The sequence below is a fragment of the Heptranchias perlo genome, chromosome 1 (genome assembly GCF_035084215.1).
Source record: "Heptranchias perlo isolate sHepPer1 chromosome 1, sHepPer1.hap1, whole genome shotgun sequence".
Taxonomy (NCBI): Eukaryota; Metazoa; Chordata; class Chondrichthyes; order Hexanchiformes; family Hexanchidae; genus Heptranchias; species Heptranchias perlo.
In genome coordinates this window covers 33,571,854-33,643,942 of record NC_090325.1, presented here as the reverse complement: position 1 = coordinate 33,643,942, position 72,089 = coordinate 33,571,854, and the positions used below count along the sequence as shown (strand labels likewise).

The 72,089-nt window shown below is 42.7% G+C and overlaps 1 protein-coding gene across 1 annotated transcript; it reads left to right on the top strand.

The window, feature by feature from the left end:
* Positions 1-27,749: 27,749 nt before the first annotated feature.
* Positions 27,750-63,685, top strand: LOC137321264 (RNA-binding E3 ubiquitin-protein ligase MEX3C). The gene is made up of 2 exons (XM_067983614.1): positions 27,750-28,409; positions 56,827-63,685. The coding sequence occupies exons 1-2, from the start codon at positions 27,908-27,910 to the stop codon at positions 58,080-58,082; spliced, it is 1,758 nt and encodes a 585-aa protein (XP_067839715.1). The 5' UTR covers positions 27,750-27,907; the 3' UTR covers positions 58,083-63,685.
* The last annotated feature ends 8,404 nt before the right edge of the window (positions 63,686-72,089 follow it).

Here is a 72,089-nt window from a genome sequence, read left to right as displayed (position 1 = left end):
CCTCAGGGCAATGGCGGGACTTCGTCTCCACAAGGACTGTGCGGTGGTCACTTGTACCAATACTGTCATGGATGGATGCATCTGCGACAGGTAGGTTGGTGAGGACGAGATCAAGTAGGTTTTTCCCTCGTGTTAGTTTGCTCACCACCTGCCGCAGGCCCAGTCTCGCAGCTATGTCCTTCAGGACTCGGCCAGCTTGGTCAGTAGTGGTGGTACCAAGCCACTCTTGGTGATGGACATTGAAGTCCCCCACCCAGAGTACATTCTGTGCCCTTGCTACCCTCAGTACTTCCTCCTAGAGGTGCTTAACATGAAGGAGGACTGATTCATCAGCTGAGGTAGGTAGATAATCAGCAGAAGGTTTCCTTGCCCATGTTTGACCTGATGCCATGAGAATTCATGGGATCCAGAATCAATGTTGAGGACTCCCAGGGCCTCTCCCTCCTGACTGTATACCACTGTACCGCCACCTCTGGTGGGTCTGTCCTGCCGGTGGGACAGGACATACCCAGGGATGGTAATGGAACAGTCTGGGATGTTGGCTGAAAGGCATGATTCTCTGAGTATGGCTATGTCAGGCTGTTGCTTGACTAGTCTGTGGGACAGCTCTCCCAATTTTGGCATAAGTCCTCAGATGTTAGTGAGGAGGACTTTGCAGGGTCAACTGGGCTTGGTTTGCCTTTGTCGTGTCCGGTGCATAGTGGCTCCATCCGGTTTTATTCTTATGTCTTTTTGTAGCGAGATTGTACAACTGAGTGGCTTGCTAGGCCATTTCAGAGGGCGATTAAGAATCAACCACATTGCTGTGGGTCTGGAGTCACATATAGGCCAGACCGGGTAAGGATGGCAGGTTTCCTTCCCTGAAGGACATTAGTGAACCAGATGGGTTTTTACGACAAGTCCGGTAGTTTCTGGCCACCATTACTGATACTAGTTTTTTTTTATTCCAGATTTTATTTAATTAATTAATTGAATTTAAATTCCCCAGCTGCCGTGGCGGGATTTGAACTCATGGCTCTGGATTACTAGTCCAGTAACATAACCACTATGCTACCGTACCCCTTTTGCATAATAGCAAGACGTGGAGAGAAAATTATTCTGTTTATATGTTGTGAAAGTGTAATTGTCATAAAAAACTCAGTTTCTATTTTTACAATTAACATATGTGTATGTAAATGCTGGTTAAAGTACATCTGGTGTCAGCTTTTGGTGTTCACAGGGGTCTGTGCTAGGATCACTCTTATCTACTATATACATAAATAATCAAGATTTAAGAATTATAGGAACAATATGACACCAAATAAGGAGGTATATGAAATCGTGATAATGATTGTGATAGGCTGAAGGAGGATATAGTTAGTCTAGTTGGATTGGAAGAAGGGTAGCAGATGCAGTTCAATATAGAAAAATGTGAAGTAAGAATAAAGAAAGAATATACACCTTAAATGGCAAGTTTTAAATGAGGAAGAGGAGGAGGGGAATATTGTGTGCAGATCCACAGGTTATTTAAGATGACAGCCTAAGTCAATAAGATCATAAAAAGGCAAACATAATCTTCTGCTTGTAAAGAAAACAAAAGAAAGGAGCTAATTTTGAACTTTTAAAAGACCTGAGTTAGACTGTAGTTGGAGTATTGTATGCAGTTTTGGGCACTCAATATAGGAATAATATAAAAGCAATGGAAAAGGTGTCGCACAGATTCACTAGGATGTTACTAGAGTTGAGGGCTTACAGCTATGATGAGAACCTTAAGGTATTAGGGATTTTTTCACTAGAGTTGTCAAGGTTAAGGGGCGACTTGATAGAAGTCTTCAAGATGAGTGGGAAGGCAAATGGTATGTTGGCCTTTATTGCAAGGGGGTTGGAGTATAAGAGTAAGGAGGTCTTGCTGCAATTATATAGGACTCTGGTGTGGCCACACCTGGAGTACTGTGTACGGTTTTGGTCTCCTTACCTAAGGAAGAATATACTTGCCTTAGAGGAGGTGCAACGAAGGTTCACTAGATTAATTCCTGGGATGAGAGGGTTGTCCTATGAGGAGAGATTGTGTAGAATGGGCCTATACTCTCTGGAGTTTAGAAGAATGAGAGGTGATCTAATTGAAATGCATAAAATTCTTAGAGGGCTTGACAGGGTAGATGCTGTTTCCCCTGGCTGGAGAGTCTAGAACTAGGGATCATAGTCTCAGGATAAGGGGCCGGCCATTTAGGACTGAGATGAGGAAAAATTTCTTCACTCAGGGGGTTGTGAATCTTTGGAATTCTCTACCCCAGAGGGCTGTGGATGCTGAGTCATTGAATATATTTAAGATTGAGATCGATAGATTTTTGGACACTAAGAGAATCAAGCGATATGCGGATAGAGCAGGAAAGTGGAGTTGAAGTAAAAGATCAGCCATGATCTTATTGAATGGTGGAGCAGGCTCGAGGGGCCGTATGGCCTTCTCCTTACATTCTTACATTCTTATTATGAAGGGTTATGATAGGGTAAATGGTGACAGAGTGTTTCCACTGCTCAGTGAGGCAGTAACAGAAGGGTACAAATTTAAGGTAATCACAAAAGGAATTAAAGGGGGTTAGAAAAAAAATTCTTTACACAGAAGGTAATTAGAATGTGGAATTCTCTGCCACAAACCATTGAGCAGAAGAAGCAGATTAGAGTAGGTGGTTCATATGGAGAAAAACTCCAGTACAGACTTGATTGGCTGAATAGCATGTTACTGTGCTGCAATAATCTATGATTCTACAATGTAGATCAAGTTGCTTAAAACTGCGCACAGTTCTTCATACATTCAAGTTAAACAATATTACAATATATTGTAATAAAAAAATGTAAATCAAGGTGCAATTAAACTTAATTTTGCAGTGTTGCCAATGCAGTGTCATTGATTTATTGGTGTTTTATTTTCCTTTATACACAGGTTTCTGGATGTGAGTCCCAGGGATTGTCAGATATTAGTCCCAGCTCCAGTAGCTGAACTATCTGGTCATGGATGACTTCATTAATTGGGTCTCAGATGTTATCTGTAGGTGATCCTTCAGCAGAGTTTACAATTCTGTAACATTCTCTCTCGAAAAGAAGAGGCAGCAAACACTAATGTCGTCTGACATGTACAGGTCATTGTGGGAGTGTTTATAAACACAAAGTCCATGGCTGTGATAGATGAGGACAAAACACCTCAGGTGTTGTTGTACCTGCATTTATTGTCCTCTCATGGACTTGTCTTATTCCTCTAAATCATGCAGCACTATGGAAACTGGAAGGAATTCCTATCCTCGTCAATTTGATTAAGAACATAAGAACATAAGAAATAGGAGCAGGAGTAGGCCATACGGCCCCTCGAGCCTGCTCTGCCATTCAATAAGATCATGGCTGATCTTTGACCTCAACTCCACTTTCCCGCCCGATCCCCATATCCCTTGATTCCCCTTGGGTCCAAAAATCTATCGATCTCAGCCTTGAATATACTCAATGACTCAGCATCTACAGCCCTCTGGGTAGAGAATTCCAAAGATTCACAACCCTTTGAGTGAAGAAATTCTTCCTCATCTCAGTCTTAAATGGCCGACCCCATATCCTGAGACTATGCCTCCTAGTTCCCGACTTACCAGCCAGGGGAAACAATTTCTCAGCATCTACCCTGTCGAGCCCCCTCAGAATCTTAAATGTTTCAATGAGATCACTTCTCATTCTTCTAAACTCCAGAGAGTATAGGCCCATTCTACTCAATCTCTCCTCATAGGACAACCCCCTCATCCCAGGAATCAATCTAGTGAACCTTTGTTGCACCGCCTCTAAGGTAAGTATATCCTTCCTTAGATAAGGAGACCAAAACTGTATGCAGTACTCCAGATGTGGTCTCACCAAAGCCCTGTACAATTGTAATAAGACTTCCTTACTCTTGTACTCCAACCCCCTTGCAATAAAGGCCAACATACCATTTAACTTCCTAATTGCTTGCTGTGCCTGCATGCCAACTTTTTGTGTTTCTTGTACAAGGACACCCAAATCTCTCTGAACACCAACATTTAATAGTTTCTCACCATTTAAAAAATATTCTGCTTTTCTATTCTTCCAACCAAAGTGAATAACCTCACATTTCCCCACATTATACTCCATCTGCCACCTTCTTGCCCACTCACTTAACCTGTCTATATCCCTTTGCAGACTCTGTGTCCTCCTCACAGTTTACTTTCCCAACTACCTTTGTTTCGTCAGCAAACTTGGATACATTACACTCGGTCCCTTCATCTAAGACATTAATATAGATTGTAAATAGCTGAGTCCTCAGCACCGATCCTTGCGGCACCCCACTAGTTACAGCCTACCAACCTGAAAATGACTCGTTTATCCCTACTCTGTTTTCTGTCCGTTAACCAATCCTCTATCCATGCTAATATATTAACCCCAACCCTAGGAGCCCTTATCTTGCGTAGCAACCTTTTATGTGACACCTTATCGAATGCCTTTTAGAAATCCAAATATACTACATCCACTGGTTCCCCTTTATCTACCCTGCTACTTACATCCTCAAAGAACTCTAATAAATTTGTTAAACACGATTTCCCTTTCATAAAACCATGTTGACTCTGCCTAATCATATCATGATTTTCTAAGTACCCTGTTACTATTTCCTTAATGATGTCAGGCTAACTGGCCTGTAGTTCCCTGTTTTCTCTCTCCCTTCTTTCTTAAATAGTGGTGTCATATTTGCTACCTTCCAATCTGCTGGGACTGTTCTAGAATCTAGGGAATTTTGGAAGATCACAACCAATGCAGAGATATTTTAGAACCCTAGGATATAGGCCATCAGGTCCTGGGGATTTTTTGGTTTTTAGTCCCATTAGTTTCTCTAGTACTTTTTCTCTACTGATATTAATTGTTTTAAGTTCCTCACTCTCATTTGTCCCTTGGTTCCCCACTATTTCTGGTATGCTTTTTGTGTCTTCTACTGTGAAGACAGATACAAAATATTTGTTGTAAAGTCTCTGCCCTTTCCTGATTCCCCATTATAATTTCTCCAGTCTCAGCCTCTAAGGGACCAACGTTTATTTTCGCTACTCTCTTCCTTTTTACATATTTGTAGAAGCTCTTACAATCCGTTTTTATATTTCTTGCTAGTTTACTCTCATATTCTATTTTCTTCCTCTTTATCAGTTTTTTGGTCATCCTTTGCTGGTTTCTAAAACTCTCCCAATCCTCAGGCTTGCTACTTTTCTTCACAACATTACAAGCCTTTTGTTTTAATCTAATCCTATCCTTAACTTCTTTAGTTAGCTACGGATGGATCGCTTTTCCTGTGGAGTTTTTATTTCTCAATGCAATGTACATTTGTTGAGAATTCTGAAATATTTCTTTAAATGTCTGCCATTCCTTATCTACTGCCATACATTTTAATCTAATTTCCCAATCTACCTTAGCCAACTCTTCCCTCATACCCATGTAATTGGCTTTAAGTTTAAGACTCTAGTTTCAGACTTAAGTATGTCACTCTCAAACTCAATGTGAAATTCTATCATATTATGATCATTGTTCCCCAGAGGATCCTTTACTGTGAGATTACTAATTAATCCTGTCTCATTACACAAGACCAGATCTAAAATAGCCTGTTCCCTGGTTGGTTCTACGATGTATTGCTCTAGGAAACTGTCTCGTTCATTCCATGAACTCATCCTCCAGACTACCTTTGCCAATTTGATTTGCCCAGTCTATATGAAGATTAAAGTCCCCCACGATTATTGCATTACCTTTGTTATAAGCTCCTCTTATTTCTTGATTAATGCTCTGTCCAACGGTATTGCTACTGTTAGGGGGCCTATAAATTACTCCCACTAGTGTTTTCTGCCCTTTGTTATTTCTTATCTCCACCCATACTGTTTCTACTTCCTGATCTCCCTAGCCAAGATCCTTTCTCACTGCTGTCTTTATGTCATCCTTTATTATCAGGCTATCCCACCCCCCTACCCCCTTTTCCTTTTTGTCTGTCTTTTTGAAACGTCAAGTACCCTGGAATATTTAGTTCCCAACCTTGGTTACCTTGCAGCCACGCCTCTGTAATAGCTACTAGATCAAACCCTTTTATCTCTATTTGTGCCATTAATTCATCTATCTTGTTACGAATGCTTCGTGCACTCAGATAAAGCGCCTTTAATTTTTTACCATTTTTCCCTGATTTGACCTTATTCACTGATGCTCTATTACTATTAAACACTCTGTCCCTTCCTGTCACACTCTGCTTATCTTTACCCAAATCTCGACACTGCTCTATTGCCTTGACTTTTCTCTTTAGATTTCTAAATTTCCCCTCACCTGATCCCTCTCCCCCCCGACCAAACTTTTTAGTTTAAAGCCCTATCCACAGCCCTAGTTATTTGATTCGCAAGGACACTGGTCCCAGCCCAGTTTAAGTGGAGCCCGTCCCAACAGAACAGCTCCCTCTTTCCCCAATACTGGTGCCAATGTCCCATGAATCGAAACCCCTGCTCCCACACCACTCTTTGAGCCACGCATTTAACTCTCTCATCTGATTGACCCTATGCCAATTTGCATCAGAGATTATTACCTTTGAGGTTCTGCTTTTTAATTTGGACCCTAGCTCCTCAAACTCCCTCAGCAGAACCTCATTCCTATTTCTACCAATGTTGTTGGTTCCTACATGGACCACGACAACTGGATCCTCCCCCTCATTCTCCTCATTTTCCAGCTGCGAGGAGATAGCCTTAACCCTGGCACCGGGCAGGCAACACAGCCTTCGAGACTCTCGGTCAAGTCTGCAAAGAACATTGTCTATCCCCCTAACTATACTATCTCCTATCACATTCCTTTTTACTCCTCCCGCTTGAATGGCCTCCTGTACCACGGTGCTGTGGTCAGTTTGCCCATCCTCCCTGCAGTCCTTGCTCTCATCCATACAGGGAGCAAGTACCTAGTACCTATTGGACAAGGTCAAGGGCTGAGTCTCCTCCATCACTAAATCTTGGGTCCCCATACCTGCCTGACTCACAGTCACATCCTCCTGTCCCTGACCACTGACCAAACGTAAACCTAAGGCGTGTGACTGCCTCCTGGATCAAAGTGTCCAGGTAACTCTCCCTCTTTCTGATGCATCACAATGTCTGCAGCTCGACCGAAGTTCCTCGAGTTGCAGACACTTACTGCAGATGTGGCTGCTCGGGATCTCGCTGGTCTCCACCAACTCCCACATGCTGCAGTTACAACACCTACCTTCTGTCCTGTGACGTCAGTCCTTGATTTTTTTTTTTGTTTAGCTCCTGCCCCCTTTATAGGCCTTGCTCCTCGCTCTGCTCCCGCCTCCTTTATAGGCCTTGCTCCTCGCTCTGCTCCCGCCTCCTTTATAGGCCTCGTTCCTCGCTCTGCTCCCGCCTCCTTTATAGGCCTCGTTCCTCGCTCTGCTCCCGCCTCCTTTATAGGCCTCACTCCTCGCTCTGCTCCCGCCTCCTTTATAGGCCTCGCTCTGCTCCCGCCTCCTTTATAGGCCTCGCTCCTTGCTCTGCTCCCGCCTCCTTTATAGGCCTCGCTCCTCGCTCTGCTCCCGCCTCCTTTATAGGCCTCGCTCTGCTCCCGCCTCCTTTATAGGCCTCACTCCTTGCTCTGCTCCCGCCTCCTTTATAGGCCTCGCTCCTTGCTCTGCTCCCGCCTCCTTTATAGGCCTCGCTTCTGGCTCTGCTCCCACCTCCTTTATAATTGTAAACAATTTTACAACACCAAGTTATAGTCCAGCAATTTTATTTTAAATTCACAAGCTTTCAGAGGCTTCCTCCTTCCTCAGGTAAATGGACCCCAGTCCATCACCGGCATCTCCACATCATGACCTCCTTTATAGGCCTCACTCCTCGCTGCCACCACTTGATGCTAATTAAATGGCAACAGCAACCAAGAAGTCTGAAGGAAAGTATTAGCTAAAAAAAAACTTAAACATGCACAATTGGCAGACTGCCCAACTAAACCAACTATCTTGTGGAGCAAAATGCAATTGTAAATGCAACAAAAAAGGCTTTTAACAGGAACTCAAAAATAATCTCCCTTTAAGAAACTTACTTGACCAGGCCGGGTCCCAGGATTCCAAATGCACTCATTCAATATGGGTAACGGATGAATTGTGGGTGAAGCTTTGCCCAAAGTTGTGATATTCGATGGACTAACTATCTTGCCTAAAAATACTTTGTTCAGCCGTGGCTCAGTCGGTAGCACTATCACCTCTCAGTCAGCAAGTTGTGGATTCAAGTCCCACTCTAGAAACTTAAATATGAAATCTAGGCTGACATTCCAGTGCAGTACTGAGGGAGTGCTGCACTGTTGGAGGTGCTGTCTTTCAGATGAGATGTTAAACTGAGGCCCTGTCAGCTCTCTCAAGTGGATGTAAAAGATCCCATGGCACTATTTCGAAGAACAGCAGGGGAGTTATTCCCAGTGTCCTAGCCAATATTTATCCCTCAACTAATATTCTGTGCTGTAAATTTCTATGATCACTAAAACTGATTATCTGGTCACTATCACATTGCTGTTTGTGGGAGCTTGCTGTGTGCCAATTCTAACATCTTGAATAGGTTATTGCCTTGTAGTCACAGCCAGATTGTCATACAAAAATTGCAGTTAATTGCAATATAAAATCCTATGTTTGATGATTACGGTTGAAGGGGGTCTAAGTCTTCTGCCATGAATCTGGCAAAATTCTAGGGCCAGCCATCCTTGTATTTAAATCCTTCACCATTGTGAACAATTCACCTGGATCAACTTTGTCAATCCTGTTCATAATCTTGAAATCTTCAATGAGCTTACTCCTTTATTCCAAAGAAAATGATTCCAAGCCCAGACTGCCCCCGAAAGAAATAATTCTGCAATCCCACATTCCCAGTGGGGAATTGCACTTGCAGGAATCATATCTCCCACCCACACTTTGTTCAAGCACAAACTTCCCCAATAGCAGTGCAGGATCACGGAATTAACTCTAATATATATTTGGAATGTAGCAACATACATTAGCATTAAGGCATAACAGAAACATTTGAAATAAAGCCACTGATGGAGGTATCTTTCTCGAGGCCTGCAGATGGAGCTGTTTGATGCTGGTTCATGACAATTCCTTCCTATTGTTCAATTGTAAACAATTTTACAACACCAAGTTATAGTCCAGCAATTTTATTTTAAATTCACAAGCTTTCGGAGGCTTCCCCCTTCGTCACCTGACGAAGGGGGAAGCCTCCGAAAGCTTGTGAATTTAAAATAAAATTGCTGGACTATAACTTGGTGTTGTAAAATTGTTTACAATTGTCAACCCCAGTCCATCACCGGCATCTCCACATCATTCCTATTTTTCAATAGTAACTACAAACAATAAAGAATGGTGTTTTTCCTAATACACTAAAAGGCATGTCATGCACTTTTCGCTTGGAGCAACTTAAAAAAAAGCAGGTTTCTTAAATGTATTATCCTTTTTTAAATACCGAAAGACTGGTTAACAAACTTGGCAAAATTGAGTTCATCAATTTTCATCAATGACATCTTGTAATCTGCCTGTGTCCCAATCAAACATAACTTATTCCAAATTTGAGATCCCATTTCTAGAACTAAAACTGTAATAATATGGATTTAGTTGAACCACTTGTTAGATTTAGTTGAACCTGTTTTAACCCCTCCAATCAGGTTTCCGCCCCTGCCACATTACTGAAACGGCCCTGATCAAAGTCACAAATGACATCCTATGTGACTATGACCGTGGTAAACTACCCCTCCTCATCCTTCTCGACCTGTCTGCAGCCTTTGACACGGTTGACCACATCACCCTGCTCCAACGCCTCTCCTCCGTCGTCCAGCTGGGTGGGACTGCATTCACCTGGTACCATTCCTATCTATCCTGTTGAAGCCAGACAATCACTTACAGTGGCTTCTCTTTCTGCTCCCGCACCATTACCTCTGGATCTATCCTGGGCCCCTCCTATTTCTCTTCTACATGCTGCCCCTCGGCGACATCACCCGTAAACACTTCAGGTTCCACAAGTACGCTAACGACACCCAGCTCTATTGCACCACCACTTCTCTTGACCCCTCCACCGTCTTTGATTTCTCACACTGCTTGTCCGACCTCCAGTATTGGATAAGCAGAAATTTCCTCCAACTAAACCAAAAAAATTTTGCCTTTGTTACCTCTACACTTGACTATTCCAATGCTTTCCTGGCCAGCCTCCCATCTTCCACCCTCCAAAAACTTAAACTCATCTAAAACTCTGCTGCCTGTATCCTAACTCGGACCAAGTCCTGTTCACCCATCACCCCTGTGCTTGCTGACCTACATTGGCGCCCGGCCTGACAACAGCTCAATTTTTAAAATATCATCCTTGTTTTCAAATCCCTCCATGACCTCACCCCTCCCTATCTCTGTTACCTCCTCCAGTCCATCAACCCTCCGAGATCTCTGTGCTCCTCCAATTCTGGCCTCTTGCACATCCCTTCAGCTGCCAAGATCCTAAACTCTGGAATTCTCTCCCTAAACCTCTCTCTCCTCCCTTAAGACACTCCTTAAAGCCTACCTCTTTGACCAAGCTTTTGATCACCTGTCCTAATATCTCCTTATGTGGCTCAGTGTCAAATTTTGTTTGATAACACTCCTGTGAAGCACTTTGGGACCTTTTTAACTATGTTAAAGGCGCTATATAAATGCAAGTCGTTGGTGTTTTTGTAGTTGAGGAGATTTCCAAAGGAGAAGGAGAAGCATCACGTATGGGTCATATTCCACACGTTGCATCTGAAAATCAGTTGATTATAGAAATAGCTGAGCGTAGATTGGGAATGTTGTATTTATTATATGGTTTTTAGTCTGTGCTGTCACTGGTCAATTATTAGCAAATTATACAAACTAAAGGCAAAATATGACATCCCTGGCACTTCCTTACCCTCAAACAGCAATAAGATGAATGACCAGTTAATCTTTTTGTTTTCTTACCAAAATTGCTTGAAGGAAGGATGCTGGTCAAACAGTGAGAGAACTCTATTCTTCTTCAAATAATGTGAAAACATTAATCTGAATTAGCCTACAGGACTTCAGTTTAAATCTTACCTGAAGGACTGCACCACTCCCTTGGTACTGCACAGAAATCTCAGTCTAGAATATGAGTCCAAATTTATGGCTTGAACCTTCTGACCCGAGGCAAGGATTGCACCAGCTTGAGACAATAATCAAGTTAATCATCAAACAAAACTCCAGAAAATTGACTTATCTACACAGTTCTGCTATTTAACCCTATAGACATTTATCCCGTCACACATGTTCTAAGGAGTATTTAATAAGTTAAGTCTATACCTGCATTTTTCAAGTATCAACTAATTTTGGGGGTTGGAGGAAGAATGTTTCTTCTGATCCCTAGTTTCATTTGAGGCCTTTTGTTCTGTGCTCACATTCGAAATCAAATAATTACTTACTATTAGATCACCTATGCCTCTTTAAGACTTGTAAACAATTTTACAACACCAAGTTATAGTCCAGCAATTTTATTTTAAATTCACAAGCTTTCGGAGGCTTCCTCCTTCGTCAGGTGAACGATGTGAAAATGAAATCCTCGAAATGAAATCGCATTTATAATTCACAGAACAATGCTTGGTGATTACAGACAGTTTTTTCAACTGCCCGTTGCCAAGGCAATCAGTGTGCAGACAGACAGGTGTTACCTGCCAGGTCTCAGAATATACAAATCACCAAAAAAAAACAACAAACAAAAAAAAAACAGAGATAGAGAGGTAGAAACATAGAAAAGACAGCAACTGACCCGTTATATTAAAAACAGATAACATTTGTTCGCTGGTGGTGTAACGTGTAGCGTGACATGAACCCAAGATCCCGGTTGAGGCCGTCCTCATGGGTGCGGAACTTGGCTATCAATTTCTGCTCGACAATTTTGCGTTGTCGTGTGTCTCGAAGGCCGCCTTGGAGTACGCTTACCCGAAGGTCGGTGGATGAATGTCCATGACTGCTGAAGTGTTCCCCGACTGGGAGGGAACCCTCCTGTTTGGCGATTGTTGCGCGGTGTCCGTTCATCCGTTGTCGCAGCGTCTGCATGGTCTCGCCAATGTACCATGCTCTGGGGCATCCTTTCCTGCAACGTATGAGGTAGACAACGTTGGCTGAGTCACAGGAGTATGAACCATGCACCTGGTGGGTGGTGTCCTCTCGTGTGATGGTGGTATCTGTGTCGATGATCTGGCATGTCTTGCAGAGGTTACCGTGGCAGGGTTGTGTGGTGTCGTGGACGCTGTTCTCTTGAAAGCTAGGTAATTTTCTGCGAACGATGGTCTGTTTGAGGTTGGGTGGCTGTTTAAAGGCGAGTAGTGGAGGTGTGGGGATGGCCATAGCGAGGTGTTTGTCCTCATTGATGACATGTTGAAGGCTGCGGAGAACATGGCGTAGTTTCTCCGCTCCGGGGAAGTACTGGACGACAAAGGGTACTCTGTTGGTTGCGTCCCGTGTTAGTCTCCTGAGGAGGTCTATGTGATTTTTTGCTGTGGCCCGTCGGAACTGTCGATCGATGAGTCGAGCATCATATCCCGTTCTTACTAGGGCGTCTTTCAGCGTCTGTAGGTGTCCATCGCGTTCCTCCTCGTCTGAGCAGACCCTGTGTATTCGCAGGGCCTGTCCATAGGGGATGGCCTCTTTGACGTGGTTAGGGTGGAAGCTGGAAAAGTGGAGCATCGTGACCATAGTGGACCATGCAGACGCTGCGACAACGGATGAACGGACACCGCGCAACAATCGCCAAACAGGAGGGTTCCCTCCCAGTCGGGGAACACTTCAGCAGTCATGGACATTCATCCACCGACCTTCGGGTAAGCGTACCCCAAGGCGGCCTTCGAGACACACGACAACGCAAAATCGTCGAGCAGAAATTGATAGCCAAGTTCCGCACCCATGAGGACGGCCTCAACCGGGATCTTGGGTTCATGTCACGCTACACGTTACACCACCAGCGAACAAATGTTATCTGTTTTTAATATAACGGGTCAGTTGCTGTCTTTTCTATGTTTCTACCTCTCTATCTCTGTTTTTTTTTTTGTTTGTTGTTTTTTTTTGGAGATTTGTATATTCTGAGACCTGGCAGGTAACACCTGTCTGTCTGCACACTGATTGCCTTGGCAACGGGCAGTTGAAAAAACTGTCTGTACTCACCAAGCATTGTTCTGTGAATTATAAATGCGATTTCATTTCGAGGATTTCATTTTCACATCGTTCACCTGACGAAGGAGGAAGCCTCCGAAAGCTTGTGAATTTAAAATAAAATTGCTGGACTATAACTTGGTGTTGTAAAATTGTTTACAATTGTCAACCCCAGTCCATCACCGGCATCTCCACATCTTTAAGACTTGGATCACATCATCCTTCAATTTTCTTTTTCCCTAACAAATTCAAGTTAAAAGGCAGTAGATACCCCTTTTAACGTATATTTTCACATGTCAGCTGGGCTCATTTGGTAGCACTTTCACCTCAGAGTCAGAAGATTATGGGTTCATAACCCCATAACAGACTTGAATACATAATCTAGGCTAGCACTTCAATACCATACTGAAGGATAGAAACATAGAAAATAGGAGTAGGCCATTTGGCCCTTCGGGCCTGCTCCGTCATTCAAAATGATCATGGCTGATCGTCTAACTTGGTGCCCTGTTCCTGCTTTTTCCCCATATCCCTTGATCCCTTTAGCATTAAGAAATATATCTATCTCCTTCTTGAATACATCTAATGACTTGGCCTCCACTGCCTTCTGTGGTAGAGAATTCTACAGGTTCACCACCCTCTGAGTGAAGAAATTTCTCCTCATCTCGGTTCTAAATGGCATACCCCGTCTCCTGAGACTGTGACCCCTGGTTCTGGACTCCCCAGCCATCGGGAACATCCTCCCTGCATCTAGTCTGTCTAGTCCTGTTAGAATTTTATATGTTTCGATGAGATTACCTCTCATTCTTCTAAACTCGAGTGAATATAGGCCTAGTCGACCCAATCTCTCCTCATACCTCAGTCCTGCCATCCCAGGAATCAGTCTGGTGAACCTTTGTTGCACTCCCTCCATGGCAAGGACACCTTTCCTCAGATAAGGAGACCAAAACTGCACACAATACTCCAGGTGTGGTCTCACCAAGGCCCTATATAACTGCTGTAATAAATCCCTGCTCCTGTACTCAAATCCTCTTGCAATGAACGCCAACATACCATTCGCCTTCCTAACTGCTTGCTGCACCTGGATGCTCACTTTCAGTGACTGGTGTACAAGTACACCCAGGTCTTGTTGCACCTCCCCTTTTCCCAATCTATCACCATTCAGATAATAATCTGTCTTTCTGTTTTTACAACCAAAGTGGATAACCTCACATTTATCCACGTTACACTGCATCTGCCATGTTCTTGCCCACTCATCCAACTTGTCTAAATCACATTGGAGCCTATTTGCATCCTCCTCACAGCTCACATTCCACCCCAGCTTTGTGTCGTCTGCAAACTTGGAAATGTTACATTTAGTTCCCTCATCCAAATCATTGCGATTTATTGTGAATAGCTGGGGCCCAAGCACTGATCCCTGCGGTGCCCCACTAGTCACTGCCTGCCACCCGGAAAAAGATCCGTTTATTTCTACTCTCTGTTTCCCGTCTGTCAACCAATTCTCAATCCATGCCAGTATATTCCCCCCAATCCCATGTGCTTTAATTTTGCACACTAACCTCTTGTGTGGGACCTTATCAAAAGCCATCTGAAAATCCAAGTACACCACATCCACTGGTTCTCCCCTATTTATTCTACTAGTTACATCCTCAAAAAACTCCAGTAGATTTGTTAAGCATGATTTCCCTTTCATAAACCCATGCTGACTTTGTCCAATCCCGTTAATGCCTTCCAAGTGTTCTGTTATCACATCTTTTGTAATAGACTCTAGCATTTTCCCCACTATTGATGTTAGGCTAACTGGTCTGCAATTCCCTGTTTTTTTCTCCCTCCTTTTTTAAATAGTGGGGTTACATTTGCCACCCTCCAATCTGTAGGAACTGTTCCAGAGTCTATAGAATTTTGGAAGATGATCACCAATGCATCCACTATTTCCAGGGCCACTTCCTTTAGTACTCTGGGATGTAGATTATCAGGCCTTGGGGATTTGTCAGCCTTTAGCCCCATTAATTTCCCTAGCACTATTTTTTTTTACTAATACTGGATTCCTTCGGTTCTTCTCTCTCACTAGACCCTTGGTTCCCTAACATGTCTGGGAGGTTATTTGTGTCCTCCTTTATGAAGACAGAACCAAAGTATGTGTTTAATTGTTCTGCCATTTCTTTGTTCCCCATTATAATTTCCCCCATTTCTGATTGTAAGGGACCTATATTTGTTTTCACTGTTCTTTTTCTCTTGACATATTTATAGAAGCTATTACAGTCAGTTTTTATGTTCCCTGCTAGTTTACTCTCATACTCTATTTTTCCCCTCTTAATCAATCTCTTCATCCTCCTTTGCTGAATTCTAACCTGCTCCCAATCCTCAGGCTTGCCGCTTTTTCTGGCAATTTTATATGTCTCCTCTTTGGATCTAATACTATCCCTAATTTCTTTTGTAAGCCACGGTTGAGCCACCTTTCCTGTTTTATTTTTGCGCCAGTAAGGAATGAATAATTGTTGTAATTCCTGCACACGTTCTTTAAATATTAGCCATTGCCTATCCATCGTCATCCCTTTTAGTAAAGTTCCCCAATCTATCATAGCCATACTCATACTTTCGTAATTTCCTTTATTTAGATTCAGGACATTAGTTTCGGATTCAACTACTTCACTCTCCATCATAATGAGGAATTCTATCATGTTATGGTCGCTCTTCCCTAAGGGATCCCGCACAACATGATTGTTAATTAATCCTTTCTAATTGCACAATACCCAGTCTAGGATCGCCTGTTCTCTAGTTGGTTCCTCAATGTATTGGTTTAGAAAACCATCACATACACACTCCATGAATTCCTCCGCCACAGTATTATTGCTAATTTGGTTTGACCAATTTATATGTAAATTAAAGTCACCTATGATTATAGTTGTACCTTTCTTGCATGCGGCTCTAATTTCCTGTTTAATGCCCTCCCCTACATCTCCACTACTGTTTGGGGGCCAATAGACAACCCCCACCAACATTTTCTGCCCCTTGGGTGTTTCTTAGCTCCACCCATACAGATTCCACATTGTGATTTTCCAAGCCAATATCCTTCCTCACTATTGCATTGATTTCCTCCTTTACTAACAATGCTACCCCACCTCCTTTCCCTTTTTGCCTGTCCTTCCTAAATATTGAATATCCTGGATGTTCAGTTCCCATCCTTGGTCACCCTGCAGCCATGTCTCCGTAATCGCAACTATATCATAACCATTAATATCGATCTGCGCTGTTAATTCATCTAGCTTATTGCGAATGCTCCATGCATTAGGACACAATGCCTTTAGACTTGTCTTTTTAAGATTGCCAGTCATCTTAGTTTTATTTTGCACTATGGCCCTGTTTGTTTTTTGCCCTTGTTTTCTCTGCCTTCCACTATTGCTTCTTCCCTTTCTGTCTTTTGTTTCTATCCTTGTTTCCACCTCCTCTGACTCCCTGCTCAGGTTCCCATCCCTCTGCCATTCTAGTTTAAACCTTCCCCAACAGCACTAGCTAACACCCCCGCGAAGACATCGATCCCGGTTCTGCTCGGGTGTAACCCGTCCCGCTTGTACAGGTCCCACCTTCCCCAGAACCGGTCCCAATGTCCCAGGAATTTAAATCCCTCCCTCCTACACCATCCCTGCAGCCACGCATTCATCCGGTCTATTCTCCTGTTCCTATACTCACTAGCACGTGGCACTGGTAGTAATCCTGAGATCATTACCTTTGAGGTCCTGCTTTTTAATTTATCTCCTAACTCCTTAAATTCACCTTGCAGGACCTCATCCCTTTTTTTACCTATGTCGTTGGTACCGATATGGACCACGACTACTGGCTGTTCACCCTCCCCCTCCAGAATGCCCTGCAGCCACTCCGTGACATTCTTGACCCTAGCACCAGGGAGGCAACATACCATCCTGGAGTCACGTTTGCGGCTGCAGAAACGCCTATCTGTTCCCCTTACAATTGAATCCCCTATCAATATAGCCCTGCCACTCTTATTCCTCCCCTCCTGTGCAGCAGAGCCACCCGTGGTGCCCCGAACTTGGCTCTTGCTGCTTTCCCCTGATAAGCCATCTCCCCAACAGTATCCAAAGCAGAATATCTGTTTGAGAGAGAGATGGCCCCAGGGGACTCCTGCTCTACCTGCCTAGTCCTTTTACTCTGCCTGGCGGTCTCCCATTTCCTTTCTGCCTGCATAATCTTTACCTGCGGTGTGACCACCTCACTGAACGTGCCATCCACGATAATCTCAGCTTCGTGGATGCTCCACAGTGAATCCACCCGCAGCTCCAGCTCCGAAATACGGTTAGTCAGTAGCTGAAGGTGGACACACTTCCTGCACACATGGTTGCCAGGGACACCTGTAGTGTCCATGACTTCCCACATAGTGCAGGAGGAGCATTTCATGGGTGCGAGCTCTGCTGCCATGACTTGCCTTCGATTTACACTGCGTTCACCTCTCGGACTCTCCTCCCGCTCTCGGGACTCTCCTTTTACACTGCGCTCGCCTCTTCAACTCTCCTCCCCCTCTCCGACTCTCCTTTTACACTGCGCTCACCTCTCGGACTCTCCTCCAGCTCTCCGACTCTCCTTTTATACTGCGCTCACCTCTCGGACTCTCCTCCAGCTCTCCGACTCTCTTTACCGAACAAAAATTTATCGATCTCAGTCTTGAAAATTTTAGCTGACCCTGCATCCAAAGCCTTTTGGGGGAGAGAATTCCAGATTTCCACTACCCTTTGTGTAATAACAGTAACCACACTTCCAAAATAATTTATTGGCTGTGGAGTTCTTCAGAACATTCACAAAGCTTGTGAATTTAAAATAAAATTGCTGGACTATAACTTGGTGTTGTAAAATTGTTTACAATTCTGAGGACGTTGAGGGTGCCCTGTAATTGCACGTTCTTTCTTTCTACATGAATTCAGGTTTTTTCTCTTTATGAATGCTTATGTGTAGAGCTGCACTAAAGACCTGTTTGTACATTTGTTAGTTTGTTGCACAGAACAAATATAAGTAAAAATAAACATAAACTAATGTTTTGCTTCCTGCTACGTTCTCAAGATCCCTCGTCCTGCAGCCCCACTCCCGTTGGCATTCATGGCCCATCCTGGGTTTTTCAATACAATCGAACAATAGAATGATACCAGCAGACATCTGGTGCAAGAATTGACTCAGAATCTCACTTCAGATATTAAAAAAATGTTATAATATGAGTAAATCAAAACATTGCAGTGACACCAACATTTTTCAAAACAATTAACTAGGTGCATTTTTTAAAAAAATCAGAACTGCCTTTACTTATTATGAATTACATTATTTCATTCACTGTTCATTTAGTTCTGCCACATTTTTTCACATATTAGGTCACCCCAAGCTACCAAGAGTCATTTTTAACTGTAGAAGACATTGCGAAATAGGTTATATTTGTACCTTACATTTTCAATTGACTATTGTAAACAATTTTACAACACCAAGTTATAGTCCAGCAATTTTATTTTAAATTCACAAGCTTTCGGAGGCTTCCGCCTTCGTCAGGTGAACGATGTGAAAATGACGAAGGGGGAAGCCTCCGAAAGCTTGTGAATTTAAAATAAAATTGCTGGACTATAACTTGGTGTTGTAAAATTGTTTACAATTGTCAACCCCAGTCCATCACCGGCATCTCCACATCATTTCAATTGACTGTGATACTTCAATTGGCGGCTGTGCCATCAGCTGCCTAGAGTCTAAGCTCTGGAATTCCCTCCCTAAAATTCTCCGTCTCGCTCTCCTTTTTTAAACCGCTCCTTCAAACCTCCCTCTTTGACCAAGCCTTTAGTCGCATGTCCCAATATCTCTTTATGTGGCTCGGTGTCAAATTTTGTCGGATAACGCTCCTGTGAAGCGCTTTGGGACATTTTTATTACGTTAAGGGTGTTATATAAATGCAAGTTGTTGTTGGTATAGACAACTCTGCAAGAATTACATATTACATATATCTTATGATACATAATTTCATTACTAATTTGTATGTTGTTTCTTCAACGTGGATTAAGTAATTAAATGTACTCAATGTGTGGCAATATAAGCTTTAAAACAAACCTACTACTCCACAATCATCCTGGAGAGCAAACATAAGTCGCAGGTTCTTTTCTAATATCAACCATCTCCTTAAACCCCACTCCCAAGCCCCCTCTACCCTCACCTCCAACAAGTGTAATGAATGCATGGACTTCTTTTGTCACTGAGATTGAGATCATCGGTTCAGCTGACCCTGTTGCACCCCCCACCCTTCCTCCTTCCTCACCAAGTCAAACCTCCCCTCAGGCTCCCCTGCCCTACCCCCTGATCATGCATCTTTCTTTAATTTCATTCCTATCGCCCCTCATGCCCTCTCTGAGCACATCTAGTCTATGAGTCTATGAGACCCACCTCCTGCTCTCTTGACCCCATTCCCACTAAACTGCTGACCACCCAACTTCCCTTCCTGGCCCCCATGCTAGCTGACATTGTAAATGGTTCCCTCTCCTCATGTGTCCTACTTCCTTTCGAAACAGCCATCATCAACTGCCTCCTTAAAAAATATCCCCTCAATCTCGCTATCCTTGCAAACTGGCGCCCCATCTCCAAAATCACTTTCCTCGCCAAAGTCCTTGAGCATGTTGTCGCCTCCTAAGCTCATGCTCTTCTTTCCCGCAACTTCACGTTTGAATCTCTCCAATTAGGTTAACAGCCCTAATCAAAGTCATAAATGACATCATCTATGACTGTGACTGTGGAGCATTATTCGTACATGTCCTACTCGACCTCACTCCATCCTCCTCCAATGCCTCTCCTCTATTGTCCAGCTCAGTGGGACTGTAACAATAGGAGGAAAATGTTAGAATCATTCAGCAGGTCAGGCAGCACCTGTGAAATAAGGAAAAAAGTTAAGGTATAACCCTTTGTCAGTGGGACTGCTCTTGGTTGTTTATTTTTTATTCGTTCATGGGATGTGGGCATCGCTGGCGAGGCTGGCATTTATTGCCCATCCCTAATTGCCCTTGAGAAGATGGTGGTGAGCCGCCTTCTTGTTTACCGCTGCAGTCCGTGTGGTGAAGGTTCTCCCACAGTGCTGTTAGGAAGGGAGTTCCAGGATTTTAACCCAGCGACGATGAAGGAACGGCGATATATTTCCAAGTCGGGATGGTGTGTGACTTGGAGGGGAACGTGCAGGTGGTGTTGTTCCCATGTACCTGCTGCTCTTGTCCTTCTAGGTGGTAGAGGTCGCGGGTTTGGGAGGTGCTGTCGAAGAAGCCTTGGCGAGTTGCTGCAGTGCATCCTGTGGATGGTACACACTGCAGACACAGTGCGCCAGTGGTGAAGGGAGTGAATGTTTAGGGAGGTGGATGGGGTGCCAATCAAGCGGGTTGCTTTGTCCTGGATGATGTCGAGTTCTTGAGTGTTGTTGGAGCTGCACTCATCCAAGCAAGTGGAGAGTATTCCATCACACTGCTGACTTGTGCCTTGTAGATGGTGGACAGGCTTTGGGGAGTCAGGAGGTGAGTCACTCGCCGCAGAATACCCAGCCTCTGACCTGCTCTTGTAGCCACAGTATTTATATGGCTGGTCCAGTTAAGTTTCTGGTCAATGGTGACCCCCAGGATGTTGATGGTGGGGGATTCGGCGATGGTAATGCCGTTGAATGTCAAGGGGAGGTGGTTAGACTCTCTCTTATTGGAGATGGTCATTGCCTGGGACTTGTCTGGCGCGAATGTTACTTGCCACTTATCAGCCCAAACCTGGATGTTGTCCAGGTCTTGCTGCATGCAGGCTCGGACTGCTTCGTTATTTGAGGGGTTGCGAATGGAACTGAACACTGTGCAATCATCAGAGAACATCCCCATTTCTGACCTTATGATGGAGGGAAGTTCATTGATGAAGCAGCTGAAGATGGTTGGGCCAAGGACACTGCTCTGTGGAACTCCTGCAGCAATGTCCTGGGGCTGAGATGATTGGCCTCCAACAACCACTACCATCTTCCTTTGTGCTAGGTATGACTCCAGCCACTGGAGAGTTTTCCCCCTGATTCCCATTGACTTCAATTTTACTGGGGCTCTTTGGGCCACACTCGGTCAAATGCTGCCTTGATATCAAGGGCAGTCACTCTCACCTCACCTCTGGAATTCAGCTCTTTTGTCCAAATTTGGACCAAGGCTGTAATGAGGTCTGGAGCCAAGTGGTCCTGGCGGAAACCAAACTGAGCATCGGTGAGCAGATTATTGGTGAGTAAGTGCCACTTGATAGCACTGTCGACGACACCTTCCATCACTTTGCTGATGATTGAGAGTAGGCTGATGGGGCAGTAATTGGCCGTATTGGATTTGTCTTGCTTTTGTGGACAGGACATACCTGGGCAATTTTCCACATTGTCGGGTAGATGTCTTGCTTGGTTCCAAAGTTAGTCAAAGCATCTCCAGCAATCGCTCTTTCCGCAACGTTACCTCTGAAGTCTTCCATACTGTAAACTTCAGCTCATCCAAAACTCTGTTGCCTGTGTTCCAGGCTGCTCACCCATCTTCCCTGTACTTGCTGATGCACATTAGCTCCTGGTTACCTAACGCCTCCAATTTAAAATTCTCATCCTCATTTGTAAATCCCTTCATGACCTTGCCCCTCCCTATCTCTGTAACCTTCTCCAACCTGACAACCCCCCGCCCTAAATCTCTCTGTTCCTGCAACACTGACCTCTTGTGCATCTCTGCCTCTCTTCGCCCCACCATTAGTGGCTGTGCTTTTAGTCGTCTACATCCCAAGCTCTGGAATTCCTCCCTAAACATCTCCACCTCTCTCTCTCTCCTCCTTTAACACCCTCCTTAAAACCCATCTCTTTTACCAAGCTTTTGGTCACCTCTACCAATAGCTCCTTCTCTAGCTCCACGTCCATTTTTGTCTGATTAAGTCTCTGTGAAGCGCTTTGGAATATTTTTCTATGTTAATTGTGCTATAGAAATGCAAATTGTTGTTTAAATCAAGGAATATGGGAAAATATCTTTCAAATAATTTAATAAATTAAATCCGTCTTCACAAAAATACTTGATTTTGTTGCTGCCTTTGGAGGACGTATAATTTTTTTTAAATCGCTTTTAAAATTCGCTAGAGGGAAATTAGGAATGGACCCCTATGAGCCGAGCGGAGGGAGCGTCCGATAAAAGGCGGGATTTCAGAGCGCTGAGAACAGCTGAGAGGAGCCGAGCCGAGCGGAGGGAGCGTCCGATAAAAGGCGGGATTTCAGAGCGCTGAGAGGAGCCGAGCCGAGCGGAGGGAGCGTCCGATAAAAGGCGGGATTTCAGAGCGCTGAGAACAGCTGAGAGGAGCCGAGCCGAGCGGAGGGAGCGTCCGATAAAAGGCGGGATTTCAGAGCGCTGAGAACAGCTGAGAGGAGCCGAGCCGAGCGGAGGGAGCGTCCGATAAAAGGCGGGATTTCAGAGCACTGAGAGGAGCCGAGCCGAGCGGAGGGAGCGTCCGATAAAAGGCGGGATTTCAGAGCGCTGAGAACAGCTGAGAGGAGCCGAGCCGAGCGGAGGGAGCGTCCGATAAAAGGCGGGATTTCAGAGCGCTGAGAACAGCTGAGAGGAGCCGAGCCGAGCGGAGCTGCGACCGAGTTCGAAGTGACGTCAGGAATCAGATCGGGACGCGACACAGGGGAGGCACCTGATTGGTGAGTAGGTTCAGGTGAGTATTTCTCCTTATCTACAGTAACTGAAGTAAAAGGAAAGGGAAGGTCTGCAGGTCTTATAGGAAGTAGCGTTTATTTTTTAGTGAATCAAGGTCCCTAGTGTAGTTAACATTCTCTAAATTGAGAACAATTTAAAGGAGTAAACTCCTTAAAGGGAGTGGTAAGTAGTTTTTCTTTCCTTTTTTTTTCTCTTGACATTGTAGTTGTTCTTAAGCTAATTTAAGGGTTAAGTCATGGCAGGAGATCCCAGCGCCGTGTCATGTTCCTCTTGTGGGATGTGGGAATTCAGGGCTCCTTCCTGTATCCCTGATTCCTTCACCTGCGGGAAGTGTGTCCAGCTGCAGCTATTGTTTGACCGCTTGACGGCTCTGGAGCTGCGGATGGACTCACTTTGGAGCATCCGCGATGCTGAGAAAGTCGTGGATAGCACGTTCAGTGAGTTGGTCACACCGCAGATAAAAATTACTGAGGGAGATAGTGAATGGGTGACCAACAGACAGAGGAAGAGTAGGAAGGCAGTGCAGGGGTCCCCTGCGGTCATCTCCCTCCAAAACAGGTATACCGTTTTGGATACTGTTGGGGGAGATGGCTCACCAGGGGAAGGTGGCAGTGGCCAGGTTCATGGCACCGTGGCTGGCTCTGCTGCACAGGAGGGCAGGAAAAAGAGTGGCAGAGCTATAGTGATAGGGGACTCGATTGTAAGGGGAATAGACAGGCGTTTCTGCGGACGCAACCGAGACTCCAGGATGGTATGTTGCCTCCCTGGTGCAAGGGTCAAGGATGTCTCGGAGCGGCTGCAGGACATTCTGGAGGGGGAGGGTGAACAGCCAGTTGTCGTGGTGCATATAGGCACCAACGATATAGGTAAAAAACAGGATGAGGTCCTACAAGCTGAATTTAGGGAGTTAGGAGTTAAACTAAAGAGTAGGACCTCAAAGGTAGTAATCTCAGGATTGCTACCAGTGCCACGGGTTAGTCAGAGTAGGAATGACAGGATAGCTAAGATGAATACGTGGCTTGAGAGATGGTGCAAGCTGGAGGGATTCAAATTCCTGGGCCATTGGAACCGGTTCTGGGGGAGGTGGGACCAGTACAAATTGGACGGTCTGCATCTGGGCAGGACTGGAACCAATGTCCTAGGGGGAGTGTTTGCCAGTGCTGTTGGGGAGGGTTTAAACTAATGTGGCAGGGGGATGGGAACCGATGCAGGAAGTCAGTGGGAAATAAAGTGGTGACAGAAACAAAAGGCAGTAAGGGAGAGTGTACAGAACATGACCGGACAGATGGTCTGAGAAAGCAGGGCAAAGACCAAGGGAAGTCTAGATTAAACTGCATTTATTTCAATGCAAGAAGTCTGATGGGCAAGGCAGATGAACTCAGGGCATGGATGGGTACATGGGACTGGGATGTTATAGCTATTACTGAAACATGGATAAGGGAGGGGCAGGACTGGCAGCTCAATGTTCCAGGGTACAGATGCTATAGGAAAGATAGAGCAGGAGGTAAGAGAGGAGGGGGAGTTGCGTTCTTGATTAGGGAGAACATCACGGCAGTAGTGAGAGGGGATATATCCGAGGGTTCGCCCACTGAGTCCATATGGGTAGAACTGAAAAATAAGAAGGGAGAGATCACTTTGATAGGATTGTACTACAGACCCCCAAATAGTCAACGGGAAATTGAGGAGCAAATATGTAAGGAGATTACAGACAGCTGCAAGAAAAATAGGGTGGTAATAGTAGGGGACTTTAACTTTCCCAACATTGACTGGGACAGCCATAGCATTAGGGGCTTGGATGGAGAGAAATTTGTTGAGTGTATTCAGGAGGAATTTCTCATTCAGTATGTGGATGGCCCGACTAGAGAGGGGGCAAAACTTGACCTCCTCTTGGGAAATAAGGAAGGGCAGGTGACAGAAGTGTTAGTGAGGGATCACTTTGGGACCAGTGATCATAATTCCATTAGTTTTAAGATAGCTATGGAGAAGGATAGGTCTGGCCCAAAAGTTAAAATTCTAAATTGGGGAAAGGCCAATTTTGATGGTATTAGACAGGAACTTTCAGAAGTTGATTGGGAGAGTCTGTTGGCAGGCAAAGGGACGTCTGGTAAGTGGGAGGCTTTCAAAAGTGTGTTAACCAGGGTTCAGTGTAAGCACATTCCTTATAAAGTGAAGGGCAAGGCTGGTAGAAGTAGGGAACCTTGGATGACTCGGGAGATTGAGGCACTAGTCAAAAATAAGAAGGAGGCATATGACATGCATAGGCAGCTGGGATCAAGTGGATCCCTTGAAGAGTATAGAGATTGCCGGAGTAGAGTTAAGAGAGAAATCAGGAGGGCAAAAAGGGGATATGAGATTGCTTTGGCAGATCAGGCAAAGGTGAATCCAAAGAGCTTCTACAAATACATAAAGGGCAAAAGGGTAACTAGGGAGAGAGTAGGGCCTCTTAAGGATCAACAAGGTCATCTATGTGCGGAACCACAAGAGATGGGTGAGATCCTGAATGAATATTTCACATCGGTATTTACGGTTGAGAAAGGCATGGATGTTAGGGAACTTGGGGAAATAAATAGTGATGTCTTGAGGAGTGTACATATTACAGAGAGGGAGGTGCTGGAAGTCTTAACGCGCATCAAGGTAGATAAATCTCCGGGACCTGATGAAATGTATCCCAGGACGTTATGGGAGGTTAGGGAGGAAATTGCGGGTCCCCTAGCAGAGATATTTGAATCATCCACCGCTACAGGTGAGGTGCCTGAAGATTGGAGGGTAGCAAATGTTGTGCCTTTGTTTAAGAAGGGCGGCAGGGAAAAGCCTGGGAACTACAGACCAGTGAGCCTGACATCTGTAGTGGGTAAGTTGCTAGAGGGTGTTCTGAGGGACAGAATCTACAGGCATTTGGAGAGGCAGGGACTAATTAGGAACAGTCAGCATGGTTTTGTGAGAGGAAAATCATGTCTCACGAATTTGATTGAGTTTTTTGAAGGGGTAACCAAGAAGATAGATGAGGGCTGTGCAGTAGACGTGGTCTACATGGACTTCAGCAAAGCATTTGACAAGGTACCGCATGGTAGGTTGTTACATAAGGTTAAATCTCATGGGATCCAAGGTGAGGTAGCCAATTGGATACAAAATTGGCTTGACGACAGAAGACAGAGGGTGGTTGTCGAGGGTTGTTTTTCAAACTGGATGCCTGTGTCCAGCGGTGTGCCTCAGGGATCGGTGCTGGGTCCGCTGTTATTTGTTATTTATATTAATGATTTGGATGAGAATTTAGGAGGCATGGTTAGTAAGTTTGCAGATGACACCAAGATTGGTGGCATTGTGGACAGTGAAGAAGGTTATCTAGGATTGCAACGGGATCTTGATAAATTGGGCCAGTGGGCCGATGAATGGCAGATGGAGTTTAATTTAGATAAATGTGAGGTGATGCATTTTGGTAGATCGAATCGGGCCAGGACCTACTCCGTTAATGGTAGGGCGTTGGGGAGAGTTATAGAACAAAGAGATCTGGGAGTACAGATTCATAGCTCCTTGAAAGTGGAGTCACAGGTGGATAGGGTGGTGAAGAAGGCATTCGGCATGCTTGGTTTCATTGGTCAGAACATTGAATGCAGGAGTTGGGATGTCTTGTTGAAGTTGTACAGGGCATTGGTGAGGCCACACTTGGAGTACTGTGTACAGTTCTGGTCACCCTATTATAGAAAGGATATTATTAAACTAGAAAGAGTGCAGAAAAGATTTACTCGGATGCTACCGGGACTTGATGGTTTGACTTACAGGGAGAGGTTAGACAGACTGGGACTTTATTCCCTGGAGAGTAGGAGGTTAAGGGGTGATCTTATAGAAGTCTATAAAATAATGAGGGGCATAGATAAGGTCGATAGTCAAAATCTTTTCCCAAAGGTAGGGGAGTCTATAACGAGGGGGCACAGATTTAAGGTGAGAGGGGAGAGATACAAAAGGGTCCAGAGGGGCAATTTTTTCACTCAAAGGGTGGTGAGTGTCTGGAACGAGCTGCCAGAGGCAGTAGTAGAGGCGGGTACAATTTTGTCTTTTAAAAAGCATTTGGACAGTTACATGGGGAAGATGGGTATCGAGGGATATGGGCCAAGTGCAGGCAATTGGGACTAGCTTAGTGGTATAAACTGGGCGACATGGACATGTTGGGCCGAAGGGCCTGTTTCCATGTTGTAACTTCTATGATTCTATGACATCCCAGAGAAGGGTTGCAATTCCTTACATACTCTTAATGGGTTTTGTATGCAGTGTGAAGATGAAATTCACAGGTGATGTAATGTAATATAATTACTGCAGGTCAATAGCATTAAAAGCCTTCCGGCTTGGCAGTAATACTTTGCAATTTCAGTGCTCTGACTGTCACACTTCCACACACTTCTCATTCACTTGGTCTACCAGAGGAAATTAGGGCGTGGCTCCAGCTGACGATCACGTGCCATCCTTTGGTTACCAAGGTTCCGAATTCGCCAATCATCAACGAGCTACGGCAGACGGTCCTCTAATTAGAACGGACCAATCGGAGCTGGTCGGGGTATTTCCCCCCCCCCCGAAAATATGAAATACTGAAACACATACGGAAGCGCTGAATAATTCGAATAGGGGGGGTTTTCCCCTCGTTTAAAAGCGCACCGTTAAGCGTCTCGAACGGACGTCGTGACGTCATCGGGTCGCTCCGGCGGGTCGGAATTGAGAGGGAGGCGGATCGATGGGAGATTGACAGCTGAACCCTCCAACCGGTGATGCGTTTTACACGTCAACGGCCGCATCAAAAGGCGGGCTCGAAAGGGGGGTGGGCGGGTTTCCGATTGCGCAGAGCCAATCGGATTCGGCGGCCCGTCAGTAAGAGGCGTGGCTTAGCTCCCCTCGACGATGGAGTGAAAGAACAAAAGAAAAAAACATTTAATCCAGGGGCGCTGGCGCTTTTGTAGAAAGAAGAAGAAAAATAATTTTTTTTTTAAAAAAAGAGATTTATTATTTAAAGAGGAACAAATATTTAATGATCACCTTGTCCTGTTAATGTTATACAATGCCGAGTAGTACAGTGTTTACAGACATGGAGCTGGAGGATGGCGACTCCGGGCCGCTCCACATCGCCATGGAGCAGCTCACGGTTTTCGGCCTCGAAGGCCACTCGCCGCCGCCTCCGCCTCCTCCTCCTCCGGTATCTCTCACTCAGCATCGCCGGGGCCTGGAGATCGAGGCTTCGCCGCCGCCGCCGCCGCAGCCTCTTCCTCCCGCCGCTGAGGGAGCCCCGGTCGCCGTCTCCGCTCCGCTCCTCCTGCAGGGCCCGCCGGTGACGGGGAGTCAGCAAGGAGCGGCTCCTGCCGGGGTAGGCGGGCATCCGCCGCCGCCGCCGCCGCCCCTGGTGGTCTCCTCCTCCTCCTCCTCTTCCTCCTCCGTCCTGTCTCTGTTCGAGGCCGAGCAGATCCAGCTCCAACAGCAGCAGCCCAGGAAGAAGAGCGTCAATATGACTGAATGTGTCCCCGTGCCCAGCTCCGAGCACGTCGCCGAGATCGTGGGCAGGCAGGGTGAGTACAGGCCGCCAAGTGAAGGAGGAGCTGGAGCCTCCGAGCAGTCCGCCCTGGCTCTGTCTGTCTGTCGGTCCCAGTCCCTGCGCCTTCCTCTCTCCATCTTTGTCCCTCTTTCAGTCTCCACTCTTTGTCTCCCTCCGTTTCACTCTCCGCTTGTTCCCGTTTATTGTCTTTCCTTTCCGTCCATCCCTTATTTTCCCTCCCATATTCTGTGCTCGCTCTTATTGCCTTCTCTTTCCCGTCTGTGTGTGTGTGTTTTTTTTGTCTGTCTTTGCTTCTCTTTCCCACCTTGCCTACTCCCTTTGTTTGCTTCGCTCTTCCCACCTTGCTTTCTCCCTTCGTTTCCTCCTCCTCTTCTCACTTCTTTGTTTTCTTCATTCGCTGCTTTGTACATCGATGAGCAAGATTAATAGTTCATACTTTAATAGGAAGGTGTTTTTTTTAATGTATAGGCCTCCTAAAGTGTGTTTGAGTAAGTCGAATACAATACTCATTTTCTAGTAAGATTCGCTCATTTTGGTTTAACAGCTCGCCTATTCTGCATTTGATTTTTAAAAGTACAGTTTTGTGTGCTTAAATTGCTTTACAATCTTTTTTGATTATAAATATTCTTTAGGCCATTTTTCTGATTGCACTAGTGCTGATATGTAACTTAAAATATTATGTTGGATTTGACCTGGACCCATAGATATGCAAACATACATTCAGTGTGTATATATACTTTTCTGTAAGTGGGGATATAGTTATCCATAACTAAATGGAATGTTTATAGAAGTTATGCCAAGACAGTAGAGGTGTAATCTAAGTTCCATTGCATGCTTCCCTGGAATTAGAGAACAGATTTGAGATATCATATGTATGGAAGTGTATTTGTGTAACTTGCATTGGTTTACAAGGATTTGACAGGTAACACCCAGAATTTTTTTTTAAAAGACTGTGCACATCAATAGATAAATATATATCTCATTGCTCTTTTTTAATACCAAAAACAATTAACATATGTGCTCCCAAACTTAGTGTCCAATATTTTTGTTGGCTGTGAACACATTTTCATAAGTTCAGTTTGAGCCATTCCCTATTTTTGGAACCCACTTGGTATCCACTTAATTTTTGAGTGCTGTTAGATCTATGACTAACAGATGTTAAATCCAGGTATTTAAGACCATTAATTGTATTCAAATTCCTCCTATCTTTTAAGTTAGGCAGAGTGAGTGACTCAGTTATCTGGTTCCACATATATCTGCTGTGTTGTGTCTCTTGGCAGGCAGAATGAGTCAACCTAATTTTGTTTACACTTGTAAACCGATTCTTAGCATTCAAAATTGGCAAGGCCTGAAGTCTTGGGTATCTCATTTTAAATCAAATAAAACCACTTGCTGAATCTGAACTTTATCAACCCTGTGCATGTTGTATACTGTCAACTTCTTGCAGGGCTCAAAATGAAAGCCATAGGACACATAGCAAACTGTGAGTCTGCACAGAACCATTGGCTCATCAATACTATGAAACTCCTTACTACCCTCTGTCTTCCCTAACTCCAACAATCTACAACCTTTAAAGCCCAGGATTGGCATTACCTAGCCACCACAATTTAACTTGTGCTTTCTTTTCCTTTCAATCTGCACCATAGCCCTTGCCCCTTCAATGAGGTTTCTCTTTTTTTTGTTTTTAAAAAAAATGCATATAAAATTTCTTGTATGTGGTAGCCCAGTGCAGTGTATTGACAATGTATTTCCTGACCCTTTGTTGCATTCCTACTCAAGGTTCTGTTTGTTAATTGAACTAGTCTAATGGATCAGTGTTAAATTTTGAGCCTTGTTGACTTGAGCTGCATGTCTTCCGGTTTCGGTACACACACTCTCATGTCCTTGAATGGGGGAATGTTGTCTTTTTGGGAAGAATTTTAAAAATAGCTGGTGTAACTTGGGATGGCTACAATGCACTGTTTTTAAATCCATTTGAGAAGTAATCAATTCTCTGAATAGGAACCACTTTTAAGTAAACCTTAAAATAAAGGTTGTGTACGTTTCACATGCTGACTTTATCTCCTGGTCAAACCATTTACTTGAGTTGCAATCACACTGTGATATTAGCAACAAAGATGTTAACATTGTATGAATGTTTCCTCTATTTCAATAAAGGTATTCACCCATAAACTGCTTAAAAGGTTTAGCCTTGACTTAGTGCTAGCAACTCAGAAGGGTGTGGGTTTGAGCACATAATCTGAGCTGATACTTCAGTGCAGTACTGAGGTAGTGCTGTGCTGTGGGTGCCCTTTTTCGGATGAGGTGTTAAACTGAGGTGCCCTCTGTCTTCTCAGGTGGATGTAAAAAAAAATTCTACTGCACTTATTTGAAGAAGAGCGGGGAGTTCTCCAGGTTTCCTGGCTAGCATTTTTCTTCAACCAATATCACCAAAACAGATTATCTAGTAATTTATCTCATTGTTTGTGGGACCTTGCTGTGGGTGATATTGGCTTCTGTGTTTCCCTACATTTGACTACAATGACTACACTTCAAGTACTTCATTGGCTGTGAAGTGCTTTGGGATATTGAGATTGTGAAATAATTTATATAAATGCAAGTTCATTTGTACTTGAATCAAATCATTGTGGTCTGCATGAATACTATTTTGAGCACAGTTGAGTTATTGTTAATTGTTAGTCTATCCTTCTAGGTTTTTTCCTATCTTAATAATTAAGGTGGAACAGTTCTGTATGTGGAGTTGCTTTTCAGGCTCACCCAATGGCCCAGCTAATCAAGGAACCGAGCAGCTGAGCCACACAAACTAGGATGTTCCCAGTTTCAATCCCAGGCCTGCTGAATTAGCTAATCTCAACCTGAGTGCTGGTAAATGTGCTACAATTGGCCTTAGTGCATCATGGTTACGGAGGAGGAAATCGGCCAGGGTTCTCACCACTGATCAGTGATCTTTTTAGAAATGCATGTGTACAGAGATTGAGTAAGAACGACCCCATGTGGTTGAATAGCCTGCTGGGTCCTAGGTTCTTGGGCACTTGTTCTGGAGGGTAGTCAGCACTGGTGGAACCAACCCAGGTGAGGATTCAGGAATTCAAAAGTAAATTGGCAAAGGAAGAGGACATTTGCTTTTCAAAACTACAGTTGGCACAGCTGCACAGTTCAGGATGTATAGGAGCAAGTTGTACGATCTGGAAATTCAACTCCCATTGCCCCTCTTCCCACCTCTACCCTGAAAAGTGTTGAATATTTACAACACAACACTTTTTCTAGCATTAATGCTGCCTAGGAAATAGAATGCTATTTGTGGTTGGGCAATAGCTCGCCTGATTGGCTGGGCGTTCTAAGATTTATAATGGCAAACTAGGAGAGAGAATTAGACAAAAACTAGGTACTACCTTCTGTACATGTCTGGGTTTAAAGGAAATTCATGTTTAATCTGACTGAGAAGTGAGTTTATTATTGGTGTGCAAAAAACCTGCAAGGAAATGATGCTAATCTCTATTCTAGAATGTTTATTATTCCTTGGTTTTCTGAGTTTGTAGGGACAATTGACCAATTTAGTACTGATGGGGGAGGAACCATGATCTGTAATCTATAGTTTTTCTTCTACATGGATAAGTGAGGCATATATAATTTTAGAACTGTCACCTGAGGGTTGAAAGATGAGTTGAGTTTGTATTCAGCATGTAACAAATTAAAACCATTGCATTATTCAGGCAATCTCTTAGCTCTAGCACTTACAACAGTAAAAGTAAGAACATTTTGGAGTGATGGTTTTATCTTTTGGAAAGTGTGCCTATAAGCAGTCTTGGTGATTGTTAACTTGGAGAAAGATTTTGAAATGGGGGGGAAGGGGGTGGTAGAGGAGACTGGGGGGTAACCAACTCAGTTTAGAACTTTTTTTGCTTGCTGAATGTGGGAGATACTGGCAAGGCTATATTTATTGCCCATCTATGAGCTGCTTTCTTGAACTACCACAGCCTTTGTGGTGTGATGGTCCCATGGTATTAGTAGGGGATTCCAGGATTTTGATTCAGTGATTATGAAGGAATGGTGATATGTCAAAGTCAGGATGGTGAACAACTTGGAGGTGATGTGTTCACACAATACTGCTGCTCTTTCTTGGTAGAGATAGTGTACTGAAAGCTGCCATCGAAGTAAGCTTGGTAAGTTGCTGCCGTGCGTTCTGTAGAAAGTGCATCGCAATGGTGATGGACGAAGCATCGATCAAATGAACTGCTTTGTTGTGGATGGTATCAAACTTATGTTAACGGCTGCATCCATCAGGCAAGTGATGATTATTCTATCACACTCCTGATTTGAGCCTTGTAAATGGTGGAGGGGCTTTGCTGGGTCAGGAGGTGAGCCACTCCTCAGAGTGCCCAGTCTTTGCCCTACTGTAGTAGCCATAGCGTTGATACGGTTGGTCTTTTTAAGCTTCTGGTTAATTGTGACCCTCCCCACCAAAGATGTTGACAGTGAGGGAATGGTCAGGGTGAAGCGGTTGGACTTTTTCTTGTTGGAGTTCGTTATTTAGCACTTGTAAGCCAAAGCCTTCAGTATTATCTACTTCATACTTTTTTTTTCTAGCCTCATGTTTCTGAAGTACCATGGGACATTTTTCTACATTAAAGGCACTATAAATGTGAGCTGTTTTAGGCCATTAAGGGCTACTTCATTATCAGGAATTGTAAATGGAGCTGAATGCTATAGAATCCTCAGTGAACTGCTCTACTCCTGATTTTACTTTGGAAGGAAGGTCACTGATGAAACAGCTGAGAACATTGACCTGAACTCCTACAGTGATGTCTTGGGGCTGCAACGATTGGTCTCTGGCCTCTGATACCCACGGGCATCTTCCTTTTATATCAGGTATGACTCCAGCCACTAGAGAGTTTTCCTTCAACCCAGTTTTACAAAAGCGACTTGGGACATTTTTCTACATTAAAGGTGCTACATATATGTAAGTTTTTTGACTCCTTGGTGCCATATTCCGTCAAATGCTGCCTTGATGTTGAGGGCATCTCCTGTCATCCCTCTCTTTCAGCTCTTGTGTCCATTTTAGGATTATGATTGTGATCTGGAGCCAAGTGTTTCTGGCAGAATGGGGAAAAAAGAGCATCAGTGGATCCTTTATTTCAGTGCTTTTGTGCAATACCACTTACCCTTGATAAACTCCCATTTGTTTGCTTGAATTTTCTTTACTTGCGTTGATTGCTGGTACTCTTAGTGTCTGCCTGTACATTGGAGGAGGAATGTGTCTATGTACTGCTTCATGAGGAACCTGTCTCTAGTGGGACCTTTGGACCACTGTCCACTCTGGCAAATTGATATGCTTTCAAGCAGCAGCTTTAATGCAATGTTTGTTACAAATAAGGCTGGGCACTCATTAAAGACATAGGTTGTATACAATAAGGTCTCATTATATAATCTCGTAGTGATGTTTCTTCAGTTTTCCCAGTGTAAATATTGGATGAAGTACACTGATACTGTTAGTGGAACTCTGTTAAACCTTAATGTGTGAACAATCTGTTCTAGCTGACAAGAAATGCATTTTTCCTTTCCATTCCCCAAAAATGCCTCGTTACACTCTGTCCCTGGCTTCCTGTTGTGGTTTTCAGTGCTGACCATGTTCAGAGAAATTTGGCTTGTCGCATACTTCCCTCAAGCAGAATCAGGCACCAGAATTGTTTTGTGTGTGGTTGAGAGTTGCAATGCATTCTCGTGTTTCCTCGTTTCTTTGTTCAGTATTTGTCGTAAAATGTTGGTTCGTCCTTTGTCTCCATACTCACCCCTCCCCGGAGCAGGAGCGAGGCTGACTGAGATTGTGGTGAGTTGTACTGTTGCCTTTTATGGAAGTCAATTGATGGGGGAAAGGAAATTAAAAATGAAGACTGTGGAACTGTTGATCATAGAATGAGAAGTTTCAATATTTCAGAAACTGTTGATCTTAAGGTCTGTTCCATTTTGAAATCTTTTGATATAGTGACAGAAATTTACAATTTGGAGCTCTGTATAAAACCAAAATGCATTAACCAAATTCTGTCAGTGGCTTTAAACAAATGCCACTGTGTTGCACTTTGTAAACCAAGTATATATAGATGCAATTTAACAGGAATTTTTAAAAAATAATAGAAGCTAAGCAAAACTTTCACATAGAATTTAACTACTAGAACTTCTTGCTGTATTGTGAGCTTCAGGAGTACCTAAGTTATTGCATTTGATGCCTGCATGCAATTTACTTTAACTCGCACCATGTCCATTCCCCCTTTGCTCGCTGACCTATGTTGGTTCCTGGTCTGGCAATGCCTCAATTTTAAAATTCTCATCCTTGTTTTCAAATCCCTCCATGGCTTCGCTCCTCCCTATCTCTGTAACCTCCTACAACTCTTTGAGATCTCTGCACTCCACCATTTCTGACCTTGCGCATCGCTGATTTTCATCGCTTCACCACCTCCGGCTGTGTCTTCAGCTGCCTAGGCCCTAAGTTATGGAATTCCCTCCTTAAACTCCTGTCTCTCTAACTCACTCTTCCTTTTAAGGTGCTCCTTAAAACCTACCTCTTTGACCAAGCTTTTGGTCACCTGTCATTTCCCATGTGGCTCGGTGTCAAATTTTTGTTTGATAACGCTCCTGTGAAGCACCTTGGGGTGTCTTACTACGTAAAATGCGCTATATAAATGCAAGTTGTTCAGATAGGGCCAGGCTTTGAAGTTCACTCATTTTAGAAAGATCCTCAAATTGCCTTAACTCTTGTGCATCATGAAAATGTTTACTTTGGGCACATTATTGCTTTCAGGGCCACCAGTGAGTATACTCATTCTTTGGGTGACTCATTCAGTATTGATATGTAAAAACAATTCAGATTTACTTGTTTACATTTATGGCATAGCCACACCAATCATCCGTGTTGGGCCAAATCAGAGACCTTTGACTAAAGACAAACTAATCCCAACCTCAAAATGGACTGTGGGAGTCAGGACCTAAGCTCTAGTATGGAATAGTAAAAGAACTAAATGCTAGTAGGAGACTCCATTATGATTTGGAATGCTCTTGGGCTCCTTTTTTAAATGTGTTATTATTTTGGTTTTCGTCGTGTTATCCAAAAGCAAAGATACTTGGGAATGAGACGTTAAACCAAGACCCTACCTGCCCGCTCAGGTAGAAGTGAAAGAGCCCATGGCACTATTCAAAGAAAGGCAGAGGACTTCTCCCCAGTGTCCTGGTCAATATTTGTCCCTCAACCAACATCATTAAAACAGATTATCTGGTTACTAGCTCATTGCTATTTGTGGGACCTTGCTGTGTGCATATTGGCTGTGCGTTTCCTACATTACAACAGTGACTACTCTTCAAAAATACTTCATTAGCTATGAAGCGCTTTGGGATGTTGAGGGTGTGAACGGTGTTGTATAAACGCACGTTCGTTCTTTATAATCTGTTGTAATCTAAGGAGTTCAAACGATATCTCCAAGTAAAGCTTGTATTGTTTGTAGCCATCCCAAGTCCCCCTCATTACGTTATTGCCTCAGTCACTTTGTTTGTTTTTTTTTAAACTGCTAGACTTTCCTCCAGGTTCAAGAAATCACTTTTTAGGGATTTGTAGAATAATTCAGATAAATCAAGAACTAACAAATCAGTGTTAACTGAATGACTTCTGTTTCTCCATAGATGTTGCCTGACCTGAGTATTTTCAGCCTTTTCTGTTTTTCTTCTCAACAACGTTGATTTTCTATCCATGATCTCCAAATTTGAGCCAAACTACAAGTGAAACTAATAAAAATGATTGGTAACTACTGCTACTTGTCCATTTGCAATGATCAGCAAGTGATAAAACTAACCAATGGAATTGCTCATAACACTTTCAAAATGATTTCATTGACTTTTTAGTTTTTTTTTGTTGAGCTGAAAACTTAAAACGCTAAGATAAAAAGACTTGAACTAAATTATTCAAAAAAATAATTAAACTTGGCTGTAAAGTTGCCTCTGTGTCATTCCAATGAAGTTTACCTCCAGGTGCATGCAGTTTAGCTATGTTAACTGTCATGATATTAGTAGCTGTGGCTGTTAGGTGACTTTGAATCAATTTTTTGGAGCCACTTTTTCAACTTTGCTATTGTGTATGTAAAAGTATTCAGCAGCTGACTATGGACAGTGCTGCAAGCAATGTACTAGTTGATGTTTATTTCTGTATCCTTTCTTGCCTTTGGCAAGCTTATTTGCATTTAAGATGGATCTCAATTGCTGTTCGGTTTTAAAACCGGTCAGTCTGTGCATACAGAGTCAGGCCCTATTTTCTATCAAAACAAAAGTGCATTTTGTATTTCCTCCTAATGTGGCTTATTTCCTGTTATTTTATCCCTTCACTTTGCTGACTTGAGCCTTGTGTTGTGTAATGCATTGTGTCTTACATGGTATGGTGCTCCTATTGTAAGCAAATTCTCCAACTCACTGAGTTATATTGCAGAGCAGCTAGCATAGTTTAATTGTCAGTAACCTCAAGAATTAACTATTGTCGGTTATAATAATCATTTTACATGTGTACTGTGGTTATTATCTGGATACCAATTGTGCTATGCTAATAGGGTACGGTAGTGTAGTGGTTACTGGACTAGTAATCCAGATGCCTGAACTATAATTGTGAGTTCACATCCCGACATGGCAGTTTGAGGATTTGAATAGTTTTTTTTAAAAAAAGGAATCTGAATAAAAAGCTGGTATCAGTAAAAGTGACCATGAAGCTGTCTATTGTCGTCAAAATCCAACTGGTTCAATAATGTTGTTTAGGGAAGGAAATTTGCCATCCTTACCCAGTTTGGCCTATTTGTGACTCCAGTACCATGCCAATGTGATTGACTTTCAACTTCCCTCTGAAGTGGCCTAACAAACCACTACAAAAAATATGGACTGCAATGGTTCAAGAAGGTGACAGCCAACACTTTCAAGGCAACTAGGGACGGGCATTAAATGCTAGTGATACCTTATTAGCCTGAGAACTTTTTAAAAACAAAGTTGTATAAAGCTATAAGGACCGAGGTGTTGCAAGATCTGGTTGAGTAATGAAATAGATGAGTCTGATGTGGGTTAGCATCTTGGGAGTAATGACCACAATATGATGCAATTTAAGATCCAACTTGGAAATAAAAAGTCAGTACAAAAACTAGAACACCAGATTGGATTAAGGCAGACTTTAGGAAGATGAGCAAGCTAGGTGAGGTGGAAAGAGAAATTGGCACACAGGACTGTAGAGCAACATCAGGATGCTTTTTAAGAGATTGAATAAGTATATTTAATTCCAAAAGAGAAGAAAACTACTAGTCGTCGTTTCAGGAAGCCCTGGATAAATAGAGGGCTATAAAAGTAACGAAAAAAAACTAAAGGAGAATGAGAAAATAAGTTAACAGTAGAATCAAGAAATGAGGGGAAAAAAATCAAAAGGTAAGGTATTCAAGTATATCAATAGAAAGAGAATTGATAAGAGTGGTGGGACCCCTGAAAGGAGAGGATTGTCAATTTTCAGCTGATCAAAAAATGCTGGATGTAGTTAATAAGTACTTCGCATCAGTAAGAGGAGGATAACGGAGACGTGGTAAATTCTGGAGTCTTTAAGTGAGATGAATATGAATGGATAAAAGGAAAATTCTAGATATGTTCGGCTAAAAGAAGATTAAGTGCCAAAGCTTGATGGGATAGATTCTAGAATCCTGAGGGAGGAAATTGCAACGGCCATAAATATATTTCATGGCTTAATGAGTGGATCTGTGCCAGAGGACTGGACAGTAGCCAGTGTTGTGCCTGTTTTTAAGGATAATGTGGAGATGCCGGTGATGGACTGGGGTGGACAAATGTAAGGAATCTTACACCACCAGGTTTTGACATCACTCTCTTTAGGCCTATAATCAAATATACAGCGAACAGTTGGACTATAACCTGGTGTTGTAAGATTCCTTACATTTGTTTTTAAGGAGTGAGGTCCAGGTAATTACAGGCCAGTTAGCTTAACGTGTGTGGTAGAGAAAATTTAGAGCCTTTATGAATGAAATTACCACATACCTAGATAGAGAAAATAGTTATTAGTATCTAGCACAGATTTGAAAAGGGACAGTCGAAATTCTTTGAGGAGGTAATAGACATGGTAGATGAAGCAGGGAAATGCAGTGGATGTAATATATCTGGGCTGTAGGAAAGTCTTTGACGAGGTAAATTACTAGAGAAGATCAAAGGGTATGGAATTGGGGGGATGAAAACAAACTGGTGTACAAAAGAAAACTTGAGTAAGAGTTGGGCAGTTTTCAGGGTGATTGGTAGTGGTGTCTCTCAAGGTTCTGTTCTGGGACCACTTCTGTTTGCTGTATATTAATTATTTGATTATAGGCCTAAAGAGAGTGATGTCAAAATTTGCAGAGGATACTGAAATAGGATGTATAGTTATTCTTCAGAAGACCAAAAGGATGAGGATGGGGGAATGGGCTAAAAAGTGGCAGATAGAATTCAGTGTCAGTAAGTGTGAGTTGATGCCTTTTGGGTTTTAAAAAAACAGTTAATATGCTGTGAACAGAAGTAGGCTTGGTGCTGTGGGAAGAGTAGAGGGATTGGGGGTGCAGGCTCATAGAATGTTAAAGGCAGCACCTCAGGTTGATGAAACATTTTTTTTAAAAGCTGATGTGATTAAAATCTAGAATTCCAAGGTACAGAACATAAAGGCCAAGTGGTAATGATGAGCTTATATAAAACTTTAAAACCTCTGAGTACTGTGTGCAATATTGGAGTCCACACTATAGGAAGGTTATTGAGGCTTTAATGTGGAGATGCCGGTGATGGACTGGAGTGGACAATTGTAAGGAGTCTTACAACACCAGGTTATAGTCCAACAGCTTTATTTGAAATCACCTGACGAAGGAGGAAGCCTCCGAAAGCTTGTGATTTCAAATAAAGCTGTTGGACTATAACCTGGTGTTGTAAAACTCCTTACAATTTGAGGCTTTAGAGAGGGTACAACACAGATTCACTGATGCTGCCTAGTATGAGGAAATACAAATTAAAAAAAACTTGAAATGGTGTCTTTTCATTAGAACAATGCAGATAATGGGGTGATATGGTAGCATTTAAAATTATGAAAGGATGTGACAGGGTAGAAAGAAGCAGAATATTTCCAGTAGTTGAAAGGTCTAGATTGAGGGGCTATAGATTGAAGATTAAAGAGAACTTGCATTTATATAACGCCTTTCATGACCTCTGGTTGCCCCATGGCTTTCTGACGCGGAGAGAGTGATACCACAGCCATGGCTGAAGCCTAAATGTTAGTCTCGCTGGTGAATACTGAGGCAAAGTATAAATTTATGATGACACAAAACTAGGTGGGATTGTGAGTTGTGAGGAGGATGCAAAGAGGTTTCAAGGTGATTTAGACAAGTTGAGTGAGTGGGCAAATACATGGCAGATGCAGTATAATGTGGATAAATGTGAAGTTACCCACTTCAGAAGGCAAACAAAGGCAGAGTGTTATCTAAATGGTGATAGATTGGGAAATGTTGATGTACAAAGGGACCTGGGTGTCCTTGTACACCAGTCACTGAAAGCAAACATGCAGGTGAAGCAAGCAGTTAGGAAGGCAAATGGTATGTTGGCCTTCATTGCAAGAGGATTTGAGTACAGGAGCATGGATGTCTTCCTGCAGTTATACAGGACCTTGGTGAGACCACACCTGGAGTATTGCGTGCAGTTTTAGGCTCCTTACCTAAGACTGGATATATTTGCCACGGAGGGAGTGCAGCGAAGGTTCACCAGACTGATTCCTGGGATGGCAGGACTGCCATATGAGGAGAGATTGGGTCGACTCGTCCTGTATTCACTCGAGTTTAGAAGAATGAGAGGGGATCTCATTGAAAGATATAAAATTCTGACAGGGCTAGACAGACTGGATGCAGGGAGGATGTTTCCCCTGGCTGGGGTGTCCAGAATGAGGGGTCACAGTCTCAGGATATGGGGTAGGACATTTAGGACTGAGATGATGAGAAATTTCTTCACTCGGAGGGTGGTGAACCTGTGGAATTTTCTACCACAGACGGCTGTGGAGGCCAAGTCACTGAATGTATTTAAGAAGGAGCTAGATAGATTTCTAGACACAAAAGGCATCAAGAGGTATGGGGAGAGAGCGGGAATATGGTATTGAGATAGAGGATCTGCCATGATCATATTGAATGGCGGAGCAGGCTCGAAGGGCCAAATGGCCTACTCCTATTTTCTGTGTTCCTATCCTTTCTGTTTGCAATAGCCTACAAAAGTTGCCAGTCCTGTTCTTTATGTAGCCATGTTTCAATATTGTTTCTTCTGAATTCAACAACTTAGTTCAGCATTATGTTGGCTTTGTTGATGCTGCTGTGTAGTGGATAGACATGTTACAGGTTAAGCCTACTAAGGACACTTGGATCTCTTTCAACTTTACACTTGTCAGTATTAAATTTCCTCTGCTATTCTACCCAGGAAATTTGACCAATTTGTATGAAGGTTATGAATCTAAGTCATAAATGTAAATTTAAAGACTGTAGAGGCCCCAACACTGATCCCTGGGGCACCACACAGCTCCTCCCCATCCCAGTCATTTCTCCTCTAGCTTTTTTGGCTACTACTGCCCAGCCTTCAGACTGTTTCTTAACCATTCTAACATTTTACCTTGAATCACTGCAATTTGAGCTTGACTAGTTATCTTTTACGAGGAACTTTTATCAACTTTTTTGGAGGTCTAGATAACACATTGTAAGGTTTTCCACAGTGTATTTGAAATGTTATTTACTGTATTATTGTACAAGTAATCCTCAAGTTTACTGTGGTTCCATTATTTCATTTGGGTCTAGTTGCATGCATCTGCTTTGAAAATGGGTACTACATTGGCCTGTTTCCAATGCAGAGACCTCGCCATTGTTCATCAGCTCCCTCAGAGAGAGCAACAGTGCCTCTCAAATTTACTCCCTTGTCTCATAGTACTGTGGAATAAATGCCATTGAGCCCTGAAGCCATTTTGTTTATATTGAAGTAATTCATTATTATATGCCGTTTCCTGCTTTCGGCCCGATCTGGAAAATTTCATCAACTTTGCTTCCTGTTTCCACCCTTCCTTCGCCTTCACATGATCCATCTCTAACTCTTCCCTTCCCTTCCTCAACTTCTTTATCTCCATTTCTGGGGATAGGCTGTCAACCAATACCTATTATAAGCCCACCGACTCACACAGCTACCTTGATTACATTTCCTCCCACCCTGTTTCCTGAAAGGGCTCTATTCTCTTCTCCCAATTTCTCAGTCTCCGTTGCATTTGTTCTGACGATACCACCTTGCTCATCAGTGCTTCTGATGTCTTTTTCCCCAACCGAGGATCCCCCTCCACTGTAGTTGACATGGCCCTCGACCGTGTCTGTCCTATTTCCTGCACTTCTGCCCTCTTCTCTTCCCTCCCAGAACCACAATAGGGTTCCCCTTGTCCTCACTTTTCATCCCACCAGCCTCCACATTCAACGTATCATCCGCCATTTCCACCACCTCCAGCCCGATCCCACCGCTGAACACATCTTCCCCTCTCCTTTCAGCATTCTGAAGGGACCACTCCCTCTGCAACACCTTAGTCCATTCTTCTGTCACTTTCCCCCCCCCCCCCCCCCCCCCCCCAAACACCTGCTTTCCTCCCCACGGCACCTTCCCATGCGAGCGCAGGAGATGCAGCACCTGCCCCCTGCCACCATCCAGGGCCCCATAAGTTCCTTCCAGGTGAAACAGCGGTTTACTTGTTCTTTCAATTTAGTGTACTGTATCCGCTGCACACAATGAGGTCTCCGCTATGTTGGGGAGACCAAACGCAAACTGGGTGATCGCTTTGCTGACTCTGTAAATAGAGTGCAAGCAGCCCCAAGGATCAAGAGGAACTCATTGTTTTTGTGATCCAAAAGTTAAAACATTCATATTTTGTATTTTTTCTCTAGTTCTTCACTAACATTTTTTTCATAATGTTTCTCAATTTTTAGCTTTTTATATGGTGAGATCATTCTGCTTCACATTTAAATTCATTACACTGAGCATTTCAAATTTTATTTTGGAATTTAGTTACAGCTCAAATCTTAAAGCAAGTATAATTTAACAGATTGCCGATAATTTATATTTTGTTTTAGCAATCCAGCTAGTCCTACTCCATCGCCCTATCCCTGTAGCCCTGCAAAATTTTTCCTTTCAAGTACTTGTCCTGTTCCCTTTTGAAGGCCATGATTGAATCTGCCTCCACCATTCCCTCGGGCAGTGCATTCCAGATCCTAACCACTCGCTGTGTAAAAATGTTTTCCCTCATGTCATGTTCGCTCTGTCTGCAAGTGTGACCCTGACCTTGTTGCTTGCTGTTTTAATTCCCTTTCCCACTCCCACTCTGACCTCTCTGTCCTTGACCGCTTACACCGTTCCAATGAAGCTCAACGTAAGCTTGAGGAACAGCACCTCATCTTTCGTTAAGGCTGTTTACAACCTTCTGGACTCAACATTGATTTCAATAACTTCAGATCATAACCACTGCTCCCATTTTTTCAGTCAGCTAATGCTGGTAATGGTTCTGCTGCTGTCATTTATAGCTGCTACTGATCAATCTTTTGTTTCTTAACCTGTCCTATTATCACCTTGCTTGCCTTGCACCATCATCCCTTTTGTCATTTAGTCACTTGTGCCCTCTATGCTATCACAGACTATCCCTTTTGTTTTCACCCCCTCCCCCCTTTCCCAGGCTCTGTGCTCGCTTAAAAACTTTTAACATCTTCCAGTTCTGATGAAAGGTCTTTCGACCTGAAACGTTAACTCTGTTTCTTTACAGATGCTACCTCACTTGCTGAGCTTCTCCAGCATTTTCAGTTCTTAATTCTATTATGATTTGGGCAGGACATGTTTGTTTCTTCCCTAGTGAATACTTGGCCGAAGTAATCATTTTAGTAGAACTATCTTGTACTCATCCAGCTCAATTTTGTCTTCAAGGCTCTCTTCTTATTGTTATATTTCTGAACCCCCTTTTTAATTTGTTTCTAAATGTTATATTTATTCCAGTGAGCCCCTTTGTCTTTCTGATCTAGTATTTTCATAGTTCATTCGTCCTCATTTTGCTTCTGATTAATTTGTTAATTTATTGCCCCATTTGATTGCAGTTTCCATTGTCTGGTGTGCACTAATGTACTGGTAATTTGGGTGTAGGGGTTGAAGAGATTCTGATCACCCCTGGTAACGGAGAAAGATTTGCTGTCATCTTGTAAGGACATTTCCAAGCAGCAAATTGATCTTAAATCTTGCATTTTACACTTGAACATCACAAAAATAAATTCTAGCAATTTCGTATCCATGCTGTCCCCTTTATTCCATGGGCTTCAGTCTTGATGACAAGCCTATTATGCTGCACTTTATCAAATGCCTTGCTCTCATCTACCCTCTCTGTTCCTTCATCAAAAAACTCAATCGAGTTAGTTAAACACTATTTACCTTTAACACATCTGTGCTGGCTTTCCCTAATCAATCCACACTTGTCCAAGTTAATTCTGTCCCAGATTATTGTTTCTAAAAGTTTCCCCACCACTGAGGTTAAACTGACTGGCCTGTAGTTGCTGGGTTTATCCTCGCGTCCTTTTTTGAACAAGGGTGTAACATTTGCAATTCTCCAGTCCCCTGGCACCACCCCAGTATCTAAGGATGTTTGGAAGATTATGGCCAGTACCTCTGGAATTTCCACCCTTCAGCAACCTAGGATGCATCCCATCTGGACTGGGTGACTTACCTACTTTTAAGTATCCTTTATCAATTTTTAGCTCAGCCATTATCTCAACTATATCTTCCTTTACTGACACTCTGGTAGCAACTTCTTTCTTGGTAATGACACATGCAAAGTGCTCATTTAGTACCTCGGCCGTGCCCTCTGCCTCCATGAGTAGATCTCCTTTTTGGTCCCTGATCGGCCCTATTCCCCCCCTCTTACTACCTGTTTACTGTTTATATGCCAGTAGAAGACTTTTGGATTCCCTTTTTATGTTTGCTGCCAGTCTATTCTCATACTCTTTGTCCCTCTTATTTCCTTTTTCACTTCCCCTCTGAACTTTCTATATTCTGCCTGGTTCTCACTTGTGTTATTAACCTGACATCTGTCATATGCCCCTTTTTTTTTCTGCTTCATCTTACACTCTATCTCTTGTCAACCAGAGATGGCTTTAGTTGCCCTACCTTTTCTCCAACGTGGGAATGTACCTAGACTTTACTTGAACCATTTCCTTTAAAGGTGGCCCGTGTTCAATTATAGTTTTGCCTGCCAATCTTTGATTCCAGTTTACCCAGGCCAGATCTGTTCTCATCCCACTGAACTTGGCCCTCCTCCAATTGAGTATTTTTATTTTAGTGGTCTGTGTCCATTTCCACAGCTATTCTAAATCTTATGATACTATGATTGCTGTTCCCTAAATGTTCCCCCACTGACACTTGCTCTACTTGGCCCGCCTCATTCCCAAGTCCAGCAATGCCTCCTTCCTCGTTGAGCTGGAAATGTACTGGTCAAGAAAGTTCTCCTGAACACATTTCAAAAATTCCTCCCCCTCTTTGCCCTTTATGTTACTATCCCAGTCTATATTAGGGTAGCTGAAGTCTCTTGTTATCTCAACTCTATGGCTTTTGCACCTCTGTCATTTCCCTGCAAATTTGCTCCTCTGTATCCTTCCCACTAGTTGGTGGCCTATAGAATACCCCCAGTAGTGTAATGGTGCCTCTATTGTTTCTTAACTCTAACCAAATAGATTCTGTCCTTGACCCCTCAAGGGTATCCCCTCTCTCCAGCACTGCAATATTCTCCATCAGTACCACCACCCCCTCCTTTCTTCCCTTCCCTATCTTTCCTGAACAGCTTGTATCCAGAAATATTTAGTACCCAATCCTGCCCTTTTTTGAGCCAGGTTTCTGTTATCGCCACATCATATTCCCACATAGCTAATTGCACCTGCACCTCTCCAACCTTGTTTACTACATTTCGTGCATTTACACACATGCACTGTAAACCTATCTTAGACTTTCTTCTACCCTCTTAGTCTACTACTAATGTTTCTTGCTGTAGTGCTATCTTCCTCTCCCAATCCTTTTGTGAACAATTTTACAACACCAAGTTATAGTCCAACAACTTTATTTTAAAATTCACAAGCTTTTGGAGGCTTCCTCCTTCCTCAGGTGAATGTCAAGAAATCCTCGAACCTCTCGCATTTATAAATCACACAACAATACCTGGTGATTACAGATAGTCTTTTCAACTGCCTGTTGCCAAGACAACCAAAGTGTTCAGACAGATAGGTGTTACCTACAGGGCCACCGAATATACAAACGGCCAGAACAAAAAAAAAGAGGCAGAAACATCCGGAAGGAAAAGACAGCAATTGACCCGTTATATTAAAAACAGTTAACTTTTGTTCACTGGTGGGGTTACGTGTAGCGTGACATGAACCCAAGATCCCGGTTGAGGCCGTCCTCATAGGTGCGGAACTTGGCTATCAATTTCTGCTCGACGATTTTGCGTTGTCGTGTGTCTCGAAGGCCGCCTTGGAGTACGCTTACCCGAAGGTCGGTGGCTGAATGTCCTTGACTGCTGAAGTGTTCCCCGACTGGGAGGGAACCCTCCTGTCTGGCGATTGTTGCGCGGTGTCCATTCATCCGTTGTCGCAGCGTCTGCATGGTCTCGCCAATGTACCATGCTTTGGGGCATCCTTTCCTGCAACGTATGAGGTAGACAACGTTGGCCGAGTCACAGGAGTATGAACCATGCATCTGGTGGGTGGTGTCCTCTCGTGTGATGCCTTGGCAACGGGCAGTTGAAAAGACTATCTGTAATCACCAGGTATTGTTCTGTGATTTATAAATGCGAGAGGTTCGAGGATTTCTTGACATTCACCTGAGGAAGAAGGAAGCCTCCGAAAGCTTGTGAATTTTAAAATAAAGTTGTTGGACTATAACTTGGTGTTGTAAAATTGTTTACAATTGTTAACCCCAGTCCATCGCCGGCATCTCCACATCAATCCTTTTGTGCACCTTGCTTCTCCTTTCCAATGCTACATCCTGGTGCACATCCCCTGCCAAATTAGCTTAATTCTTTGCAAACCACAAGAGGTTAGTTCATTGGCATCTGAACTATTGCACAATACTCAATTAGTGTTACATGATTAGTGTTGTACAAAGAAGTAATTTTTTGTACCGTGAACTGCTAGATGTCCTGCCGTTGAACCGGATTATGTGAACAGTCAGTGTTTAACATGTCTGGGATAACTCTATCAGAGGAGTATTAATCGAAAGGTTAATTATTTCATAAGGCTATGGCAAAGTTGTAATGTGTAGGTAGAATTTTCCAATGGTGTCTAGATTTCATCTGTTCTAGGTGGGGTTGTTAGCTGGTATCTTATTGAGTGCTGTGCCATCTTTAAACTGATTAACTTATTCTGAACAAGTCAAGTCTGCTTAACTGAAACTTGCAAGAGAGTGCTCACAGAATCAGTGAGCGTTTACATACCATTGTTCTGTGCAGGAGTGAAAGCCAGGTGGCAAAATACTTTTGGGGCGGAACCAGACTGTGTAACTGTTGTCCTGCTGCTATATCTTTCTGCCACACCCCAGCAGTTTTGGGGCAAGTGCTGATTATCATTTTATTTAGAGCTTTACAATGTGTTGATACCTACGAACACATTGGTAACATGGATTCAGTAATTTGGGCATAGTGAGATCAAAGTATTTTAATTCTGTATTCCTCCTGTAGTCAGTGAGAATCTGTCTCCTGTCCATGAATCTACAATTCAAAGTCGATTAAACATTCCAAAGCAAAAGTTTGTAGCCCTATTTTAAATTGATCCGAAGTGTTCTGGTGCTTTTACTCCGGTGGCTGGCTCTCTAGCTATTTTTCTTTTTCTCGCAGCAATACAGAAATGATGAACAAATTGCAAAGAATTTTAGATTTAGTCTGTGAACTTTTTCTGCCTGTAATTTTTTGCCTGAATATATGTAGTTTCACTGCTGGAAAGTAAAAGGCAACAGCTGGTGCAGCCATAGTGAGGTGTGAAGAAGCACATTGTAGAAGCAGGGTAGATTGGAGGTCCTGGGCAATCAACAGGCTTCTAAAAACCCTAATTTGACATTAACCGAGTTATGTTGGTTAGTCTTGTACTAGAGGCCTGGTACTTCACCTATATTTTTCTATGTAAAAAGTGCTTAGTGGACAAAGTTGGTCTATGTCTGTGGTGAGTTAATCAGAATTATCATCCATAATGATTGGATCACTGGGCAGTATATAAAAAATCCCAGAGGACTTCAAGGACTTTGGACCTTTGGATGTTACCGAGGTGGTGGCAAGCAGTGTAGCCTCTGTGTGTGTTTATTTTTGTCCTATTGGACTATAGGAGATAGGTGTTTTAAATGTGCTGCTTACCTGAATGATCTATGTTCCCTCCACCCTCCCCAAGAAAACAAAAAATATTTATCAGCCCGGTTCTTCATTCTATGTTTTTCCCCTCCAGTTCTTAAAGTTGGGTTGGAAAATGAAATAAATATATAAAAAGAATTATTAGGCTATGCTGCAGAACTTTGAGTGCTTGTGATGTTCAACATCACCTTTCTCCTCCACAGGGAGGAATCAGATACTTGGTCCATTTTTTTCCCTTCTTCCTTATTTTCTAGATGGCTTAAACTAAATTTTTAAGTATTTGAAAAGTAACTTTCAGCATTCACCATTTGGAGTTTTATTGGACTTGTTTCATCTCGAGCCTTTGGAATCAAGCCTCCTGCCTTCCTCTCTGTGCCCATACTTGTACGAGTATGGGCACAAATGATTCAGTGCTGCAGTATAGCAGTTATAGCATGTAAATTATTCTAATGCATATGCATATTTTCTGAATTTAATTTGTATTGACTTTTCTCACTCATGTATATATTTGAGTATTCCCTTCTCTAGTTCACCATGCACTGTTTTTCACAACTCACAGGACAATCTGTTCTGGGGCCAGACAGACAGGTTGTGTTAAACTCTGGAGACCTGCAGGGGCTAATCTTCCTCCTGCCACTGTACAGATTGGTATGTTTGTACAGCACTGGACTGGTTTTAATTTTTAAAAGCACAATTTTGCCTGTGCCCATTTAATCCTTTTATTCTGGTTATAAAATCAACATTAAAAAAACAGTATTTTGATTTTTTTTTTTGGCATTCATACACCGGACAGCAGAACAGACGGTAGTCTTAATTTTACACCAAATTTCTGACTTCATTGTGTGCAGTTTTGAAAACATGAGCAGGTGTTGTGCATGACATGCCTGGGATGAGAGCCTGTTCAAAGCTGTCATGCTCCAGATTTTATCCTCTAATGAGACTTTATTTTAACTTAACAGGCAGGAACTAAATGAATCTACACGTTTAATCACTTCCTAACACCATGATCCATCATTGAGATATTATGGGGATTTTTTTGCAGCAGATGTCGGTTTTAGGAATGTGTAATTTGTGTAGTCACGCCATCAGTCTCTACTTTTGGAGTGAGTTCCTGGCATTTTCAGAAGCTGTAAACCAGGGCAAGGAGGTGTGAATGTACAATACGAATGTGAATCTATTCTGAAAATTGACTTCACCGTATAGATCTGAATGTTTCCTTGATAGTTGCTGTTAGAGCCCACTTTATTTGAAATATGGGCTTCAGTTCTCAACTTTAATGGATTGGAAAGACTAGTATTATAGGGAAAATATCTTGTCTGTTAGAGGATTACTTAATTTCCCCAGTATTACTATCACTGCTCTGAATTTTCTGTCCTCATTCCTCCAAGCTCCAAATCTTACACTCTTTCCTTGCATTCTCACCGTTGAAATCGACTCATTATACAGTCTCTTACTCTAGTAACTTTCCTATAACTGATGTCAAGCTAATGGGCTTATAATTTTGCATTCCTGACATGTCCTTTTTGAATATTAGTGCAACATGAGCCTCCCTCCAGTCAAGCACCCAGTGACACCATCAAGCACTCCCACATTGGGTGTAGCGTAACTAAACGCAGAGTAATGCCCTCCACTTTTTAAAAAAAAATTAAATTGTACTCTAATGTTTGAGTCTGAGGCGCTCACCATTAATGAGTTGGATTCAAAAACTCAATGCAAACTGGTCAAATTTGCAGATGATATCACACTAGGAGGGTGCAGTTGATTCTGATGAGGCAGCTCAGGAAATACAATCTAAATTGGATATTGAACTTCCTGACATAAGTCCTAAATTTAGCTCTTACTAGCTTGAACCTGTGGTCCCATGTCCTATTCTTGCAGTTTAGTTTGAAGTAATTTTCCACATCTACCATTTCTATGCCATGTATCTCTATATAAGATCACTTTTCAAGCATAAAAAAGCCTTTTTCTCCAGATCTCTGACTCTAGGGATCAACTTTGTGGATCTTCTCTGAACTGCCTCAAGTCTATGGAAGACTTGTGCCTCAACTGGAGCTGGACACAGTACACGAGGCCTGGTCTGATCTGATTTGAATGATTTACATTTTGAGCATGCCTTTCTCTGACTTGTTTTCTACTGTTTTGCCTATATAATTTCAGCATTCTATTTGCTTTGGTGATTTCTCCTGTAGTGGTTGGACATAGAACCATAGAAAAGATACAGCACAGAAGGGGGCCATTCAGCCCATTGTGTCTGCGCCGGCTCGAAGAACAACCAGGTGCCCATTCTAATCCCACCTTCCAGCATCCGGTCAGTCTTATGCAGTACATGTTGAATGATCTTTGCTAAGACCTCTGGATCTTTCAATTTACCCGTAGCTATTTCAACACCGTCCATAGCATACATATTGCTATTTTTTTTTCTTGTGTGCAATACTTTGCTTGTTTCTCAAATTTCAGCTGCCTACTTTATTTTATCCAACTCACTTTTGTATTTTGAGCTGCTACCTCTGATTCCATAATCATAGAATCGTACAGCACAGGAGGAGGCCATTCGGTCCATTGTGCCTGTGCCATTTCTTTGAAAGAGCTATCCAATTAGTCCCACTCACCTGTTCTTTCCCCAAAATCCTGCAAAATGTTTCCGTTTCAAATATATATCCAATTCCCTTTTGAAAGTTACTACTGAATCTGCTTCCACCACCCTTTCAGGCAGTGCATTCCAGATCATAACCACTCACTGCGTTTTAAAAAAAAATTTCATCTCCCCTCTGCCAATTACCAAAAATCTGTGTCCTCTGGTTACCGACCCTCCTGCCAGTGGGAACAGTTTCTCCCTACCTACTCTATCTAAACCCTTCATAATTCTGAACACCTCTCTTAAATCTCCCATGAACCTTCTCTACTCTAAGGAAAACTCTCAGCTTCTCTAGTCTCTCCACATAACTGAAGCCCTCCATCCTTGGTACCATTCTAGTAAATCTCCTTGCACCCTCTCCAAGGCCTTGACATCCTTCCTCCAACTCTGAGCAATGTCACCAGAGTGTCTGTTAGTATTCTGTAAACTTGTAATGTGAATTATTATAAATTAGTGTAGTATTAACATGCATTCAAGAACATTGTTTGAGCTATGGTATCTAGTGGTGCACAAGCATTACAGTAGTCAGTGTGTTGCCAAAGCAAACTGATCCCAACTCACATTCTGTCTGGAGGGGCAGGAAATTATAACTGAATTTTGCAATGAAACTTCCTGCCCTTGGATTATCTTATTTCACTTTTGCACAAAGCAGCTTCCACCCAAATGCTGGACATTTACATGTGCAAATCCATGTTTGCCTTCCCCTCTTTGTTGTTCAGTACTCCTATCCATAAATGTTCATCTCAAAATACTAACGCTGGGCTATCAATTACAATACCACTGCTCCTCCCAGTTTATCATTAGCAAATCTGACCATTTTTGCGTTGCGCTTCTGATTCCAACTCATTGAATTAGAAACAGTAGTGGTTCCAATACTGGTCCCTCAGGTAACCGACTCAGCACATTTTTCTACCCCCCCCCCCCACACCACCCAAACTGACCTTAATTAATTTGTTAATCCATTTAGGGTTACTCTAGTTTAAGCTACATTTGTTGATCCGAGTTATCCATTAAACCTGCATTGTGTCCTTTTTAAAGCTGTTCCACTTGTCTTCTACTGGAATGTTGAACAAACCTTTCTCTTCCATTCCACCCATCCACCCATCAATTTACTTGCATGTTCTCTCACTCCTTTTGAAGTGAATTTTTCAAAACCTGGCTTCTGATGAGTATTTGAGTCCAAGATCATGCCACACCTTGTCATTCTGTAATTGATGTTACCTGAGGGTGCCACAACATTCATTTCCTGTATGTTGTCAGGGTCACTTTAAAAATTACCAGGTGCACTGCCTCTTGTGGAAATGTAATGCACTTATGAAGCAGTGATACTTTATGTTGACTGACTTCAATTCCAAACTGCATGAGTGTTTCCGATTTGCATTCAGTTGATTTTGTCAATACAACTTTTCTGTTTTAACATACCCTTCTTGTATCTTCATACAGCAAACTATTGTCTTTATGACCTGGTCTAGATCTTATCCCCAGTGTTAGTTTTGTCCTTTTTTTACATTCTCGATGTCCAATTGGAGAGGTTAATTGTTAACTTTTCAAAGCTTACGGGATCAATAACTTCAACTTCCCAGGTGCCCCTGACTGTAGGGCCATCCCCTGCCACTCAGTTTAATTGTCCTTCTATATTAATTCTCCTATTCCTTTTCAGGTTTCATAATATTGTTTTCCTTGCATCTGCTTGTGAAATACGTTGCGTTGTCTTTTTGTTGAATCTACTACACAAATGCAAGTTTCTTGAGTGCTAGGTTGTTTGTCCTGTCCATTTTTCCTCTTTTTCATTCCCCCCCCCCTCCCTTTTGTTAAAAATCCTGGTGGCACCTCCCTGCTGAGATGAATTTATTGCCTGCAAGTGCAAGGCTGTGTCCTGCAACTCCATGACTTTATGCTCAGTACACTGAAATATTGCTCCACCAAGCAACCCCACAGACTTTTTCTAGCCGGATGTTAAACATCAAAGTCGCAGCCAATAGACTAAGGCATAGAACCTTTTTTCTTTTTAAAAAAAAAAATCAGAATTAGTGTCAGAATTCATTGTCAGACATTAACTGTTTTTCTCACCGAAAGGCTTTTCTTAGCTCTTCTCTCTTCTCCTCCCCCCCCCCCCCCCCCCCCCGGCCTCCAAATCTGTACCTACACTATAGAGAATCCATTGAGTGTTTGTGTGGGAATTCTACTTGCACTCGAGTTAAGCATTTTTTTTAAATTCTCCTGGCTACTGGAATATGCGGTGTAAATACCCCAGTTGGTTGGGGGATATGTTATTTTTGTACTTTTTGTGGAATTCAAAAGTGCTATAATCATGAAATATGTGTTTGGATGTTTCACATATGTATCATTGGGATATACACTGTCCATTGTGTAAATTGTATGGATCCCAATGAAATTGGGATGGACTCATGTATTTTTAAAAACCTATAAAATTACTGGGATATCCCATCTCCCAACAGTTCAAAAATTAGTGAGTTTTCACTGGGAGAAACCTCCAACAAATAAAGAAACTGTAGTTACCAAAACATAACACTCAGCATATTGACATTTTATCTAGCAAAATATTACTTTTAATTTTAGTGTACTTGAACATTGTACACTGAACACAGCATAAATGAGAGGCTTATGTAGGCATACTGGAAATTTGATCTCCAGCTAAACAAGGAACTTTTAAAAAGGCGTAGATTGACCCATGTGGGCTTTTTCTAATGAGCTTTTATCTGAATATTTGACCACATAGGAAATACAATAGCATATATTAATGCAAGCATAATGCAAAATTAGCTACATGGTTTTATATATTTTCCAGCTACTGTTTAATAACATTTGAAACCTTACCTTTAATCCCTAACCATTCATAACCCATAAAATTCTTCTGTTCTGGCTATGCAAGGGCCATGAAATTTAACCATAAATCCTGTGAAAAACAGTCTTATGTATAATTAATTTTCATAAAGTGACTGCACTAATTTGATTCATAGTGCAACTTCTAAATTGGTCCAACTGTACAGATGTTACTGGGATGATTTTTTAAAAAATGGATAATTTATGAATCTTTTAACAATGGCAGCATAGCTTTTAATCTTTCCCAATCTGAAGAAAATAAAGCCATTTTCTATTTGGATATTTTCATCATCTTGCTTATGTGCACGGTAAGTACATTGGGCGGTCTAACTAATCGGTTTCTTCAGGAGCACATAACTGTGCAGTGTTGTAGAGTTAAATAGCTAGTGCAAATTTACTCCAACTGTACCTGCTGACAGGAACAGTAGATGCCAGCCTCCCTGAAGCAAATTGACCATTTTTGGAGGGAGGGGGTGATTCAAAGCTCCAACGGTCGATCAGTATGGATGTGCTCGTCTCTGACTTTTCTTCCATTTTGGAAATTGCAGGTTAGCAAATGCAGTTGATTGCAGACGTTGTTTGGTGGATGAGAATGAATGAATGTGTGTGTACTTTTTTAAAAAAAGGGATGAAAAGTTTGATTTGGGTGGTGATGGGAGTACTTGCTCAAAAGTGATGGGTGTATTTGCCAATATAAAAGTTTCAGCACAGGTGACCAGATCAATCTTTGACACAAAAGCTGCATCCAAGCTAGGAAGTGCTGCTCCTGTGTGCACTAATGCAGTTAGTAATGTGTTTGGCACAAAAACATTGGATATTACTAATTGCTCTTGATTAGATTTCTTTTTGAAACTTTTACATCAAAATATGCAAGATAAGGGTATGCACAGTTGCTCAAATTTAAAACACGACCTTATTCTGGCTGCAGAACTGCCCCGATGTCAGGGTGGTCTGTACAAGACAACAATATGAAGATCACATTGCAGGTCTGCATGAATGGAATAAGAGCTCAGCCCACCCATGGCCAGAATAAAATGTTGGGCGTAACGGAGTGCTGCCAGATTTGCTACCGTCAGCACTTTGCCTCTAGGCAGGCAACAAAACCCTCTCCTTAGGTCTTTATATCTCCAGAGGCAGCACTGCAAATGTGAAGGGCCTACATCTGCATTCATTGAAAATTTCTAACAGATCAGTGATGGTTGGTGATTTGAGTCTTTTAAACATCCATTTTGCAGAGTAAACTTAAAACAGTACAATAAGTGAAACTTAGACAATGGGAGTAATGTATCACTGAAAATTACGGATACTCCCAACACAATAGAAATTAAAACTGCTCAAATGTTCTTCAGAACAGGTGTCTTGGAGGGAGTTGTCTTATTCCGTTAATAAACTGCACAGGAAGCTGCCTGTTGTACATCTGGGAGAGAACACATTGAAGTGACTGTGTTGGCATCAGATTGTATTTGCTACTTCCCTGAGGCTAGTCACGCTTCCACCGTCATTAGTTCTTTGCTACATGCGCTGGCATCACTCCAGCAGGCCAGTGCTGGTTTAGAGCCTACATAATAGGCTGAGATAGAGACTTCATAAATGCTTTGAATCAGACATGCATCAACGCATCTCACTACGTTAGAGGCCTCCATCTGGGAGGAGTTTTCTAGATTGCTTTTAGGGCCATGGGCCCATTGCTTGAGTGCAATGTTGTGACCATTAAACAGTTCCTTCCTACAGTGCATTCTGGATAGTGAATTTTCTGCTTAATGTGAGCTGGACTTCTGTCATAGTATACAAGGAATGCACAGAAGACAGAAGTCTTTGCATCGCACAGGTTGATGGCAAAAGTTTGAAGTTTAATTTCTCCACCGTACAACATTATGTTCCAGAACATTTAGTAAATGTGACCAACTTTGTCCTTTTTATGATACTCCAATCTGGAACCAAAGAGAAAGCAGCTGGAAGGTGTGTGTGTGTGTGTGTGTACAAGAGGCACCTATTTTAACAGGATTTTCCTCCCTGCAGGGAAAGCAGTGCCTCGAACAGTCTGGGGAATGGGGGCTGTATCGTATGCATGATCAATCTGTGGTGCCATGCAGTGATACATTAGTGGGCTACACCACTGCATTGCCAGCAGGGCTCTCTATCAAATGTTGGAATTCCAATAAATATCATTCCTGCATGTCTAAATTTCCACGAGTGTTTGATTACAGTTTTTTAGAATCATCTCAGTCTTGGATCCACTGTCAATAGACTTCTGGATTTTCTTGTATGCTAAAGCAGGTAGTTATCCTCTGGATGGGCTGTTTAAAAATTTTACTGGAAAATGGCCCAATTAATACGGATGAGGACTGTGATAAAATACAGGGAGACACTAATAAACTTGCAGAATGAGCGTGTTTTTGGCAAATGAATTTCGTTATAGATAAGTGTGAGGTGGTACATTTTGGTAGGAAGAATGAGGCCACGTACTCCTTGGAAAATAAGAGTTTAAATGGGATAGAGGAGCCGAGGGAACTGGGGGTACAGATACACATCACTAAAAGTGGCAAAACCGGTTAATCAGACAAAAGCAAACCAAGCACTGGGGCTCATTTCTAGAGGGATAGAATTGAAAAGTGGGGAAGTTATGTTAAACTTGAATAGAACCTTGGTTAGACCATACTAGGAGTACCGTGAACAGTTCTGGTCTCCATATTATAAAAAGGATATCGAGGCACTGGAGAAGGCACAAAAAAGATTTACTAGGATGATACCACAACTGAGAGGATATACCTATCAGGAAAGATTGAACAGGCTGTGGCTCTTCTCTATAGAAAAGAGAAGACTGAGGGGTGACCTGATAACGGTCTTTAAGATTATGAATGGGTTTGATAGGGTAGGTGTAGAGAAGATGTTTCCACTTGTGGAGGAGACCAGAACTAGTGGCCATAAATATAAAATAGTCACTAATAAATCCACTAGGGAATTCAGGAGAAACTACTTTACCCAGAGAGTGGTAAGAATGTGAAAATTGCTACTACAAGGAGTAGTTGAGACAATAGATGCATTTAAAGGGAAGCTAGATAAACAACTGAGGGAGGCAGGAATAGAAGGATATGTTGATAGGGTTAGATGAAGGATGGGAGGAGGCTCATGTGGACCATAAACACCAACATGGACCTGTTGGGCTGAACGGCCTGTTTCTGTGCTGTACATTAAGTAATGCTATGTAATTTCTGCCTGTGCTGTATGTTTTGCATAGACTGCCTTAATGTATCATAGTATGTTCTTCTTTGAGGTCCTGTACATATCTTCTAAGTAGAAAATCACTGAGCCTAATTTAAGATTATGCAGTATAAAATACCAGGAAATGCTGTTTTGAGGAAAGCTAATTTTGATTGTAGTAAACATGCTTGTGCTCCAAATGCAGACAGCATTTCTTATTTTGTATATTTAGATGTTTTACTAATTTTAATTTTTTTCTTCTTATCTCCTTTCCCTTCTCCCCACCCCCCCCCCCTCTCGTGTCTAAAGGTTGCAAAATCAAGGCACTGAGAGCAAAAACCAACACTTACATCAAAACTCCAGTTAGAGGAGAGGAGCCCATTTTTGTCGTCACTGGGAGAAAGGAGGACGTGGCTATGGCTAAAAGAGAGATCATTTCAGCTGCAGAACACTTCTCTGTGATACGAGCGTCTCGAAACAAAAATGGAGCAGTGCCTGGGGCTGCACCTGGAATAGCTGGCCTCTCTGTACCTGGCACCCCAAATTTGCCTGGGCAAACCACCATTCAGGTACGAGTGCCCTACCGTGTGGTGGGTCTGGTGGTAGGGCCCAAGGGAGCCACAATCAAGCGAATTCAGCAGCAAACCCATACGTACATAGTCACCCCCAGCCGTGATAAAGAGCCAGTGTTCGAAGTGACAGGCATGCCTGAAAATGTTGACCGGGCCAGGGAAGAGATAGAAGCGCACATTGCTGTTCGTACTGGCAACTACATTGAAATCAATGAAGAAAACGACTTCCATTCCAATGGCACAGACGTGAGTTTCGACAGCAGTGGGTTTGAGTCCACGTGGGTGAAGATGAACTCTGTTCCTCCTGCCCGTAATAGACTTCTCTCCAGCTACAGAAATGACAGCTCAAGCTCTCTCGGCAGTGGATCAACTGATTCCTACTTTGGAAGTAACCGGATGGCTGACCTCAGCCCGACAAGTCCATTCAGCACAGGTGGTTTCTGCTTTGGAGAGTCAGTCGCGACCATGAGTTCTGAAGATCTGGGGTTTGAATCTTCTGCCTTTGACCCCCTTACAGCCACGCCTCAGTCTGTGATCTGGTGTCCATTCGAACAGGCAAATCCTGTTGGTTTCAGTAATGAATCAGCAACTGGTACAATAGCCTGTGACAGCCAACCCACTACCCCTCGCCTTTCGCCAACCTTTATGGAAAACATAGAGCTCCCCCTTGCCAGAAGACCATGCAGTGATCCATTGAATATGGCCAGTCAAGTTGGGCTTCCAGTATACATCTCTGCCTTCTCCAATGGTACAAGCTCCTCCTCCAATGGCAGTACTACTTCTGGCTCTCCCACCGATTCGTCTGGCTCTGGTATGGCCCGGGGGAAACGCGATTGTGTGGTCTGCTTTGAAAGTGAAGTAATCGCAGCCCTGGTGCCGTGCGGCCACAACCATTTCTGCATGGAGTGTGCCAACCGAATCTGCGACAAGGAAGAGCCGAAGTGTCCAGTGTGCAACACACCTGTTACTCAGGCCATTCGCATCTACTCTTAACTCAATGGACTACTTTGGAGGGTGGTAATTGGGCAAGGAGGGGTGAATGTATGTTGGTACTTGTCTGAAAACTTCCTAATGCTAAAATGTGACTGTTATGTAGTCAGTTGGATTTGTAGGATTAGGCTACGGGTTTTCTGTAAATTTAAATAAGTTGGGTGATACCTTTTTTGTTAGGCAAACTCATTTCATAGATCACAATACAAGATGGGTCAGTTTGTTTGAGTATATACATGCAGGATTTGAAAATGTACTTATAACAGTGTGAAAGTGGCCCTTGAGCTTTTTTAGTTTTAAGTTGTGCCACTCAGTTCCACTTTTCTAGAGGGATGTGTGTTCTGGATATACAGCCTCAAGTTTAATTTCCAGTCTTTGCCAAGTTAGCTGATCTCTACCAGTGCAGCAGTAAGGGTGCTACAGCTGGCTTCAGTGCCAACAAAAGCAAAATTAACCATTGTTCCCATTTGTGACTTTATCCAGTGATCCCTACTGGAAAGTGTATAACTTTTTTGGGTGAGGAAAGGATTCAATGAGGTTGTGATGCCCCCGGTGGTATAATAGTCTGAGCTCTCGCACTTCCTTTCTCCCCCGCCCCCCCCCCCAATGTAAGTTTAAATGTGAAAAGTGGCTACTTGGGTAAGGTACCCATGAAACTCCTACCCCAGAAAAGGCTTTAAGGAGAGCACTGAAAATGGGCAAGTAGGCAAAGTTGGCTTAGGAGAAAGGATGAAAGTAGTATGAAGGATGTGAAGCATCCAAGTAAAATTAGCTATACGCTATAGAGGAGATTTGTAATTCAGTGGGGGAGGAAGATCTGGTAACTCATTAGTGAGTTGTGAAAGGTTTCTCCGGTCTCTCTTTCCTCCACCATCCACCTCCCTCCCACCCCCCCCCCCCCCCCCCCCCCCAAGTCCGAAGTATTGTTTTATTGTGTAACTTTTTTAAAACGTTGAATAAATTGTGCTTGTGGGAATTGTGATAAATGATTATCACACATTTGAGAACCAAATTGAACCAAGCAGTTTACAGCCTTGTGTTGTATTAATTCTTATGTGTCTAACACATATCACTTGTGTGTATAATGGAGGAAAGGCCAAGTGCATGAACACAAGTTTCTGCTGTGAGGGAAAAATTGAGAAATACCCCTTGAATAGTGTGGGATGGGGAGAAAACATGTAGTTTTCACATTGTTGGATTTTTTTTTTGTGGGGGGAGGATGGAGAGCTCTTGATCATCTTCACCCTTTTTTGGGCCTCAATCTTCAGCCAAGTTGACGAGTAATCTGCACCCAGGCTGCTGCGTGGTGTCCATGCTCCTGGAGTGAGACTCCCTTAATTCTCTGCGCATTCCTTGTGGGGAAGCACTTGGTTAATGGAACAAGTGAGTGATTTTCAGCATATGGTGGATTGTGTACTGCAACCAGCGTCATATCACTTCCCCATAGAATGTAGTTATAAAGCCCTACTGTTGAAGATTTCAAAACCTTCAGCAACCTTGGATAGTCATCTGTTCACAAATGACTACGTTTCAACCTCTAACAATGCTGTGTCTGTACCCATAGGAAACTACAGTGACTTTCTTTCTCAATACTTACACTCTGCTGATAGGAACAAAATGTAAAGTTTTTATCACCTCAGCCTACCCAGACTGGTCAATATTGAGTAATAACCACCTCCCTTCCCTGATGCTGTATTATAAGATGTGCAAAAGCAGCTAGTATTGGTGCCCCCTCTTTGTGGCAAAGCTTCTTGGTGTTTCTTACTGCTGGCCCACCCAGGATTGGTAACTAGTCAAATGAAGGGAATCCAAACTACGGAGGTATTAACCTAATACGCTATAACCACATTGAGCCACGTGTCCGTCTTGTCTGAGTTTTGCTTTGTTCAGAATTCTCATCCTTGCATTTAAGGAAACTACGAAAAGCATTTTGCTGGGATTTGATGTTGTAGATTTCATTTCAAGTTCATGATTTTCAAAAGGCCACAATCCATTCACTACCAAGATTCAGCCATGTCACCTATGAACTAAAACTATAGCACTGATAGTAACTGATCTGTCCAGGGCAGCTGGAGTTCTGAACTTCCTGAATCTGCAGGTCTTTTAGAGGGTAGCTTAGGGAGTGGGTAAAACCAGTGATTAAAACACTATCTTGTTAGGTTTTAAATTTAGTTGATGCAGAACTACTGCTTGGTTTGGCAGTGGTACTTGCAGTTTTTTTTCTGTTGCATAGTAACTCTACTGATGAGTTAGCTGCTGTAAAAACCAATTGGTTAATTGGACCACTTTTGTTTTAATTGCAATTGGATTGTGCTGGTTTTATTGTGTAACCTGTGACTGCTCGCTGGTGTGGAAAACAAAGTCTCATTGATTTTTTTAATTTGATTTCTTAAAAATATTAAATAACTGGGAGTTTGATTTCCACTGTCTGTGTTAACTGAGTGTCGATTCTCTCATGAATTAGGTGACTGCTGAAATTGAATTGGTTTAGACACTCTTGTACCCAATATGATCCCATAAAGATGCTACATGTGGGCTAGGTGAATGGTATCAATCTGTAAAGGATGAGTTGAGCCCACATATCTTCACTTTTTTGAAGATTTTGGATATTGGGGGAATCACATGGTTTTAGTCACAGCTCTTCTGTAGATTGATGGATGGATTGAGGAAACCTGTGTATCTGTTTGAGACAAACTAACGATTCCTGCAACTTTTGTTTTTCTCTAAGCATGTGTAGACTGTCAGATGGTTGACTATGGATTACTGTGTTATATGGGCCAGACTGATTTGCACCTGTAATAGTTTGCAACCAGCCAGTTGTTGTATGGGCACCTGTCTGGTAGTCTTGCTGAAATCTCCTGTTTCTGATTCATAATGGATTTCCTGGCAGCAGAACATTCATTAGTCAATCTATTTAGCGTGCATAAGACTGAAATAGATTTTGTATGTGGTGTAATGGAGTTTATGGTCGATGAGAATTTTAACATTGGCAGCACATAAGAGAAATAGGGAATGCTGTCTAATTTTGTAACTGAACAAAATAGGATGCATTAAGATATTTTAAATGTCCTAAGAAAATTCCAAAATGATACCAATAAATAACAGTATCTATTTGAAATCAATACCACTACAAAATCAACATGTGGATATCAAATCTTACCCAGTTTAGGAAGGGGAATGTCTTCTGTCTAGAGATGGGAGAGTGTACTTTGGAAATTCACAATCCAGTTTTAAAACTGCCAAGTAGTTTATAGTGTGGGAGGCCCCAAGAGAATGTGCTTTCTAAACTCTAAGAGCTTCCTGCAGCAGAAATAGTAAATGCAATATGTTCATTTAAAAAAAATCATTCCAGTTGTTTTCTCCCTCTAACCCTTTTTCAAAAAAGAATGGATTCTTCCAGCTGTTACAATATAGATTCCTTAAGATTCTATAACCTCTTGTATAAATGTCACCCCCAGTTTGGGAGTCATGTGGCAACGTATCTTTTTAACCAGACAATTATATAACTATCTAGATCAAATTGTACATGCTGCTTCCTCCTCCTCCTCCTCCGCCCCCCCCCCCCCCCCCAAACCTCTGACCTTGTATATTCCCAAAATGCAAGTGTCTTGCAAAACTGTCCATGTGGTGGGATGTCTTTACACAAGTCTCCTAGAAACTGTATCACTGGGTACTTTTGTTGCTCCCCCAACAAAAAAGGACCCTTGCCAAGCTTAATGGTAATCCATGCTTATGGGCCTTCGCCTCCGTTCTCAATTAACCAGAGGTATCTGCTCCACATAGTTAATAGTGACAGACTTGTTTCACGGTGCAGTTTGTTGGAGGGACTGGTCTTTTAAATTGTGAAATGTAGGTTAGCACTTTACACTCTCTCCCCTATCATTTCCCAGTATTTATTTTGCATTCCTGTTCCTGGAACAGATGTGTGAGGCTGTCCAACCTTTCATTACTCCTAGTATCAACCCAATTCCCGAATCTCTCATTTTAATTGTGTTGTCAAGGTGGCCATTCCACGTAATTGTCATAAAAGCAAATTGGAATTAAAATTGATCGCAAGCCAGATATAAATCCTTTTTTTTTCGGCCAACAAAATTAAATTTCAAATAAGCGGACCAGTAGTGAGGCTCAGTTTCTGGTATTAAATTGATTGCAAATAACTTGGAAAAATGAAGCTGTTATGAAGTATGTAGCCTGGTGCTCGAGTTCTAATCAGAGGCTTGCAGTTTTGTCCCAGAGCTGCTTATCGACTGCATCAGTTAGATGGACTTCCGTTCTTCAACCAGGCTGGTAGTTTAAATGCAACATGGAAGTGATGTATTCCTCTGCGCTTTGAGTAGCGGGTGGGTTAAGTTTGCTTTGCAGACCATCCCACCTCTTACCTGGAGCAGGATGCATAGCAGCAAGAAGAAAATTAGGGGCAAGGATAACAAATCACTAAAATAAATTGATTTGACTTAAATAAATTGATCCTTTTATGTTTAATGTAGATGCAACAAAACCATGATGAGGTCGAATGGAGAGCTCAGCAACTCAGTGAGTAGTTATGCTACACAGAGCATGAAGGTCCCAGGTTCAATCCATGTCTGTGTTGAGTTAGCTGATTTCTGCAGGAGTAGCATTTGGGGCACTAGATTGACGTCCCCAACTTAGTGAGATGGAAATTGGGCAGGGCTGTTGGCTCCTGATTGCAGTCAAGCAACCTCAAATTCCCTCTAATTGAACACCCTGCTAACACTTACTGTGAAGGCTATCTCACAAATGAGGGCTACTTGCATGAAATGTCAGAAACTAAATGGCATCTGTGGATCCAAATCCTGGCAAGCAGCCAACACCTCCAGATGAAGGAAGGGGAGTAAATTGGCAGTGGGGGAAATAGTTTAAAAAGGGAAAAAGAGGTCTAGTAGATTTATTTTTCCTACTGCCGTACAACAGCATTATTTCTTCAAAATACAAAAATGGTTTTAGTTCTCCACTCAACAAGGGCAAGTTAACTTCTTTACTTGTAAATATAGATATATTCATCTAGTAGATATACAATTTTATTTTTATTTCCACTTGAAAAGTTACATTTCGTATTCAAAGTTTACAAAAATAAAGGTTTTTATTTCGAGGTTTTTTCAGTATGAGAATTGCCTTGACGGCATTTATGACGTAATGCGTAACTTCACTGCTAATTTTTGCTTGTAGGCTAGTTGATGTCAGTATTAAAATTAACACTAGTTGCCATCTTGGAATAGATAATGAACGAATGTTCACTGAGCATGTATTTTGTATTGGTAAAACTTTAAACTGCATTGTACACTGCGATGAAAAGCCAAGGAAATAACACAGTAGCAATGTGTATTATTTCTATTTAAAAAAAACACAAACTGAGTGGCAAAAACATACCAATAGAGTTTAGTATTTGCTAATTTTACTACACCTCGTTTGTTATGTATATGTAGGGAAGTGATAGGGATATAAATTCAATTTATTGAGATGTTTAAAACCATATATTTTATGATAAAGGGCCTTTAACTTAATGTGGCCAAAGCACTGATATATATTTGCTGTAAAGAGAATTATAAGAGTTTTATTTTTCTGATATTAAAAGTTACTTAATAAAGACGGTTTCCATTAAAATGAACTTGTTTGATTTGTGTTGACAATGCCTGGTGATTTTTCTCTTGAACTCCTACATGGCGACTGATTCGATGTAGTTAGTATCAAGTTACATCCAATATAAGCAAAAACTGAGTGACTGCATGTGCTAACCTAGATGACTAACAAAACCTGACGACTCAAACATCTGTGAATAAAAGCCAATAGCATGCTAAAGCATAGGAATAGGCATAGGCCATTCAGTCCCTCCAGCCTGTTTTGCCATTCAGTCAGATCATGGGTGATCTGTACGTTGTCTCCATTTACCCACCGTTGCTCCATATTCCTTGATGCCCTTACCTAACAAAATTCTATTGATCTCAGTCTTAAATTTCAATTGACCCAGCATCCACAGCCTTTTGGGGAGTGAGTCCCAGATTTTTCCACCACCCTTCGTGTGGAAAAAGTGCTTCCTGATTTCGCTCCTAAATGGCCTAGCTCTATTTGATTTGTGTCCACTTATTCTGGATTCCTCCTCCAGAGCAAATAAGTAATTAGATTACAGGAGAACATAGGTTTATAACAAGCTGTAGATATACCTAGTATTCCTTTTTAGGTATATGAAAGCCTGAAGTGGTGACGGTGGAAGCAAGTTTTTTTTTGGGGGGAGATGGGGGGGAGCATGTCAAAGGGAATGCTGCTGCTCTATCTTTATCCTCCCCCCCCCCCCCCCCCCCAAACCAAATGTTGCTGCGGCTAGGTTCTGCACCCCATTTTTTTTCCCCCTCTGCCCATCTCTTATCTGGTGCCCCTACTGTGACCCTGTACACCAAGTGGATATAACTGCTCACAATTACAGCAGGTAAGAGCTTGGGAAGGACTAGTCCACAAATGTGCACAGGGCTCTCACTGTTGACTATCCATCGGACACCGGTGGGGAGGGAAATCATTTTTATTTAATCCGCCTGGTGGGAAACTGGATTGGATTGGCTGTTTGTTTTACACCTCGTCCGATTTTACATTCCATTGAAGTGGGGTGTAAAACAGATGATCTGATCCCATCAGTTTCCTGCCGCCTAATTAGGTTAAAATTACCCCCTTTGTATGTATGATTCTGTTGCACTGTTTGTCATTTATGGATTGGGCAGACTGTCCACGAACTACCACTGTCTCCTATTTATAACCCAGTTTGTACAAACAAAGTTAACTTCTTAAAGCTTGGTGTTACAAATTGGAGATTTGTTCAGTGGTGTCAGTCGTTGCCTTTTATTTTTAAAAACAGAAGTTGACTCCCACCTTCCTGTATCCACGAGCACAGTAGTGGACCTGGCAACACCCTTGTGAATTGGACTGGGATTAGTGTTTTAAGCATGTGTACTCCTTTAATCTCTCCGAAGATGGACTGTTAACACTGTCGTTTGATTCAGTTCGTAGGATAGTAGACCTATAGAACACGTTGCTGGATGGTGCGATGAGTGCAGACTCTACATACCTTCAAAGGGGAGCAGTACCATTTCCTGGCTGAGCCGAGATCACTTCTTGTAAAAAAGGTTGGTGAAATATTAGGTAATGTGTACATGGCCAACGTGGTCGTCTGGAACAACTTTGATCACCTGAAGGGTTGGAGAAGAATTTTCCAGCTTTATTTTCTTGTAGACTTTTTTTCTTATTGAGCTCAAAAGGTCAAGAATCAGCAGAGACTTTTCTAATTTTATTGACATAGGACACAATTTTCCAGATAACAATGTCATACAACCTTATCTGGGGAGCACATCTCAGAGCAAGGGTGATCAAATCCTTGTTCAAGGAGAGTTCAGGGGGTTAATTATTTGTTGATTACTTCATTACGGTCTCCTGAAAATCACCATGTCTGCATGTTTTATGTTTCCTATCGAAGTCTGTTGCTAGGCTGAGCAGACTTGTTTCATTTTTCATGGTCCAGTGAAGCAGCTGCCTTATCTATTCCCTTGTTCTCTGCTTATCTATCGCTGTCCTTGAAAGATACAGAAAATTACAGTGAGTCTACCATACATAAGGCAGCTTGAGCAATAACCAAGTCCATAATTCTGATTTTGGCGAAGCTGACACTTATTACCCAGAGGCCTTTACTTAGTTGGTGTTTCAATGCAACAATCTGTTCATCGGTAGGCTGTCCCAAATTAGTCTACCAGTAATTTTCTTTTGATCGTATTGGCTAGACATGAGATTCTCCCTTTGTAGTTCATACTTTTAACTCATGCTCTTTTACAAAGGATTAACCCTGCTAATCTAGGGCAAGCATTGCCATGTCAGTTCCTGCTCCATAGGTTTCGCTTAGACCTATAGAGCAAGCACCAAAAAGTCCGTATCAAAAAGCTCAATCCTTAATTATTGGCCTTAATTTTTTTTGCTCTCTAGATTTTATGGCTATTGGGGGGGGGGGGGTAAAGGGTTTCATGATGCTTGAAGCATCATGACAGGCAGGATTAATAGACCAGATGGTCTTTTCCTGCCCATGTTTGTACATAAGCTGCTTTATTGCAGGGTTGACAACATACACAACCTTGATTGTATCAAATGTATTTCATCAGTAAAGTTTCTGTTCACTTACTGTTACAAAAAAAACCATACAATCCACTAGCCTACTTTGGGGAATTTTATCTTGATGTGAAAAGGATAGTGGCTCTATGCTACCTGTCCTAATAACCATGGGCGAGATTGCTTCTGTCCTATAGCCTTTCACCTTTGTTGCTTTTCTGGTGTGTATTGATAATAAATGGCCCATTGTTTGGGAATGCTACAAAACAATGGTCCACCTGCAGTTAAAACATCTTTCCTTTGGCTTGGTGTCAATATTTGTCTGATGCACCTGTGAAGCGCCTTGGGGTGTTTTACTATATTAATAAATGCTATACAAATGCAAGTTATTTTAATATTAGATGGCAAAGATCCTGGTAACGTAGGGTAACCAGGGGCTCTGTTACATCTTCGCTTTCCAGCCGCATCTGCCACTTGTCTAGCTGGATAACCATTTCTCTAAGTACTGATTGGCTCCTTTCTTTTTCTTAAATTTTTGCCTGTGCGTTTGAAGTGTTAACAACACAACAACTTGCAATTATATAGTATCTTTATTGTAGTAAAACATCCCAAGGTACTTCGCAGAAGCGTTCTCAGATAAAATTTGACACTGAGCCACAGAAATACTAAGACAGGTGACCAATTGCTTGGTCAAATAGGTTGGTTTTAAGGAGCATCTTAAAGGTGGGTGGAGTGGTTTAGGGAGGGAATTCCAGAGCTTAGGGCCAAGGCAGGTGAAGGCTCAGCCGCCAGTGGTGGAGTGATTAAAATCGGGGATGCACAAGAGGCAAGAATCAGACGGGTCAGAGATCTGAGGGTTTTAGGGCTGTAGGAGGTTAGAGTTAGGAAGGGGTGAGGCCATGGAGGGATTTGAAAACAAGGAAGAGAATTTTAAAACCAAAGAGTCCCTGGACCAGGAGCCAATGTAGGTCAGCGAGTACAGGGTGATGGGTGAATGGAACTTGGTGTGAGTTAGGATACTGGCAGCAGAGTTTTGGATGAGCTGAAGTTTATGGAGGGTGGAAAATGGGAGGTCAGCCAGGAGAGTGTTGGAATAGTCAAGACTAGAGGTAACAAAAGCATGAACGAGGGTTTCAGCAGCAGGTGAGCAGAGGCGGAAATGGGTGATGTTACGGAGGTGGAATAGCCGGTCTTGATGGAGCAGATACATGGTCGGAAGCTCATCTCTGGGTAAATAAGACGCCAAGGTTGCGAACGGTCTTATTCAGCCTCAGACAGTGGGCAGGGAGAGGGATGGAGTCGGTGGCTAGGGAACAGAGTTTGTGGCTAGATAATGGCTTTGGTCTTCCCAATGTTTAGTTGGACATTTTTGTTCATCCAGTACTTGATGTCGGACAAGCAGTGGGACAAATCAGACAGTAGAGTGTTCGAGGAAGATGGTGGTGAGGTAGAGCTGGATTTTGTCTGCGTATGTGTGGAACCTGATGTGTTTTCAGATGATGGGGGCGGGGCAGCAGGTAGATGAGAAATAGGAGGGGGCCAAGGATAGATTCTTGGGGGACTCCAGAGATAACAGTGGGAAGAGAAGCCACTGCAGCTGATTCTCTGGCTACGACCAGATAGATAAGAATGGAACCAGGTGAGTCCCACCTAGCTGGACGACAGAGAATGGTGTGGTCAACCGTGTCAAAAGCTGCAGATGGGTCGAGAAGGATGAGGAGGGATATCTCGCGTCTTTCTCTAGTTTCTCTCCTTGTGCCCTCTCTCAGCTCATCTTGACCACTAGAGCCACCTCCTGCTCCCTCAACTCTATTCCCACCAAACGGCAGATCACCCAACTTCCCTTCCAGGCCCCCCATGTTAGCTGATATTAACTGTTCCCTCTACATGGTCATAGTCACGTAGGATGTCATTTGTGACAGTTTCAGTACTGTGACGGGGGCAACCTGATTGGAGGGATTCAAACATGGAGTTGGGGGAAAGATGGGCACGGATTTGGGAGGCGACAACACATTCAAGGACTTGAGAGGAAAGGGAGGTTGGAGCTGGGACAGTAGTTTGCAGGGACAGAGGGGTCAAGAGTGGGTCTTTTGAGGAGCGGGTGATGGCAGATTTGACGGGGAGGGGGACAGTACCTGAGGAGAGTGAACCGTCCCCCTTTAAAATTGTACCATTTAGGTTATATTTCTTCTTTGCATACTTCCTCAAGTTATAGAATTAAAAAATCCAAGTGATAATTAAGATTTTTAAAAATATTGTGTGCAGTATTGAGCTCAACAGTGTATGAAGAATACAACATATAATCACTATGATACTGCCTGGTATGAGGAAATACAAATACAAAGAAAAATGTCAAAAATTGGGACAATTCTTCATTAGAACATTGCAGATTATGGGGTGATGCATTGCCTCACAATTCTCCGGATTGAATTCCATTTGCCACTTTTCTGCCCACCTGGCCAGTCCATTGACATCTTCCTGCAAACTATAGCTTTCTTTCCTCACTATCAACCACATGGCCAATTTTTGTACCATCTGCAAACTTCTTAATTAAGCCCCCTACACTTAAGTCCAAATCATTAATATATATCTCAAAAAGCAAGGGACCTAGTACTGAGCCCTCCAGAACCCCACTGGAAACAGCCTTCCAGTTTCACAAATACCTGTCAACCATTATCGTTTGCTTCCGGCCACTGAGCCAGTTTTGGATCCAACTTGCCACTTTCCCTTGGATCCTATGGGCTTTTACTTTTCTGACCAGTCTACCATGTGGGATCTTGTTAAAAGCCTTGCTAAAATCCATGTAGATTACATCAAATGCACCCACCTCGTTGGCCCTCCTTGTTACCTCAAAATTCAATCAAGTTAGTCAGACACGACCTTCCCTTAACAAATCCATGCTGACTGTCCCTGATTAATCCGTGCCTTTTTAAATGACAATTAATACTGTCCCTCAATTGTTTCCAATAATTTGCCCACCACCGAGCTTAGACTGACTGGCCTGTAATTACTCTGTCTAACCCTTTCTCCCTTTAAATAACGGTACAATGTTAGCAGTCTTCCAATCCTCCAGCACCATGCCTGTAGCCAGGGAGGATTGGAAAATTATGGTCAGAGCCTCTGCTATTTCCTCCCTTGCTTCTCAACAGCCTGGGATACATTTCATCTGGGCGTGGCGATTTATCTACTTTCAAAGATGCTAAGCCCCTTAATACTTCCTCCCTCACTATGTTCACCCCATCCAATATTTCACACTCCTCCTCCTTAACTACAATCTCTGCATTGTCTCCCTCTTTCGTGAAGACAGATGCAAAGTATTCATTAAGAATCATACCTACATCTTCGGTCTCCACACACGTTACCTTTTTGGTCTCTAATAGGGCCTGCTCTTTATGTACTTATAAAAATTCTTTGGGTTTTCCTTGATTTTACTTGTCAATAATTTTTCATGCCCCTTCTTTGCTTTCCTAATTTCCTTTTTAGTTTCACCCCTGCACTTACTATACTCCTCTAGGCTTTCTGCAGTATTGAGCTCTCAGTATCTGACGTAAGCTTCCCTTTTTTGCCTTATCTTACCCTGTAAGCTCCTGGACATCCAGGGGGCTCTAGATTTGGGAGTCCCACCCTTTTCCTTTGTGGGAACACATTTACTCTGGATCCTCACTCTCCTTGAATTCCTCCCACTGCTCTGAAACTGATTTACCTTCACATGTTTGTACACCTTTTTGATGGAATTGTTCAAAATCATGAAGGGTTTAGATAAAGTGAATAAAGAAAAACTGTTCCCATTGGTGGAAGAGTAGAGAACCAGAGGACACAGATTTAAGGTGATTGGCAAAAGAACTAAAGGCAACATGAGGAAGAACTTTTTTACGCAGCAAGTAGTTATGATCTGGAATGCGCTGCCTGAAAGGGTGGGTGAAGCAGATTCAATCGTGCCTTTCTAAAAGGAATCTGATCAATACTTGAAGGGGGAAAAAATTTGCCGGGCTACAGGGAAAGAGCGAGGGAATGGTACTAACTGAATTCCTCTTGCAAAGAGCCGGGATGGGCCGAATGGCCACCTTCTGTGCTGTAACCATTCTATGATTCTACTGTTTCTTCCCTTCGAACCAAGTTTTAATTCAGGTATTGAAGGGAAAGCAAGCGGCTGAAGTGTGAAGCGAAGAAGGAGTCATCGGAGGAGTTCCTTGTTCTGCAATTGCTACCATGTGAACAGAATGCTGTTACTGGCTCCTGTGAAGGCAACAAGAAAGAGTGTTTGGACTGAGAATAGTGTGTCCGTCTGATGGGTGGTGAATGATGCATGGGAGTAAGTTATTCCGAGTGCTGGGTGAGGACTGATGCCAGCTGTTATTGAGTTGTAGAAGTCAAGAGCTGTATATACCCTTACCGCTCTTGTCAGGTCATTGAAATGTTTCTGCATTACTACAGGTTCTGGGGGTGATGCTTCTGGAGCTGCTGATCTTGGTCACCTTTCCAAGTCTGGTATATGTTAATCTTTGTAATAATCCTGCCGTTCAAGGAGAAGAGTACGTCCCTCCTCGCCTCCACCTCTTCCAACAGTACCTCCAGAAGACCTTCGAGAACCTGGGGACTTGCTTCCGACTCATTTCAGCAGAAAATCTATGGCAATCTGAGGCAATGGCAGAAGGGAATGCAACCTTTTTAAGAGATGCATTCCTGCTTTAAATAGGTGCAATTTGATGGGAAGCTAATCAGTCAGATATTAATAAGGCTAGGGAGTTAAAATACCCTGGGCCTGAAATTTAGGCCAGCAGGTGCATGTTGCACTCTCCCTCCTCCCCCAAATCCCAAGTCAGGATAAAATCGACCCGGATTCTTCCAAAAGTCTGAGATCAGATCGTGCAAGAAATATTTTCTGAATAAGCTATTTTAAACTCTTGATTCAATGTTTATTAACTTCTAACTAATCAGTAATTTGCTATATATTTTTACTTTGATGTATTTCTTACTTGAAAGTAAATTTTAGGCTGAAGGTGATATGTTCACCATCTTTCAGAGTAGACGAGCGCATTGTGGGTATCCCACGTGGTCTTTGGTGCAAAATAGCCATTTAATTCTGCTATTGTTTAAACCTATAGCACACTAACCCATTCATGGCACATATAAGGGTGTTGGTTTCAGTTCTTAGGCGATTCGGGCTGCTTATGGAAACTGCTTTTTTAGCTAAGAACACAAGTTTAAAAATGTTACATAAAATTTACAGCGTAGAAATAGGCCATTCGGCCCAACTGGTCAATGCCGGTGTTTGAGCCTCCTCCCACCCCACCTCATCTAACCCTAATCGGCATAACCTTCTATTCCTTTCTCACTCATGTATGTATCTAGCTTCCCCTCACATGTTGGAAGAAAGGCAGATTTGCAATAGCCTCTCATTCTTCAGCTACTGACACCAACAAGTGTGTGGATGACATGACCAGCAGCTGCTCAGCCTAAATTAATGTGGCACAGTATTATTAAAACTGAATTTTAAGACAATTGTGGGCTTGTTTGGGGCTGCTCAGACTTTGTTTTATTTTATTCCCTCTTTCCCTCTCCTCTTCCCAACTGAATCATGAGCTGAATATTAATTCTAAAGGGAACAGAATGTAAGTGTATGTTCTCTGCTCATTTACTGTGATGTGCTGTATGTACAAGGTTAATTGCTGCATCCTAATTGGGACCAAAGCCTCATTATTACTTACAGTTGAAATCAAGATGAGGGTGAGAGGATTGAAACTTTGACTGACAACCCATTGGTTCACTGGTTATGTGTGGAACAGTTAAGCTACCTGGTCACTAGAAGTTTTCTTTTATTATTTGCTCTTGGGATGTGGGTGACACTGGCAAGGTAGCATTAATTGCCTGAGTTGCCCAGTGGGCATTAGGAGTTACATATAGGTCAGACTA

Coding starts and splice junctions, on each gene's coding strand:
- LOC137321264 (XM_067983614.1), top strand. CDS start 27,908: ATGCCGAGTAGTACAGTGTTTACAGACATGGAGCTGGAGGATGGCGAC. Junction 28,410..56,826: donor CGAGATCGTGGGCAGGCAGG/GTGAGTACAGGC, acceptor TCGTGTCTAAAG/GTTGCAAAATCAAGGCACTG.